Source organism: Hirundo rustica, chromosome 4, assembly GCF_015227805.2.
Source record: "Hirundo rustica isolate bHirRus1 chromosome 4, bHirRus1.pri.v3, whole genome shotgun sequence".
NCBI classification, from domain to species: domain Eukaryota; kingdom Metazoa; phylum Chordata; class Aves; order Passeriformes; family Hirundinidae; genus Hirundo; species Hirundo rustica.
Window position 1 is genome coordinate 10,427,762 of NC_053453.1, and position 72,089 is coordinate 10,499,850.

General features: G+C 38.7%; 1 protein-coding gene across 1 annotated transcript; it reads left to right on the forward strand.

The window, feature by feature from the left end:
* The first annotated feature begins 10,248 nt into the window (after positions 1 to 10,248).
* Positions 10,249 to 36,049, forward strand: GNAT3 (G protein subunit alpha transducin 3). The gene is made up of 8 exons (XM_040062099.2): positions 10,249 to 10,366; positions 17,917 to 17,959; positions 21,942 to 22,083; positions 25,495 to 25,652; positions 29,495 to 29,623; positions 33,673 to 33,802; positions 33,998 to 34,151; positions 34,831 to 36,049. Exons 1-8 carry the CDS (start codon positions 10,249 to 10,251, stop codon positions 35,019 to 35,021), a joined length of 1,065 nt encoding a protein of 354 aa, XP_039918033.1. The 3' UTR covers positions 35,022 to 36,049.
* Positions 36,050 to 72,089: the final 36,040 nt, after the last annotated feature.

Genomic DNA, 72,089 nt, shown 5'->3' on the forward strand with positions numbered 1-72,089 from the left:
AAGTCAGATATGTTCATGCACTGAATCTGGAAAAGCTCCTTACTTCAAGATCTTTGCATAGTGTTTTCCTAAAAGGGGAAGCTGACCTTTGTCTCTTGGAGTCCTTCTGGACATTGCTGACATTGTCAGCTATCCAACAACTTTGAGAAAATCAGTTCATCCATAGCTTCTGCACCAGCTACTTGCATGGGAGAAAGACACTATTGAAATTCTCCCTGGAGAGATGCTGAACTTAGAACAGTGAAAAAATCCCAGGAGGCTTCTGAGGGGAAGGATTTTCTTCTGGTGAGAAGCATGCTCAGATGAACTTTTGTGACAATGTGAGACAAAAAGATTTCATTATTCTTGCTGAAGGTTTTTGGTGGCAAAAGATGAGATCTCTGCACTGAATAGTTCAAGTATAAGAGAAAACTGAACTGTGGAAGGGTTTATTATTTTTATTGCCTGTAAAAATGACTTGAAGGTGACTTGTCCAGATGACTTGTACACTGTAGGCATCTGCAGACAGTCGTAACTCATGTCAAAATATACATTTCAAGATGGTAACAGCAGTGACAGAATAGTTTTATTAACCATTCATGATTTTAATTAAGCATAAATAAAGGGTATACATAACATAAAAGTGAACAATAAATTATTACATATACTCAAAAACCGCAAAACCTCTCAGTTTTATCATTAAGTTACAGACTTGGCACGGAAATTGGTATGTTAGTCCCTGGCTTACTGTATAAGCACACAACATTATGTTTTAGACAAAGGGATAGGGTGAAAGGGAAGAGAGAAAGGAAAGATGAATTAAAGAAAGAGAGAAAGAGGGAGAGAGATACAGAGAGAGAAAATTTGCCACGTAAGGGATGTGAATTCTATTTGCCATGTAAGGGGTGTGAATTCTATTTAATGTTCATCAAGACCCAAAAATATATTGGTTTATTATTGTTTGTCTGTAAGTACACATGTGGTAGAGAATTCTGAGATTTGTCTGTCAGGATGCTGCATGTGAAATATTGTTATTCAAAATCATGTATTTAGAATTTTTTTTAACACATTTTTCATTATTGAAGTGAATGAACAAACATATACAGAATTCAAATTTATATACACCTTTTCTGAGTTTACATGGCACACATATATAAACCTCCCACAATGCAATTTGAGGCCATTTTCTCTTGTTCTGACACTATTTACCTGGGAGAAGAGACCGACCTCCACCTGTTTGCAACTTCCTTTCAGGCAGCTGTAGAGAGTGGTAATGTCCCCCCCCTGAGCCTCCTTTCCTTCAGAATAATTACTCCCAGCTTAATCAGCTGCTCCTCAGCAGACTTGTGCCCCAGACCCTTCCCCAGCCCCATGGCCCTTCTTTGGAAAGACAATTTTACAATTTACCCTTTCTGTGTAGGAAGATATTTCCTAAGATGATGATACAGGGAGGATGCTGAGCAGGTGACTAATCAGAGACTTGAGCAAAAAATGCTGGTTCTAGGTACAGGCTACAGGCAGGCCAATAATTTAAACAGATTACCATCATTGCCTGTTCTCTTCTGAACGCAGAACTTTCCAGGTGTTAACCTTGAAGATTCTCCACGAGCCACAGAAGAATAATAAACTGTTGAGAAAAATGGGAAAATAGGTTGCTCTGCTTTTCACTTAACAGTACTTAGGGTTTCAGCAGGAGTGGAAGGGAGCTGTCAGATGCCTACAGAACATCGAGGTACCGCTTTGCTGAACAGGTTTTGTGTTCCTGAGTCACACAGGTATTGCCTTCCACGAGCATTGGATCAGGATAGATGGTACTGTAAAATAAGTAGGATGCTGCAGCCATCTGAACAGAAGTGTCATGTCAACTCCAGAATGTGTGACTCACACCTATAGGAATTGAGAACAATTATCACAGTCCAGCTCAAGTCTATTAATAAACTGTCACTCTACAAACCAAATGGGAATGTCATAAACACATAAAATTGGGACTGTCCTAAGACAAACACAGAGAATCCAGTTCCAGGAAAATTGCCAGGCATTTTTGAGTTTACTAATATAGTTGATGCCTATAAATTCAATGTATAACTCAGGGCAGGGGACAAATACTGAATAAGAAGATGTGTTTCCTTCTGTCACATGCCACAAGATAATCTGTGAGAGCAGGTCATGTGGAAAAGCAGCATGCATTGCTGAACCATGTCTGTAAGGAAGGGTTTAACTGCAGAGTGGAAATCTGAACAGAGTATGGGATTGAATACATACATATGAGAAGTCTGATCACAAACACAGGAGTCCATCATCTCTGCTTCAGAGAGATTTAAAAACTGAGCAGGTACAAATGAAATGTAAGACCCAAGCAGAGCACCACACTGAAGCACGAGTCATGACTGCTTAGCCAGCAGGACCGTGACCGGGATGTGAGCTGGAATCACACAGGGCCGTGCCTGGCATCCGACCAGCAACTCAACCCAGAGGTGACTTCTCATCAGGGTGACTCTGGAGCAGCAGAGGGCATGCACATAAATAGCCTGACAGAGTTGTGTGAAATATCAGCAACACAGCTTGCCAGCTGCACAGCACATTAAAACAAGAGACAGGCACTGCAGTGACTTCTAAAGAAATTGTCAACCTGCATCCCATGAAAGTGTTACCCCAACAGAATTAGTAATAAATACAAAAACACAACATCAATTGTCAGAATAAACAAAATATTTCAGATATTGGACACTACAATATGAGGTAACTAAAGTAACCCTACAGAGTGTCTTAACACCTGCAGTCTTACCTTGCAGAATCTCTAATGAGAAAATTACTCAAACAAGCAAATATGAAAACAGATATTGTATAAAGAACTTGTCCTCCACAGTTCAGTTAGAGAAGGACGCACACAAAGCTATCTTTGAGACATGAAAGATGCTAGAAAGGGAAGAAATTAAAGATACATTTTTAAAAAACATCTGTTCCTGCCAAGTAAACAAGATCTCAGAAGACTAGAAAGTAAACCCACTTAAATTTAAAACTTTGAGAATAAAACAGGAGGGATATTTAATTCTGGAAAAGATTTTCTGATTATGAGAAGAAAAAACATCATCCCTGAAGGCATATTATAATATGCTGTCTGAAGGTATGGTAGTGTTCTCCATCTCAACATGTCATTTTATAAATACCCAATTACATTTCTTTTTTACCCTTTGTTGAAGCCGTTGACCCACTCCTGTCTGTGATTTCTTAAGGAACAACACTTAGACACTACTGGCATTCGCTGAATGTCTGGCTAGTCTTGTAGGCTCTTCCCTTTCCTTTGTACCTAAGTACTGACCTCAATTCTTAAGAGATCTGAGGTTCCAGAGGTTTACATTTTTCCCATCAGCTTATTGAATGTGGGTGGAGTTCTTAACATATGTGCTTAGGATCTCCCTTCCCAAATACCAAGGGAGACTGATCTGTGCTCAATCCATTCAGGAGAGTAATAACAACATTTTGTTTTTGTTTTTCCTTCCCTATCTAAGAACAGAACATTTTGGGGTGGAGGCCAACCTAGCTCAGGAAGAAATGCTCAGCTGTTTAAAATTTCTCTAAGGGGAGTGGGAGCTGAGAAGAATGAGATAATTTCCCTTTTCCCTTGAATTCTTCCCAGGACAATGCATATTTTTCTAGAGGAAGTGTCAGTTAGGGTTGTATTAATTAGAACACGGCTTCATAATTAGAATGGAAGGATACTAAAAACATTATTAATCCTTAACATTCCCAAAGAGTTAAAATTCCCAATATTACCTCCATATTCTGCAAGGTTTTGGATGAGGTATGTCATGTCACCCTCTCATAGTATTGCAGGATACCATCAAGTCAGAAAGTACTTTGGGTATTTCATTAAAGACCTTTAAAAGTTAGGGAGATCTGACCATGGGGGAAGATGATGTACAGGACTAAATCAGAGGCTAAAATGGTTACAAACCTCAAAGATAATAAGAGACAACTTTACTTCTCTGGAGAAACAACTTTTCTTTCCGAAGTTACACTGAGCAAGATATAAGAGTTTTCCCAGAATCATCTCAATGTTACAGATTCCCAGGAAATCTCCCTCTTCTGCCTCACCACAGTTGGGTGCTATGCTCTATTCTTTTAAATATTTAAGTTTAACATAAGGATGCAATGAAATGAATCTTTTAAAAATGTAACAATTTAAAATGTGTTTTAAAATCTTCTTTAAAACCTATCAAAATAAGGATCTTATTTATTTTTTATGTCCTGGAGTGTGAACAAAAGAACAAATATAACACAGCAGATGTCAACCAGCTTCCATAAGTATGTAATATAAGAATCCATGCAGAATAAAACAGATATATTCAGATGAAGTACATTAGCAGCAGAACAAGTTCTTCTACAGTAATTTCTATACGTATTGCGGCAAGATGGCAGCAGCTCTTAGGGAAATTTTGTAGACACCCTCCACATAGAATAGTTCAATTCAGCTGATGTCCTGGAAATCACTCCAAGCTCTGAAACTTCACACTTACATCCTTGTCAGCATTCAGAAATCAGATTTTATCCAGACACTACACAGCTGTGTAAGTACAGAGGTGCATGCCTTCTGATGAGGGGACCACAATCACAAGTTTTCTTAGCTGGAAAAATTCTGCTAAAGAAAAGAGTAGGAATGCTAACCTGCTGGGATTAAAAAAAAAAAAAAAAGAAAAAAAAAAAAAAAGATTAAAATATTTGTCATTTAAAGTCAAATTTAAAGTCAAATCAGAACTGTGTTTGTTTTCACTCTTCATGAATTTCTGGCTATCAAGGAACAATGGGACTTGATGAGTCAATATATGGCTCTACTGGGAATTGGAATTGTTCAGAGTGGGATGTTGACAAAATATTTCCCCATTGTTTTAAGGTTTGGTTTTGTTTTGGTTTTTTTTTTAGCGTACCTTTGACTGTTCACCTTGTACTAGAAACTTAATCCTTTCATCAGAGATAGCAGGCATCTCCCAGTTTCCCATTAACACTCCCTTTTCCTTTTTTTCCCCCCTTTTCTGCCCCTGCAAAAAATACCAGCTGCAGCTTTTACAGGAGTCAGAAGGAGAGAATCTCAGACAATCCAGTGAGAAATAAATGAGTTCAAATCCTCAAACCATTTTATAATGCACTAACTCCTGACTGTCTTTTTCCATTTTCTTGCAAGGATCAGGAATAAGCCACAAGAAAAATTAAACTTACCATAGCAGAGAGGTGATTTGTTAATCTTTGTAGAAAGGTCAGAGCCTGAAATATTTGCTGTTCTTATGTGAGAAGTCAGGTGAAATTGCCAGGCTCAGTGCAGCACCGTCAAACACATCCCAGGCATCCTGTAAGCACAGACTGGAAAAGAGTATTGGTTCAGGAGACACTGAAGGGTTTGAAACAAAAATTCTATATCTACATAATCTATATCTATCTATATATCTATATCTAATCTATCTATATCAATATCAATATCTATATATCTATATCTATATCTATATCTATATCTATATCTATATCTATATCTATATCTATCTATCTATATCATCTATATCTATCTATATCAAGTTTCAGACTTTTGGAATGACCAGTTCTTAATCTGAACACAGGAGCTCAGCCACATGTCTACTGTCAAAAATTGGCAGAGGTTTCCTGCTAACACAGACAATGTTTCAGCTGAAGTGCTGGCAAACTTGTCACAATTCAGTGGGTCTTACCTGCACCAATACTCAGTCAGTGCAACCCCCCTAGTGCTCACTGTTCTTTTCCCACAAAATGTTGCATTTCATTGAATCACCCTAAGCTGCAATTACAGAACAAAGGATGATGATTGTACTGGAGCCAGAACAGCTCACCTGTGTCATAGTGGGACTAAGATTTTCACAAAAAGGGAAAAGTATTGCTGCTTATAACAATCAGAGAAAAATGTGTCTGACAGGATTGAAAGAGCAGGAATTCTATTGTTTTTAAAATGTGGGGGTTTTTTACATCTATGGTGTTGTTTCTAGCCTTCTTTTTCTTCCTTTTTTTTTTTTTTTTCACCTATGTAAGGTCTTTTTTACTGTAAGTAGTAAAAAAGAATGACCACGTTGTTCCTTTTACCTTTCTTATAGAAGTAAATGGCTTTGCAAATATTACAGTATCATCATTGTACTAATAGAGAGTTAAGGGGCAAGATTTCCTTTTTTCTTCTGTTATTTGGTAAGGTTTCCTAGATAGAAGATGACAAACTGGGGGGTGAGGGGCTGAAATGACAAAAGAATCTTAGATTACACTTAGATTTTCACATTTATATCCTGTACAGAAAAGGGAAACAGAAAGCTTAGGAAGAGGCAGAGCAAATAAAAATAAAAATTAATGTTTTATATTTTTGCTAATATTGAGGGTAAAAAAAAAGAAGCAAAACTAAGGCCTTAGTGACTCAAGCCAAGGTAAAACTAGTTGAAATTTCTCTAACTAAACAATAGAACTCTTTTTGCTGGGAGGGACCTCCTGTGGTCTTCCAGTCCAAACCCCAGCTCAAAGCAGAAATAAGTTCAGACTTGAGGTTTCCCAGGGTTTTCATTGCTGAATTGTGAAGCTTCTCCTGGGTCCATCTTCCATTCTTGTGCAAAGGTCCCAGGAGGACTAAGAGCCATCAGGCACCCTGGTGACAGCGCAGCCTGTGCAGGTGACAGGCGCAGCACCGCCCCGTGCAGCGACTGCCGCAGCTCCACAAACATTTTGACCCTGTGACTGTGGCCCAGTGCCAGGGACAAGGCTCTTCACAGGTCTCAAAAGCTAAAATATCTGTCATTGAGCAGGTATCTTTGCACATCAGTAATTACTAAAGTCTGAATGGGTTTGTCAATACTTCAGTGGTTTGGTTTTTGTTTGTTGTTTTTTGGGGGTTTTTTTTCCCTCTGAAAGGTTGTCAGTGTTTAATTGGGAGGTGCATTGCAAGAAATTCAGTAGCCAGACAAAAGAGCTGAACAGTTTCCTCTGATTGTAAAAGGCATTGTACTGAAGATTTTTCAAGCTTCCTTTATTTAGAAGCATGCTGAAGGATTTGTATTAAAAGCTCCTAAATTTAGAAAAATCTATTCTTTCTAAAACTTCCTCCTTTTTCATCCATATCATTCTGCTAAATTTTATCAGAGAAAAGACAAAACATTCATTTTAGTGAAAAAGTGGAAAAGATTACCAGATTCCAGTCTGAACAAACTGTAAATTCAAAGACCTAGAGAGAAAGTAAGAAAAGAAACTTAAAAGATATGAATTTCCTAAGCTATTTCTCTTTCTTTGACTGGGACATGTTTAGTACTTTCAGATGAAACTGAAAATGAAAATGAAAACCTAAGTTGCTTGAGAACTCTATTACCAGGACAACCTATATTATTTGTCAAAAAAAGACCAGACCAGTAAAACTTTAATATAAAATAAAAATTTGTAACTGGAATCCAAAATGCCCTGCCTGAATGAATTCTGAAGAGATCATTTGAAACAGCCTTTCAGACAGTCTGAGAGCTTGTACAGCTACAGAATGCTTTAGTGAACACTCTATATTATCAGCACCACCTAGAGTGAATCACCAGAACAACTCCAGCCCCAAAACTAATATTCTTTACAAAGAATAACTTCATTTCAAAAGACTGTTTTCCAGACTTACCTTCAAAGACTTCCCTACCAAATAAAGGTGGTTGAAACAACAGAAGCAAGGTGAGTTTTTATTATTGCACCGAGAAGAGGTCAAGAAAAAATATCAAAAAGAAGCTTAGAGTCAACTGAACCCTGTAAGGCATTGTCTATTAGTTCTGGCTTAATCATCAGAGGAAATTTTCTCAATCAAACATCGTTAGTGATGATGAGGAGGAAGAGGATGTCTAAAGCAAAACCGAGTCCTGCTTACTCTCTAAAGTAATAGATTTGTGTGGGTTTTTTTCAGTAAACTATTATGAGTTTCAAGGTAGAACTGAGTAAATAAAATGAATAATATATGCACGGCATGTTTATTAAATAATTGTTTTTTTCTTTATTCTCTTAACACTCTTTACACTCTGTTTGATTTAGACACCTACTTATTTAAAGCCACTTCCTGTACATAGACAAAATAACAGAGAATGTTTGGAAACTTCTATTATGGGATGCACATTGATTTTCCATTATTTTCCATCTAGGAAAAATTATGTAAATGAGGATTAGTTTACACCCATACAGTAAACTGAATGGTTTACATTTACCCTCTTCCAGTTTGAGACTGCAAAAATTAAATGCAAAATTAATAGAGTTATACTAGTAAATGTGTAGAACAACTCAGTAGTGAATTGGGCCTGTAATTTAGAGATGATGTTCATCTCCATGATTTGTGAAATCAGTGAATATTTAGTTCCGTCAGATTTTAGAAATGTTTACTTTTCAACCTCCCTGAAATCCATAGAAAATCTGTACTTGCCTACAGTTCTGATAAACAGACACCTGGCACTGATATCACACTTCCAAAGCTGCTTATTTTCATTTTTTAAACAAATCAGTTACTGCTATGGCTGTGGAAAGATCTTACGATGGCCTATTTTAAACAAAGTAGGAATATAAGCTTAACAAAACAGAGAATTTTCTTGCATTGTAAATATATATGCAAAAATTCAGACATTAGCAAGCACTGATTGCTCATTTCAGGCAACTCGGTGCAGGGAGCCTGAAAACTGCTGGGCTTGGTGTGCTGCTGACTGCAGAATACACCAACAAACCACAGCCTTGTGTCTTTGCTCAGCCTGTGGGCTGAAAATCGAGCCAGTGCTGAATGGGGTGAGCACAGCAAATCTGTCTTTTTTCAGAAGACAACTCTCTGCAGCACTCATAGCTCAGAACTGATGAGTGCACGGGTGGTATTTATTCTGCTCACGCTCATCTTCCCCACCCAGCAGCATTTGCCCTCCTGTTGCATCTGGGGTCCACACACATCTGCTGTGGGGGAGTTTCTTTTCACTGGGATGGGATGAGTTTGCCTCTGGCCCTCTTCCCCATCTATCTTCTGACCTAAAAATACTTCTAACATTAATCAAAACAAGCTGCATGCCTCTTTTGCCCTTAAACATTATTTTCATGCTGAACCTTACATATTTACAAACTGTGAAGTTAGAGCATTATTAACTATTATTAGTGAAAAATGTTAGAATTGTAATATTTCATGTTTATGTTTTTTATATAACCAAAATACTTTATTGAGTGAAAAAGTACAAGCCTAGAATGAATTATAGTCTTTCACACTGATGAGATTTATTTAATTTAAATCTTTTATCTGAAGAGAAAAGGAAAAAATGTATTTTTTATCTTTTAGTTCTGACAGTAATTCTACACTTTTTCACTGCCACACTATTAGAGTAGATATATTTTCTCAATATACTGCTGACACCACATGCCAATGGATATATCCATCATATCACTTCTGTAATACTATTGCACTATGAAGGAACTAAGATGAAAGCATTACATCTGTGGGAAGAATCTGACCTGTGTCCTTTCTTACATGAGAAAAAGTATGGTGCTTTCAGCCAAAACTGATAGCTACTAATGAAATAATTTTAAAAAATGGCTAAGACTCTGACCTTAATCAAGGAATGTCTGCACAAATATATTACAAAGATATTACAAATTACTGTAAGGTGTCCTTTACCATTCAAAGAAAATAAACGTACTTGCCACAATATGAAAATAGAGCAAACATTCCACACGCTAGTTAATAAATCAAAAATAATAAATCAAGATAATGAATCAAAAATGTCTTTACTATGTAAATTCAAATTCTGACATTTGAAAATATAGGATACATATATTTAGAGCTATGACCACTGAGAAAGATAAAATCCAGAAAATGTCAATGCTGAGTTTTTTGCTTCAGGGCATTCATACTTCTTCACATGTTGAAAATTTTACTCTATAGTTATTTACAATCGTTTTTCAAGACATTTTGTACATTTTTTTGGAGTGTGTGAAGGAAAACCTCCCTGAATAAGAAGACAGATCTGTGCATACCTTGGTTTGATCTTGAGTGGATAACTTTAATTCTATGACATCATAACACATCCTCTTTGTGTTCCTATGTAAATGCTTGACTGCAGCATCTCAAGGTCATGTTACAGGTGAAAAAGGACCATTTGTTTTGAAGGCTGACCAGAGAGGTCAAATGGGATTTTAATTTTTTCTTTAGGCCCTCATGGTTGTCCTTCTCAATTAAAGCAGCTAGTCTGATAAGGAGTAAATCAGCTGCCTAAAGAGAATTTCTATCATCTCAAGATGGGCAGTGGAGCCAGTTCAGAGAGCAAGGAGTCGGCCAGGAGATCCAGAGAACTGGAAAAGAAACTCCAGGAAGATGCAGAGAGGGAAGCCAGGACAGTCAAACTACTACTGCTGGGTAAATAGAATAAAAATTGCTCATAATGTTTTTCCACTGAGGGGTTGCTTTTCTATGGAATTATATTTCAGTAAAGTGAATTTCTCACCTCTCACTATTCTATTTGAAGAAGACAATTCTGTAATATATGTTTGAAAATTTTTGAAATATTTTTGAAAAATTTTCTGGTTGTGGCCACTCATGAAGTCACAAGGAATAGGCTGGAAATGGCTGTGTCACTGCATGTATTCAATTTTAAATGTTCTAAATATTTGACTTTGAATATGTTTGAGAAATGAAAACTTGCTGTTAGAATAAATTTTATTATACAAACTTACACAGAACATAGCACATATCTCTTTTTTTCACGGTTCTATACGCGTTCATTTGCAGGGAGATTAAGTAAGATAAGCAGTTACAGAAAAAATCCACAGGTATCACAAGATATTGATATTGTTTACCTTGAAAAGTGTTTCATTCCATTTTTTAAAGAAGCAGAAAGTGATTTAGAATGGCTTTTTTGGATGTACAATGGAGAGTGAAATGAAAAGTACTCAGATGAATGCAGATAAATATTCTTGCAAACTACTACTTCTAAACCCCACTATGATCAATTTATTAGCAGACAAAAACTGTAATGGCAAAAAAGAAAGGACATTTTTTTCTTGATACAGCTTTATTCTTGTCTTTTTTTCCCATGGTGCTGTGCAGCTTACAAGAAATATCCACGAGCACATTAACACCACCATTATATTAATATTTTGCTTCTAACAGCCTCTTGTAGAAGTTAAGAGTGGTTTCTCCCAATTAACTAAAAGTAGGTTTTGATCATTGGAGTGTTCCTCTTTTTGCCTTTCTTGTAACTGTAGTTCTTGCAAATGCTTTTAAACTGACATTTATTCAGACAAAATTAGATCCCTTAGATAATGTAAATCAACTCTGTTGTTTTGTATCTTATGAAAAAGGTCTATTTATACCTACCTGTTAAAAATCAAAAAAAATATTAATCAAAAAATAAATAAGAGAAGAATATGCAGGTTTCTCAAATAATAATAGGAAGGCAGCAGTTTCATACTCTTTATGTATTATCAGTATTTGGATTGTGGCTTACAAATATTTTCAGTCCAGTTAAGAATACAAAGATTTTCTGTGCCACAGTAATATAAAATATTGCTCCCAATGAGGAAAACTTAAGTTGGTCAAAAAACCCTAGAACAATATTTTAATTTAAAATTCCATAAATTTAAATTAATTTATAGGTGTTGCTACAAAAAGTAATTGGGACACTGAGTTAGAACCAGGATCCATCTAATTCAACATAAGGTCTTTGGCCTTATCCAACCTTATCCATGAGGAAAAAGTAAGAAATCCTTTAAGAGGAATGTATAGGATAAAGAGGAATTTTCCAGATGAAGAGGAATTTATAAGTTAAGCAGTTTTATCTTCAAGCTTTTATGCCCTTACAGTACTACTGAAGGCTGTTTTACAGGAGGACACCAAGTAAATTATTCCCCCCACAGAACATATGTATGTATTTAGTATTAAGGGCTTTGATTTTAAATGTTTCTTAATGTATATAATCAGTCTTCTTCTTACACTATTAATATCAGCCTTGAGATACTTCTAGTAAAATATTTTGAAATTCAATGCAAGCTACATGAAAAAAATTCTATTTTGTTCATTTCTGCCTTGAACATTTTTCATTTTCATTAGCTACACAGGCACTCTTTTCGTTAGACAAGATGACAGTTTGGATCTGAAATACTTTATAGATTTTTACATTATCTTCTTTTACTCACGTCACACATGATAAAAATTCAAATTTTTCAGTGGGTAATATTTTGGAAAGTTTGTTTTCTCCTGAATAAGAAAGTCTTCATAAAAAACATATTGAAGAGAGGGGAAAAAAAAAAAAAAAAAAAAAAAAAAAAAAAAAAAAAAAAAAAAAACACCTTAAATTTTCTTGTTTTTAAAAAAATAAGAGGTGAATAAACTGTTTAGCTGGAGCCTATTGCATCACCAGAGTGAAAGTGTCTCTGGAACATCTGGAATCAGAGGTGTTGAAGCAATGTGCAGAAGGGGCACTATATGATGCCTTCTCTATGGGCTGTGTGAAATATCCAGATAGGAAATTATTAAATCTACCATGTTCAGATTTGTACCTGTTATCTTTCCACACCTCTGAGGTGATATCAGAAATTATACAAATTTTAGGCTTCATAAATCAAGGGCAGCTCTATCCAAGCCATTCTAGTCCTACCTTGTCCTAGCTTTCTGTTCAGCCAGATTTTATGTTGCCTTTATACTTCAGACCAGATGTCATCATTTCTTTTTGCAATAGGCAGGTTGGTAGAAAATACTCAGAACAAAAAATGAGATGCATATCATAAGCTTTTCAGTGTAATCACTTTTTTCCTTACACATAAAATGTAAAGAAACCAGTGTATTCTGACTCTTTTTCGAGAGGATTATTTAAAATCTAATGTGGTATTTCTACAGCCTCTAGTAGATCCCTTTACACAAAATATAAATTACATTCAGGAGAAAAGGCACCATGTTCGTTTATGTCAAGTTCTATGACCCGGGCAGACACACTATCTGGTCGAGATGATTTACAGTTTATAGGGTATGCGCATATAAGCTGGGGGAGGAGGGACATTTCATCACTTTCTGACGTTCCTCACAAGCTGGCCAGGAGCCAAGAGTGTTAAGTCCTCTATGCTAGGTGTTCCCATGCTGTCAGAGCCATCCCATCCCCCAACATGTCCACAAACCCAGTCTCTACATATTTATACTTCAAAAAGATCAGGTTGTTTTATGAGTCTGGAACAAACTCCAAGGTGAAAGTTTTATTTCCTTTGTATCAGGGCCGTATCTGGCCTGCCACGTCACCTGTAGTTTGCATGCTTTGGGGGATGCCAGCTTTCAATTTATAGTTGTGCAAAGTACAGCCAGAATAGCTGAGGTTCACATGATGTTTCACAGAAATAAGAACTTAGATTCAGTTTAAACAACCATTAAAATTTTAACTTATTTATTTTCAAGGTATTACCCCATGTCTCACTATTTACAGTTTTCACTGTTAGGACAAAACCACCCTCGACAGGACCGGCTGACCATCCTCACTTTACTCCCTTTTGAGGCACAACTCACACAATTTAATTAAACCATCTGCTTCAGGGGAACAGAAATTGAAGCTGTTTGGTTTAATTTTTGTAACAAATATTTCTCTCCACTGATTATAAGAAGCCCCTTGTAGGTAATCTGAATGTAGAAATTTATAGTACGGATAGTTAACACCAGTTAAATGAATCAGTTACTGTACTACTGAAGCTTAACTTCCTATTATTAACACCTAACCTGCAAACATAAGCTTTGGGCACAAAGAGAACCCAATAACCCATTGATGGGAATACACTGCTTTTCTTTTTGGAGGGTGGGACAGTATTTAAGGACTTTATTCTCTCAAGAGGGTTTGATCTTAGAATATTTTTCTCAAGTTTCTTTCTGTCATAAACTAAGTTTGTTGAGTCTTGTAAGAGGACCAAGAAGATGTGATTTCCATTCTTGTTCACAATACCCAGAGTTCTGAATGGCACACACAAAGCTCAGGCAGGGGTGTGAAACATTTTCTGATTTTATTTGAATATTTTCTTTTCCTGCTTTTTGCTGATTTATGTCATTGTCAGAGGATTTTCTGACAGGTTTTAAACAAATTATTCAGCAGGGGGGTTTTATTTCCTTATGTTTAATTCTGAAAAATTTTCTAAACTAAACTTTTCCTTCCACAAGGATAATAACTGTAAAGAGATAATAATCCTTTATCTGAGACAGAAAAGCACCTTAATATATAAGAACCTTCTTCAATGTCTCAGCACATGCTAATTTTGACAGCTTGTACTCTCCACAACTATTCTAACAAATTCTGCATAGAAAAAAAAAAAAAAAAAAAATTTAAAAAAAAAATCAAATCAAAGCTAATGGTCTGGGTTCTGTTTTCCCTTGATTTTGTGAGAGTCTCGCTGGGTTTCAGGACCCTCACAATTTTTCTTTATTTCTGCTCTGTCTACATGCCATAGTGTCCTGCAGGGAAGAGGCTGATCACTCCCAGAGCAGGAGGCAGATTTGTGTCAAGATGCTGGGGAACAGCTCCTTTGCAGCCTTGCTGCAGGACCATTCTTCCTCAGGATGCCCAGAACTATGGGAGGCTTCAGACATGGTGGGATGCAGCTCTGGCATGCCCAAAGCAAGGAGAGATGCAGGTTACAGGCAGCCAGAGTTCAGCACCTCACTGAAGGTGAATGTGGCATGGTGGAGGTGATCTCTGGGGAGCAATGTCAATGTTACTGGCACTGGGAACATCTTTCAGCTCCCAGGAACACTGCCAGAGTTTCAGGCATTGACTGAGATTTTTGTACCAGTATTTTCTGTGTAGTTATCCATGTCAAGGAAGTAGAGACAGAAATGAGAGTAAATTTAAGCTAGATCTTAAACATGCAAAATGTAAAAGATAAAATATTGCGATGACTTATTATCACTAGTACCTGTCAGGTGGAGCTATAAATCTTCACAGCAGACAGAGTTTTTCAAAACACTAATTAAGTTCTTCCTGAGCTTCAGGACAAGACTGTTTGTCCTAAGTTCTTGTCTATGATTCAGAAAATCTGGGCTTGAAGAAGATGCCTTCAGCTCTAGTCACACTAGATCTTTTGTGATGCACTTTTGCCACTACTTCTGCAAGTAGAAATCCATTGCAGCAGTGGATTCAACACCAGGGACTGGCCAAAGGAGGAGGCTACATGGTTAAGGCAAGGAATAAAAAAAAACAGGTGCAAAGAAAATTATTCCTGACCCACTTCCTGGGGTGAAAATGCTGCTACAACTAAGATGATACTCAATGGTGAAGCCAAAGTCTGAAAGTCATCTGTTGTTTAGATAAAAGCATTATTGGATCATAAATTAAAGATGAGCAGAGGTAGAAAAATGCATCCAAAATATATAAATTATGCCTCTCACTCTATTTTAACTATTCTCTATTAATTAGAGAAGTTAATTTCTATATTATGTTTCCTGGAATTTTTCCATGAGGTGAATGTACGAATTCTCAGTACAGCCTCTTCTCTTCCCTACAAAAAGTGTAACAAACACTTTTGTCAGCCCCTTGCTGACAGGGCTTTACCAAGTTCTTCACTGGTAAGAAGGTTACTGAAAGGATAATAAATGATCTACAACAAATTTGCATTTTTTCCAAACTATGGCAGATGGCAGCATCAGCCCATTTTGCATGAGCTTGTTTTTCTCTCGCACTTTCTACCATTGTTCGCAGAAAATGCTTTGAGTATGGTTTGCTGTCTTTTGTGATTCATTTGAGTAAATTAATCCCTGTCATTTGAATACTGTTCCCTTTACAGAATGTGTTAGAAAAGTCTGTAATCAGTTTGTTCCATTTACTGAGAAATCCTTGATTAAAAAAAACTAGGCCTCAGGTTTTGGTTTTTCAGTAGTATTTGACACCATACCATCTACAAAGAGAAAAACAGTGATGACTCTTTTAGTACTTCAGCAGAGCTTTTGATACTTTCTCTCAAAGGATCCTGCTGGATAAAAATACATCCAGCTCAGAGCTGGATAACCCAGTTACACAGAGGATGAGCAATGGGCTCACGGGTCAGGCACAGAGGTTACAGTGAATGTGGGGACACCAGGCTGGGGACCTGTCACTGATGGGCTTCCACTGGGCTCCATCCTCAGCCTGCTTCTTTTCAGCATCCTCTTAAATGACTTGGCTGCAGGACTAGAAGAATACTAAGGAAGTTTCTCAACAAACCTAACTTTGGATGAGCTGTCAATTCCCTCCTGGGCAGAGAGGCCCTGCAGAGAGATCTCAGCAAATCAGAGAGATGGGGAATCACCAACCATATGAAGTTCAACCAGGGAAAGTGCTGGATTCCACACATGGGATGGGGCAGCCCTGGATGTACAGATAGACTGGGGAATGAGAGGCTGGAGAGCAGTGCTGGGGAAAGGGACCTGGGCTCCTGGTCAGTGGAAAGCTGAACATGAGCCAGCAGTGCGCTGGCAGCCAGGAGAGCCAGCCCTGTCCTGGCGGTATCAGGCCCAGCATGAGCAGACAGGAAAGAGAGAACAAATTCAGGTAATGAATAGTTTAGTTTCCTAAAAATATGATGAATATTTGTCACCTTGAGTCCTGGGTGCAGTTTTTGGCAGCAGAATATAAAAATGCATTAAGTTACTAGAGAGTGTCCAAAGGAGGGGCAGGAGAATGGTGAAGGGTCAGGAGGGGAATTGTTATGGTGAGCAGTTGAGATCCGTTCAGCCTGGAGAAGAGGAGACTGAGGAGAGATCTCATTGCAATCTTCAACATCCTCATGACGGGAAACGGAGGGTCAAGTACTAGACACTTCAAGATTAGAGGCAGGACTCGAAGAAAGAGCATGAGGTTGTGTCAGGGGAGGTTTAGGATGGATATTGGGAAATGGTTCTTTACCCAGAAGGTGTCTGGGCACTAGAACATGCTCCTCAGGGAAGTGGTCTTGGCACCAAACCTGCAGAGTTCAAGTGTTTGGACAATGCTCTTGGGCACATGGTGTGATTCTTGGGGCATCTTGTGAGGACCAGCATATTCTCTGATTCTATGACTCCTGTCCCATGGATTCACAAAGTTAAATCCTCTCTTTAGGTGCTCTCAAAACCCATCTCTTTTTTGGCAGCTCTTGCCAGCCCTCGTCACTCTCATTGACCGAAGGTGATAGTCACTCATGTTGATTTGAAATGGAGACACTTTGCATTGTGATTACTCAATTTCCATGAGATAAGAGGGCAGATTTGTAGTACATAATCTGGCCAAACCTATGCCCTAGTTCTTCAACTGGCTGTGTAAGCAAATGTCTGCACCTCCTCAGCAGCTGTGGGGTTCCTTCAGAATCATTCCCAAGGTGGAACAGGTGCACTGCTCTGCAGGTTTCCCACTTCCAGCCACAATACTTCACGGCAGAGGAAGTGACAAAAAAGCAGTGTCAAGACTTTTGCTCACGTGCTGCCTTTGCATCATGAGCTAGACCACATGTCAGTCTTTACACTCTGGTTTTCCAGTTGCTCTTGGAAGCTGGCTAAAGGGCATGGAGCTGGCTCACTTGGCTTACAAAAGGTCATAATACACATCAAAAGAGCAGCTACAAATCAGGTAATAAATAGGATACTATCAGAGGCTGTACTTTGTTTATGTTTTTCTGCCCATCTGCCAGAGATTAAATCAAATATCTATATTTTATTTACTTGTTAATTAAAAATTATATGTTTTTCTTTAATTGACTAAATATTCACTTCTATTCAAGTGTTCCTTTCCCTTTCAGTATTAATACTTTTACCCAGACTTTGTTCTTTTCAAATCCAAATGGACATTAGGGAGGGTTTATACTTAGTACAAAGAGAAACTAAGAAATTTGTACTTCTCTTCATGGATAAAAAATTCTGTGTTCCAGAGAGTTATTTTTAATACTTGCTTCTTATTCATCTATCAATCATATCTTCTCAACATTCCCCTTCTGCAGGTGCTGGAGAGTCAGGAAAGAGCACTATTGTAAAGCAAATGAAGTAAGTATCTGGATATGCATATCAGCTGTTGAATTTGGTATGTGTAGTATAAGCTGTCTAGCTTATTAGGATAGCTTATAACTGTGTTATTACAATGTTTATACTTATTTGAATAAAATGCAAAGAAACATTATTCAAAACAAGTTTCCATTCAAATACACTATAAAGAAAATCACCAAGTGTCTGACACACAGGTGGAGTGGTAGTCAAATCTGAATGACCAAATCACGCACTGGGCCCATGCATGGAGACCAGGAAATCTGCTTCCGTGGCTTTGGTGGGAGGTACTGCACTGGGAATGTGACTGTGTGAATGTGACACCAGCAGAGATGGCTGATCCACCTGGCAGACCCCATCTCCAGCAGATGCCAGTGGAGGATGTTTGCAGAAGATCATCAGACCAGCCAAGCCAACACACTTGTGCTGGATGTCCTGGAAGCATCTGATGAGCTGTGGCCTGGGAACCATCCTGAACTCTGTCTCTAGAGTAGCCTTCAGTTAATTCATGTCTACCCCCAGATCTTTTGTTGCAAACTAACAACATCCACAGCATTCTACAGCAAGTAGTTCCAGAGTTTAATTACACTTGGTGTGAATAATCTCCCTTATTATTTTCAATTGATTTCACTGTATTTCAAGAGCAAATATCAAAATATACACACTGTACCATAGAACAGAGAGGGAGCTCTTCCTGGGCACTTTTTGGTGGGTGGGGTTATTTTGGTGGGTTTTGTTGTTGTTATTTCATTGGGGTTTTTCCCCCAAATTGGCCTCTAAAGATCTTTCTTGGTCTCCAAAGTTCTTGCCGAGGTTAAAAAGGTCTCCCACGGGCCAGGGGAGAACATATTTAGCCACCAGCCTGCACAGTGAGCAGCTGTTACCCACAATACCATGGGTAGTGACTGATGTAAGAATTGCTTTTAGTAAGAAAATTGTCAGCACAAATAGTGTTCATACAATAATCAATCTGGAAAAAAAAACCAGGCTGTACAAGTTCATATGCAAAAAACCCTGTTTGAATTTGGACTGACTATCTGGTTACAGAGGTATTGTGAGTACATCATAAATGCACTGCAAGAATACTTGTAGTTTTTTGTTCAAAGTGCATAAGGTGCCTCACAGATTGCAGTCAGGGATTTCACTTCCCTTGGCTTCAGATTAAGGTCAAATCTCTCTACTTGTGTGTACTGACTTACAATTTAGTTTGACAGTATTTTCATACATAGTAAAACATATTACAACTAAATTCATACACGTTTTTCTTTTAAAGGTAACCAAAATGTTAATTATGTATCTAATTTAAAGTAGTAATCCACCAAAGTTCAAGGGACCATACTTAGACTAATGGCAAATGTCCTCCTTTACTCTGCAACCTGACAAAATATTGTTCTTGTGTCTAGCCTTTGATTTCTAAACCTGTCAAAATACAGAAAAAAATTACACAGGGATTGCAGCTGTTTAGGTTTGGTCCCAATTTGTAAGCACCAATCTCTTCCTGTGTAAATTCAAGCAACTTCTTCATTAAATAAGTAATGTTAATATGAACTTAAGTACCCCTAGCTATTTATTATCTTCACCAATGCATTTTAAAGTGTTAACTAAAACATTATCATGTTGTAAGAACAAATTTCTATTATTTAAGCAACTCATTTTGTAATAAAACAAGTTCAGAACCATCCATGAAATACTTAGCTAATATTTTTTTTTGGTTTTTTGCAGTTAAATAGTAGATAAATTTATTTCTGGTTTGAGTTCCATTCAGGAGACCCTCCCTATTCAGCAAACCATTGAGGTGCATTGTGCTCAAAGCTTCTGCAGGCAGGAGCAGATTAAAGATGCTCCTCTGAACTGAGCACTTTAAGAAGGCTGATAAGCTTTAACAGCATGGAGGAAGGGGAGAACACTGCAAAGCTGAGCGTTACATTTAAAGACTTGTGCATTTATAAGCTGTCAAATTGATCACAAATATGAATTATTTTACACGAAAAAGTCACAAAAAATGTGGGGTTTTTTCATATAAAATGTAATTTTTCTGTCATAACCAAGGATTTTTAAAGGGATTTTTTTCTCAGTTAAAACCCCCAATATTGGTTAATATTTTTCAAGTAAGCATAAAATTTTCTAAAGAACACTGACAGCTGCTTAAAAAAGAAATAATTTTGCTGAAAAAATCAGTTTCCAGCAAAATCATAGTAATTTTATTACTAATAACATAATTTTCTAATTAATAAATACCATTTTTTTCAATCTTAATCAAAATGGTATCCTAAGGATTACAGAATATATTCTGATAGTTAAAAGCACTACGGGAAATCTTCTGATAGTTAAAATATAGATATGCTGCAAGGCCCTTGCAGCATAAAAAAGATGAGGATGGTTATGAAATTTACTAAAAAGAAAAAAAAATCTCTGGATCTCTGTGTTTCTAACTGCATGATTTCCAATGTGCGATCCAGCTTTTTTAAAACCAAGTTGTGTATCTCTATGCTGTGCTCTTATTTAGCAGTATGAAGCTTCTACAAGTGTTTCAGTGAATGAAAAGCAAGAAGCAAAACATTTGGTAACTCATCATGCCTGTTGAGACTGAATCAAAGCCACCTATCTGATGAGAAGCCCTGTTTTTGTGAATAAAAGCCTCAGAAGACTGCATCCATAAGGATGGGGGGAGGTGTCTCCGCTCCATGAGCTCCTCTTTTTTCTTTCTCCCAAGTTCAATAGGACGCCTTTGAATCTTGCAGAATTCATTTGAATTCATGATGAAAACAGCATTCAAAGAAAAAACCAAAACCAAACTTCAAAAGAGAGTTCATAGAGTTGCCTGATCTAGAAGCGATCGGGAAAACATTTTAGGGAGCCTTTTTTTTCCTACAGGTGCTATTCCTACAGGCATAGGAATGCAACTTTTGAGTTCTCTGACATCTATAAATCAGAGAGATGTTAAGACACATCAGTTGTCATCTGGGTTTTGTGTGTGTATGTGAGTGAATTATTTTCTGACAGGGTTGATTTGGCCACTTAGGTAGCCCTCTCCAGAGTGTATCTCAGGCAAGATGGGATAAAACACCAAACCCCAAAGCCCAGAAATTCTGTACTTAATAGCCTTCATCTCTGACCAGCTGAGGTGAGGAAGAATAGAGCCTTGGTTCCAGTAGCCAGAGCAGTTTGGTGTCTGCTCATTGAGAGCACACCAGGCCAAAGTGGGTGAAGATTTCATCCTTTTTCACAACTCGTGGAAAAAGATGTCTCTAAGACATGATATAATCACTCCGATTTGGAGAACTTTAACCACATGCCATTCTCCAGTCAAGGAGGATAATGAAATTCTAATTCCTCTGTCAGAATTAGATTACTGAAATTGATTACTAAGGCTCTTTACCCTCTGGAGTAAAATATAAGTCTCCAAAGCCTGGAGATAATAAAACTTTGCTATAACTAGAAACTGTAGCTGATGCACAAAGAAATTTTTTTTGTTTGTTTTCTTGATAAGTGCCTCCCATTGTTGAAACATTTTCCCCAGTAATATTTTTATCTAGGTAAGATTCTGGATAAAAATCAGAATGACTGAAAAAACAAAACCAGCTCATGACAGTATTGGAGTTTCCAACACTAAAACATTTGGGATCTAAGTACAGCAATGCATCTTGTCCTGTATCTCCAGGGATGGGCCTGGCTCCTGTTCTAGACTCATACCTTGATTTAGATTAACCTGTAAGGGGAACAATCAGCATCATTTCACTCAGACTGGCTGCAGACAATTAACCTCACATAGACAGAAACTGCTGTTTTCCTGTTCAAGCAGAATAGGCAGATTGACCATTGAAAAATGCTTTCCAAGGGCCAAATTAATTCAGGTCCTTCTCACACTGACCACAAAAGTACCTGATCTAACTTTTCATTACTTTCTTTTTCTTTTTTTTTTCTCTTTTTTTTTTTCCTTAAATTTATCCCAAAAACCTTTTGTTGTTCTTTTTTTTTTCACCAGGATCATCCATAAAGATGGTTTCACCTATGAGGAACGTGTGGAGTTCAGACCTATTGTTTACAGTAACGCAGTGCAGTCTATTCTGGCTATTGTGAAGGCAATGACTAAGTTAGGAATCAGTTATGAAAACCCTGCTAGAATTGTGAGTATGACACCCTTTCTATTGAAATAGGCATTGAAACTTTTGGGTTTTTTGTAATATAATAATAGAGACTAGTAGGAAAAAAGAGGATATGGTGTTTATGACAGTGGAAACTGAATACCATTTGAATGGTATAACTTGAATAACTCCCTACTTATCTTTGTTTTCTTAAAACTGATGTCTGAGGTCTAACCTTTGCATAAACTCCCATTTTGAATGTTACAAAAGAAATGTTCAAGTTGCAAAGACATTAAAAAAACAAAACAAAACAAAAAAACAAAACCAAACCAAACCAAACCAAACCAAAACAAAACAAAACAAAACAAAACAAAACAAAAAAAACACCACCAACAAAACAAACCAGAATCTTTTCTTAGCTGCTTAGTCACTTATTTATTGCTATTGGGAAATGTAAAAAATATATCCCTTTTATGACCAAACCTTGGGGTTCAGCCATGTAAGGAAAGGTTATGTAGACCTACTGGGAGCATTTCAGTCTGTCATTGCTCCTGGAGCAGAGACCTCTCTGTTGTGTGGGTGCAGGACTGGCACACTGGCAGACAAGTGGAGTCCAACATTCTGACACAGTCAACAATCCTCTGCACGGCACATGGAGGCAAGGCCACAAGAAGAAGATCTGTTATCTTCTGTCAATCACGCTGAATTTTCAAGGGCAGAAATAAAGGAAAAAAAATTTTATTTTCCATGCAATGATTTAGTCTGTTAGACTGCAATTCAGATCTTGCTGAGAATTTCTCAAATGTCTAACAGAATATCAGTTTATTCCAGTTTTGGCAAATTCTGCCTAATCCCTAGAGGTTTATCTTGGAAAGAATAACATCTGCTTATCTGAAAGAGCTTTACTTGTTCCAGAAGTCTACATTTCATTATAATGACGTGGTACTTTGACCTAAAAAATGATAAACAAAATCTTCAGAGGTTACTTAGATTCACAGTCATTTGACAAAACAGAAATTAAATATTTTCCACGAATGCAAGATGTTCAAACAAATGTAACAGGTCCCAAAATAAACACCCAGAAAACAGGACAATGTTAATGTGCTGTACTGCATAAAGAGCCATATCATGGCTCAGCCCATGATACCCACTACGTGGTGCAGATTCTGCCACCTGTTACTGAGATATGTTCTCCCTGTGCCCCAGTATTTCAGTCTCTTTTCTCAACCCTGACAAATTTTCTGAGACATCTGTATGGGCTCGCTCTATGCAAGTTTCTTAGACAACCTTTTCAAGGGACTTCACAGCACAGAGAACTTGTTAAATAGCCCAGTCAATTTCTTAACATTATATATAACCAAATGCAGAAAATAGAGCTTTTTTAAGTTTATCATTTATAGCACAGTCAGCTCACTCTTGCTGGCATTGCAGAATAGACCTCTAGGAACACAGTTGAATAGAGCTGTATAGAATGTTTGCAGTGCCTGTTTTCTTTTTCCCCAGAATGACAGAAGAGCAACCTGGATGTGATTTTTAGAAAAAAAATAGAAATTTTGGTTACATTTATTTGAATTGTCACTAAACAGTGCCTTTTCTTCCAAAAACCTCCAAAAACTTAGCTTACATTTCCCATAAAATCATAAGCCATAGATAAGCTTGAGATGTTTTGATATAAGCTTTGATTTTAGCTGGACTTTGTTCTTGCTTTGAGTTCTGGTCCAGATTTAGCGCTCAAAGTCATCTAGTTCAAGGACTGGGTTTATCCAAGTCCCAAAAGCAATGTGCTTATCCATGTTCCAGGTCTGTCTGCAGATACATCTTACTGGTACAGAAAAGGCCTTAGCACTTAATTTAAAGAACCACTGTTCTGGGGTGTGAAGTAAGTTTTTTCTTTCTAAAGTTTCTAAATCTTTCTAAATCATTCCAGACTATTTTTAGTATGAAAATCATCTGAAGTCTTTGTAAGTGCCAGAGGGAAACAAAAAATTTGTACAAATCAGGTTTGTGATAAGTTCAATCTGCTGCTATCTTTGTTATGTAAGCACCAAAATCCACCCTTTTGCATAATAATCAATGAACATTTACCCTCTACAATGAGATAATCTGAGCCCAAGTCTTCTCACTGTAGGCCATTCAGCCTACAAATCCAGCCTAGTAGGTAGATAGCTGTAATCACTCCGCGATATGCCATATCTTGAAGCAGAGAACATTCTAACTCTTATCTTGCAGCTGAACAAGCGCGCGCCGTGGAGACAAATGCAGGGCACACAGGAGAGAGCGTGACTGGCTTCTGCTGATCCCAGCACTGCAGGAGGGCATGGGGGTGTAGATGGAGCTGGTGCTGTTTGATGTAGAAGGACAATTATCCTTCTGTCTTCCTCCCTCATTCCAGTGAAGGCAAATTTCTAGTGGTTATTTCACCCATTTTTGTTTGTTTTTTTTTTTTTTTTTTTTTCTCCATGCCTACTCAATTTCTCTTTCAGAAGAAAAATGCAGTGTTTAATTTTTGATCTGTCTCTGACTTTTACAAAGTTTCCTTAAACTGCAGCTCCTCTTGAGACATAAAAAATATAGCATATTCCTAAAATAAATTTGTTAAAAATTTTGGGGAGATGATTCCTGGTTTTGAATAAAACATAATCCCTGCCAAAACAGTGTCTGTCAGAATCCATTTTTACTTTTGCAACTATTGACTGCAAGTCACTTCAGTTGTCTACTTCTACGACTAGGAAGGAATTATGTTTTATAATTACCCCTTGTTGTAGCAGGGTATCAAATTACTATTTTAATTATTCTCTTTATTTACAGTAAATTCCTAAGCTGTTAATTACTGAAAAGAAATATTTTTAATGAAATAGATTATTTAAATTATTTTTTGTTTGTCTACAAAAGGAAGAAATTACAGATAATATATTTAAATATTTGGGATTTTATTCTGTACAGGATTCTTCTTCCCCACATATGGTTAATGCATTCACTAGTTATATTCACTTTGTCACATTTCTTACTGGGGTCTAAAGTTAGAAATTTTTTTCTTATAAATACATTCAAAAACACCTTTAGATATAGACTTCTGCATTGATATAGTTATAATATATTTGAACTTTAATTGTCCTTTTTAATTTAATTTTTGATACCCTATTATTCTCTCTTAATATGAAAGCCTTCTATCTAAGCTGGAATATTTGTGAATGCTTATGGCAAGATGAGCCCTCATGAACAATAAAAAGATGAAAACTGTGTATATCACAATTTCACCCTAACCTTGGCACTACCTAATGGGAAGTGAGCTTGTAAAAGGATGTTTACATGCACAAGACAGTACAGCAAGCTGTCAAAAACCAGAGAAAATGAGAAATTTTGCCCTTGCAACTCATTATAAACCAAGCACATCTTCAAGGAGGTGAAGGGGCACAGAGCGCTTGCACAATATTGACTGACATTTCTCTTTAGGAAGACGAAAGGAAGCTGTGTGCCATGGCAACAACTCTGGAGGATGGCAGCATGTCTTCTGAGCTGGTTGGGCTCATCAAGCAGCTGTGGCACGACGGTGGGACGCAGACCTGCTTTGCCAGGGCAGCAGAGTACCAGCTCAGCGACTCGGCAGCATAGTAGGTGACACCCGCTGCTGAACAGCTGGATGCTGCTGCAACAACATCTGCCCCCCACGCAGGACAGCCTGTGAAAATCATTCACCTGAAAAAATGAGGGGGCTGCTAGGGTTTATAATATATCAGAAGTGTTTAACTGGAGGAAACAAGTGAAAACAAGGTTTCAGAAACAATTTGTTTCTGTGAGTTTGTTTCAAAGGTTAAAAAAAAAAAAAAAAAAAAAAAAAAAGTGTATTCTCCCTCTGAGTATTTCTAAGATGGAAAAGGTGACTTGAAATGGCTTAGGTTTTACCTTGAGTGATATTTGGTATATCTAGTAAGATGTTAAATATAAGCCCGGAGGAAATGATAAAAACTTTCCTCTAAACTAACCCGGCTGCATGGACAGGTGTTTCCCAGGTCATTACCACCTCCGCTGAACCAGAGGTGCTGCAGCTCCAGCCTGACAGCCCCAGTTCCCTTTCTGAGCCCTGGGAGACACAAGAGCAGGGGGCTGATTGGGGCTGCTCAAGCCCAACCCCACCGAGGATCGCCGTGCAGCTGGGGCACATCTACTTCAGATGTAGTTGTGACTCCAGACTTTTCAGGAGTCCCTGGCTTGGCTGCTTCTGCAGATGTTCTTGCTGGCTCCAGCCCTGCTTGGCTGCCTTCTCAGCTCATACAGGGCCATGAAGGGAGGTGTCACTTGGTGAGAGTTTTTTGAGAGTTCTCAGGTCTGACTCCAGACCTGGGGCAGAGGTTTGTTCCAGCCAAGGTCCATCTGCTGAGGTTCCTCCACTCCTGGAGCTCCTCCTGCAGGCTGAGGGCACCTGCAGGGTGAAACCTTCCAAGGTGTTGGGTGTCCCTTCTACCAGGTAGGAAAAGAAAGACATGGCTTTCTTATTTCCAAACAATGTTGGACTTCAGGAGGCCACCTGAAGGCATCCATGGTGCAATAATTGTAGATATAGTGCATGAAATATGCAGAGAAAATATTAAAAATTGTTTATCTCTTTAAATCTTCCAAACAAGAATGAAGACCTTTTGCAAGGGTCCTAAACAAAGAAAATATTGCCTATGTTGATTTGTGCCTGATTTGACATTATTTTATAGCTGTGCTGTATTTTTATAAAATGGTACAGAGTAATTTTTTTCTAACGTATCCCTTCTGACAGGTTCCACTGCCATTCCCACTAAAAGCCCATAACAAGCTAGTCATAATAAGTAAATGGAAAACTACCTCTTAAATTAAAATAAATAAATAAATAAATTAGCCCTGTTTGCCAGTTAATACTCTTTTGTGTACACTCTGCCTGGCAAATTAGGTTTTGTTGTCTACCAAGAAGATAGAAGAACCTAAATCAGTTCCCTATCAGTGTTATTGTTTGTGTCCTGTTTTAACTTGCAATAGCTTTCAGTATTTTAGGAGATTAATATAGATTGTGTCTGTGGTTATAATTTTTTTTTCTAGACTTACATTAAAAACAACTACAGTGATATGTTTTTCATCTGCTTGAACATTTCTGATAATTTCTTGAAAATCCTGCTTCTCTGTCTTCATCTTTTGGTACGTGACGCTTCTAAAATTCTAGCCTTTGGCTCTGAACCATTAAAATCAACTCAATATTTGTCCTTGCTGCTGGGCTTCTAATGATCCGTTCAGAGTCAGCTACAGTCAATCAACCATCTAATGCTGCAGTTCAATTTCTTTTACTCAAACCCCTGTTCCTCAGTGCCTTCAAATCAGCTCTTACAAAGAATATTGATTAATACTATGTAAACTCTAACTTTCTGAGGTTATCTCCTCTGACTTTTTTCATTATTAATTCATGCCAATGAAGTTTGATCACCGCTTTTCCTTTATGTGTTTTAATTGAAAAACAAAAAAGACATCTTCTGAATAATAGAAAAAAAATCCTTCTTTGTCAAATTTGGCTGGAATTTCTCCCTTAGAACTGGAACATATTCTGTTTTAAAATGGAGTGATGAGTACGAAAGGGCAAGATTGCGATTATAAATTGTGACTGTACTGTCATTTTACAGCTACCAGTAGTAGATGGTGCATCTTGCTAATGCAATCATTTTCATCTCAGGGTAGGAGTCCTGTCACCTCATCCAAGCCAAGGAAAGATCAGCATTTACTGACCTACCAATTTCCATTCCCTCCTTTCCCAGTGGAGAGATGGTCTGCAGTCTCCCCTTGGAACTGCCTACGGCGCTGGGAAGAGCCTGAAATTGCCTCCTGCTCCTTTAATGAGATAATTGACTTGGTCTAATTTTTTATGCAATTACAATTGGCTGTGTTGAATTGAATTTAGACATTTGTGGCTAAGAACTATGAGAACTTCATTTCATATTCAAGTGTCTATTTTAGTGCTTACATGCTTTATAAATAACAAAACATCTTCTGTTTCTGCCTTCCACAAAGGTGATCTGAGATGTGTTTGCCTCAGGCCCTACTCAGAGAAACAGATCTATATTGCTTTTTTTTTTTTTTCTATCTTTCTTTCTTTCTTTCCCCAACCCACTGTTTCCTGGCCTCAAATGCTGGGAAAACATTAAATTACTCAGATCAGGTTCAAAACCCATTGCAGACTGGGTACAGTTTATTCAACTTAAAATAAGGTAATCCCACTTCCAAACACTATGTGGAACTACTCAAGACCCTGTCTTTTTACATTTTTATTTTATTTTACTTCATTTCATTTTATCCTATTTTTTAAATTTTTTTCTGAACTTACAGATCTGTTAAATACTGTGCACAAGGATGATGATCTGTGGGATTCCTTTTGGAAGATTCTGGTTAAACTGAGCAGCAGAACTTCCTGCTGGGCAGACTTAGTGTAGAGAGGAAAAAGAAGGCATGGAGCCTAATAAACATTAGAGACACAGTGTTTTGTTTGTCAGAGCCACGAGGCTACAAATAGGAAGGTGCCAACTGAATATGCTTCAGCATATTGGACCCTGGATGTGTTTCAGCTATTGGGTGGTTTCTTTGTGTGCTTTTGGCTTTGGTCTTTATTTGAATATTAGTAACTAAAATGCAGGAAGTTACTCAGGCATGACCTTTTTTTTTTCTTTTTGTCAACTCATAACCCCTCTGCACAGAACCCCAGACAAGCCAGTGGCACTCAGAGGCTCTGCCCAGACATTTAAAGAAAGCTGTCTGCCCCTAGAAGAGATAGAAGTGTTGGACAAAAACAACCTTCCAAAGATCTGGTTTGGGTTCTCATATAATGCAGATATAATTTATCTCTGTATACCAGAAGTAAAAACAGATACAGTTTTTCAAGGGCTCATCAGAACACTAACCCAGGGGATCCTCAGCTTCATTGAAGATTTTTAAAAATCACCATGTACCTTCTTGTTGTAAATAGAGAGGTCTAAAGGAAAAACAGCCCTTGAAAGTGAATTTCTCCAAAATATTATGCCCTCCCTTTCATTTAGGAGGGAAAATACTGTTGCAACCAGTTTAACAAGCTGAGTGATTCCTTACGAATCTGCTTCTGCAGGATTCTTGTGGTTCTTCACCGGAGGTAACATTTCCCACTTGCTGAGAGAAAATGCCCAAAACCCATTTGCTGACAAGGTGGTTTTCAGGCATCCCCAAGGAAAATAAAGATTTTCCTTAGCTGCAATTCTCAGAAAAGTGTTTATTATGTGCAACTGAATTACACTTCAATATACAAGGGGAAAAAAAAAAAAAGTCTCTGAATTGTGGAACTCAGTTGTATAAAAACCAAAAATATTGTATTTAAATGTGTAATTTACATAACATATTTAAAAGTGGATCAGTGTGGGGTGAATACGGACGCTTCACTTTTTGAATTCACCGACCACCATTTCTTTCTTACTCTCCTTAGTTACCTCAACGATTTGGACAGGCTGGCAACACCAGACTACGTCCCTACTGAGCAAGATGTCCTGCACTCCCGGGTGCAGACAACTGGGATTATAGAGACACAGTTTTCTTTCAAGGACTTAAACTTCAGGTATGAAAGCCATATTGTACAGTCTTCTTGGGGTTTATCTTTCTTAGGTATTTTTTTCACAGGTATTGACTTATTATAACACAGATGTTATCATGGTGATATCACTGAATCCAGTCTTATTGAACATTTTTACACAGCTGAAAAAGCAAGATATTTTATTATCAGTACTCTAACTTTGAGCATAAAGTGGACCATTATAAGCGGATCACAAATACTGGGTTCTAAAGAGACATTTTTATGTATGTAAATGTCTAAAAAAATTCAGTTATATTCTGCCTTTTGAATAATTGTGACATTTACAAAATTTGTGTACTTAAATGTCCTTAAGAACACACACAAAAAAATTGATGTCTACCAATTTGCACACACTCTCAACCTTTCACTCTTCTTTTGAGAATGGAAATAACTGCTTTTAACACTAGAATGCACTACAGTTTATAAAAACAAAACAAACAAACAAAATCTCTCCCATGGGAAATTTCAGTGTTACCAAGCATGTCTTCATGCTCATTTAAGATGAAAACCAAACTGTTCAGAAAAAAAAGGAAAAAGAAAAAAAAAAAAAAAGTCTTTGAGAAATTTGACTGAATTGTTTTACACTTTCAGGCATTCAAGATCTAGTTATGCTTGGTGAACCAATTAAAAACATCTAATTGAACATGAATATGGAATTGAATGAATTATTATTATTTCAGAGTTCTATAATACTTTTCTCTGTGGACTGAAATCCATTTAATTCTTAATTTAAAGGCTAGGGTGCATATTGAGGAATGCAGTCTAGACGAGTAACTGCCTGTAGAGACAGACAGATTTATAAAGCATGAAGATTATAACTTTTACACTTTTCATTTGGCTTCTTTCTCCTCATGTGCCAATTAAGCATTTCCCAAACCGTCTATGCTACCACACAGATGCTTTAACACAACAGATATTGCACATACAAAACAAGAACCTGAAGTAGATGTCTCACAAATAAATTGTTATCATCTATCAGTATTCTGTTCACTCATGAAAATTCATGAGATGCCCACAAATGCTACAATGCAATGTCAGAGACATCATCTGCTTTTTCTCGGATTGACATATTTCCAGACAGCTTTGTACACTGGAAATCTGAATGCCTTCAGTTACAATCATAGCTCATGTAAGAAATAAATTCAGGGAGGAGAAAGAAACCACCAGAGGGAAATCATCATTGACACAGATGCTATCAGTCCTGATATGAGAATATCAGCATTGGTGTTTGGGTCTAGCTGAAATGCAGCACAACTGGGAATTTAGTTACCTGAGGGTCTGCAAAAAGGAGGAAGGCCCTCAGTGCCACCACAAGCACAAACCCCATTGTTTTTACCCTCTCTGCTGTGCATCACAGTAGTGTTATGTGAGTAAATTCATGGGGGGTTTCAGGCAGTTGAGTAATATTAGGTAAAATCACCACAAAGGAGTCTGAGGGGCTTGAGCTGCTAAAGTGGTGCAGAACAATTATAAATCCATGTTAACAAGCTAGGTACTGCTACTTTGCATTGCCATAGCAATGCAAAACACCTGGAGGATCCTGATGTCTCTGTACCAGGTTTGATAAGTACCATAAAAACATCTATAAAGAGAGGAAGACTTGCACATTCGTAGTGAGGTTTGGCTGATGTACTGATGGGGCTTCAGGTCACAAACCATACATGGATACAAAAAACCCACTAACAGATGCCTCATTTACTGAACTGAATGAGACAGAAAACATTTTGTATCTGCAGTAAACATCTAAATCCCGGGGCTGCTCCAGGGAACTGAATTGCAGTTGCACAGAAAGCATTGATTTTTATTCGCTCCTTGCTTAGTGGTTACTTTGCTGGTTTAGTGCAATTGAGCATCCGTGTGCTCTTCAATTTATTTCACTAATGTTGACTTAGACCTCCGAACATATTTAAATGTTTTTCAAGGGAGGTCTGATCTTCATAGTTCCTCTTCTAGGTTCCTTTCTATTGGTGTGCTAGGAAGAGTTTGACTGAAGTCAGGAAAGCTTTATTTTAATCCTCAGGCTTCTCTGTGTGTACCATTGAATGAGTATATAGCTAATTCTGTATCTGCAGCTAAGTTTCTCAAGAGCCATTGTGCGTGGTGGGAAAATATAGTGATTTCTAGACGAACTTTGACCATCTTGGTAAAATAAGATCACCTCATTTTCTACCACTTATGGAGGGACTTTGGTTTTACATGTGTGTGTGTTAAGTTCTGGGCTGAGAAGAGAGAAGCAAACTAAGGTTAGTACAACAAAAAATCTCCATAAGCATTGCCTCTGGCCTTGGTCTTGTCCTTTTTAACTGACTTCTCATGAATATTCGAAGAGCCATATGCTAAAAGCTCACAGGAAGTGAATACTGCTTCACATGATTATGTATACTGAAACAAAACTTTCCTGAAGATTAAATTTTGAAGCTTTTTAATTTTTTTCCTGCCATAACCCTGATTTCAGAGTTATACACCACAAATCAAGAAAAGCATGTAATTTTTAGTGACTTTTGAGTATTAATCAGAGACAAAAGTCAAGATACTTTATTTATGCTGACCTCACTCTTCAGTAGACCTTCTGAACTCAGTGAAGATATGCTTGGAAGAATCTCATTACTGTTGTCAAAATCTTGCTCTAAAACAATTTCCCGATTTCCAAAATAATTCACTTTTATAGATATCCAATTAAAAAAAAGATGAAATGTACCGGGGGGGGGAGAAAAAAAAAATCGATTACTCCTCAGGTGCAGAAACAGTTCATTAGGAGCATTGTAAAGGGTTTAATTTTTTTCTAAGGATGAAAAAACTCCATTTTTAACATCCTTTTTTAACATGCACTGCTGATGGTGAAGGAAAAAAAAGATTAAGATACTGCAAAAAAAAAAGTGTCAGTAACAAATTATTCTTGCTCTGTTTACTACTGACATGACTGTTTCTTACTGAATCCCAATATATTCATTGCTATATTGAGTTGTGTTTAATTTTCAGATACTGCAGGATCCAGAGATCTAATGCATATTCTTGAAGGAAGGGGTAATCCAACAGGGGATTAGGTTTTACAGTATTAAGTTCAACAGCAGGCAGCCCAGGGAAAAAAACACACATGGGCTAGGAAACAGAAAACCTTAGGGCAAGATAAATTTGATTTTTTTATGTTTTCCCTGTTTTCTAAGGCACTTGAAAAATTTTCACATTTGGCACCTTTTGTTTCAGGAAAAGAAGTGAAAAGAAAGCCCTAGCCCTTATCACTGATGAACTGCAAATATGATTGGGGATTTTGGAAGCCGGGGCTAAGGGTCCTTACTAGGTCCTAGCTAGGTATGCCCAGCTGGCTTTGGATCCCATAGAGAGTTCATATGACACTACCCAAAGCAATTCCTGGAGAAGGTGTAAGGAAATTATTGCAGGGAAGGACAGCCCTACAATTCCTGCTGTGCAAAGGAAGGGATTCCTGCTCTCCAGGAGCTGCTGCTCAAGAAAAGCTAATGAATGAGATGGATAAGGAAGAGACCCTCCAAAGGTGTGATGTGGGTTATGTGGCAAGCTCAGTGATCACTCCAGGGCAGTGAGCAGATGGCAACCTCTATCCATGCACAACCAGGCGTCAGTGTGTGACTGGCCTTCAGACGTATGTCTTTTTGGTCAGCATGTCTGTTCACTGCAAGCAAAACCATGACCTAGTAAATGACACTGAATTTGAGGGTCTTCTATCAATGTCTCAGAACTCTGCCCTAAACAAATCCTGGTCTGTAAGTCTTAGTCCCACACTGAGCCCCACTTCTTCAGCACAAAGTGCCACATGAAAGTTCCAAGCATTAATCATACAGGCAGGTATTTAAACCTCTTTATTTCGTTTTATACCCACTACAAAGCCGTGAGTAACAACACACAGCACTCCTCGACCTGTTTGGGTACGAACAGACCAATATTTGGAAAAGCTGGATTTTTGTCATTCATCTCCATTTGAACTCTGTGCATTAAAAGCATGACTGCATCCTTATTGGTGCCTTACACTGTACATAGATTATTTTTTTTCTGCAAAGGATGTTTGATGTGGGTGGACAACGATCAGAGAGAAAAAAGTGGATTCACTGCTTTGAAGGAGTTACTTGCATCATATTCTGTGCTGCACTCAGTGCCTATGACATGGTTCTGGTGGAAGATAAAGAAGTGGTGAGTCAGAACAGACAAACAGCTCTTTTTGCTCCTAAGTTTTAATGTACACTCTGATGGTACATTCTCATTCTCTGATAACCATTTAAAGGCTATTGCACTCTATTGGTTCTTTCCAGTATAGGGCGTTGCAGTAAAACTGACATATGGAGATGAGATTTGTCAGTCTCATGTTTATCTCTTGCACCTCAACAGAACAGAATGCATGAAAGCCTTCATCTGTTCAACAGCATCTGCAACCATAAGTGCTTTGCAGCCACTTCCATTGTGCTGTTCCTGAACAAAAAAGACCTCTTTCAAGAGAAAATAACAAAAGTTCACCTTAATATCTGCTTTCCTGAGTATAATGGTAAGTCTGGGGTGTTCAGGGAAAAACACGTTCAGATGTTTGGTGTAGGCCATGCGTTAGAGACTGAGACTTTGATTCGTGTCACCTACATATTAGCCTTTAAATATTAAGCCTCTTATCTAAGCATCTTCTCATGAAAGAATGGTAAGAGACTGACACAGTCAGAATTCCACTCATCTCACCAACTCACCATGTTTATCCTTGGGTGGGTTCATTTCTCTCCCTGGAGATGCTTATTTCTGTCCATTGTTGGTAGAGGAAAGCTGAGCAATCTAACAGTTTCAGATGGCTGAAGGGTGCTGTGATGGACTCAGCCAATATTTCAGTACAAGTCAGTATCTTATCACTCACACACACACCACAACCAAATCCAAGATTTTTGTCCCTATTTGAAGAACTCATTCCATAAGGGAAGTCTGTCTCTTTTTGTATGTCATAGTAGTGTCTAGTGGAAATTAAAAACCACCAGATGTTCCCAGTTGATGCAAGAGAATATATAAGGCTGTGTCAGAAATTTCCAAAGAAAAACCAGTTTAGATAGAAAATTTTCATACCTAATGCATGAAGTTAATGCAAATAGAAAGCAAAGAAAAAAAAAGTTAGAAAACATTGTTTCTTGTTTCTTTGCAGTTATGAGGGCATACCAGTCTTCTTTTGTTTTTACTTTTCTTTCCACTAGGAGAAAACACATTTGAAGATGCTGCAAATTACATCAAGAAACAATTTCTAGACTTGAACATAAGGAAACAAGATAAAGAGATATATTGTCACTTGACCTGTGCCACAGACACACAGAATGTCAAATTTGTTTTTGATGCAGTCACAGACATAATAATCAAAGAAAATCTGAAAGACTGTGGGCTTTTCTAACCATTCATTCTGTTGCTCAGATCTTCAGTCCACTTTCCTCTCTTCATCTGATGTGCTGACTGAAACAAAAAAAAAAATTCCTCTAGGTAAGAAACAATATCAATTAGGCACCCATTAGCATCAGCTGAAGTGTTGGATACAGCCTAAGCATTGCAGACCAACACAGACCTTCCAGATATCATAAGATTAAAAAAAACTTTTCAAGATGACAGCTGCTGATAAATCCTACTGGAATCAAAGTCACATTCCTATTTAAATCAATATCATAGAAATATAGAATCATAGAATTCTTTGGTTTGGACAAGACCTTCAGGATCATCTAGTTCCAATCCCCGTGCCATAGGCGGCCACATCTTCCACTAGACCAGGCAATCAGCACTTCTCAGGAAACAGGGGACACCTCAGTATCCTGTGTCTTCTAGTCACAGGATGAAAAAAGATAATATATCAGAGAACTGACTTATTTACAATTGGGGCCTAAAGAAAACTCTAGCTTTAAACAGTATCAATACATATTTCACGTTCTGTTTTTATTTGTGCTACATAAACAACTGAAAGTGACATGTCATTCATTCAACAAAAGCAACCCCCCCAGACTTCGATGGTGTATGGTGAAGAGCAGTGCAAATCTGAATGTTGAATTATACTGTTCTGTCAGAAGAGCTGAGGGACATATGCATAAAAACTGCACACACACGAAACTGACAAAATTCCCAGTTTGAGAAAAATTAAACACTGTAAGATGGAGGCAAGTTTTGTAAATCCCTAAGGAGGAAAAAAAAATATAATGACTGTCAGTTTCTGCAAAAGCCACAAAGGCAAATTGAAATATTTTTGGGTTTAGAATTAAATACAACACTTTCTTAAAATGCAATTAATAATCCTGCTACTCAACAGAAATGGCAGCAGTAACTTCTACCACTGCAGAGCAGATGTAAACCCACCAGTCCTCATGGCAAAAACACATCCTTGGGACTTTGGCACAGAGCACCTTTCTCTACACAAAAATCCTGCTAATGCAGAACTGCTCTCCCTTAACTCCTGTTGATTTATTGTGACTAACTACAGGAAATAGTTGACTATTTAAAATAGAATGGGACTCTGTCCTGGTTTCAGCTGGGATTGAGTTAATGCTCTTCCTAGTAGCTGTCACAGTGCTGAGTCTTGCATTTAGGGTAAGAATAATGATAGCACATTGTTGGTTTAGTGGTTGCTCAGTAGTGCTGACCCTACATCAAGGACTTTTCAACATCTCATGTTCTGCCAGTGAGAGATGCCACAGGATCCATGCATGACAAGGACAACTGACCTGAACTGGCCAGAGGAATATTCCATAACACAGAACATCCTGCCCAGTGAAGAAACTGGGGGTGGTTGGCCAGGAGGTTTGATCACTGCTCAGGAACAGACTGAGAACAGGCTAGCAAGTAGTGAGCAGCTGCATCGAGCATCCCCTGGTTTTCTTAGATTTTATTCCTCTCTCTCTCTTTTTCATTCTCCTTACTATTATTATTGTTACTATTGTTGTTATTATGTTTTACTTTTTTTCGGTTATTAAACTGTTCTAATATCAACCCACAGACTTTGCCTTTTTCTCATTTTCTTTCCCATCCCACTGCAGGTGTTGGGGTGTGTGTGAGCAAGCGGCTGTGTGGTTCTTATTTGCTAGCTGAAGTTAGAGCATGACAAGAGTTCCAAAAATATTCAACTGAAATTTGAAATTTGGCCTTGAAATAACACTTACTTTTAAAATAGAATCATTGATGAGTGGTTTCTTTATGCCTTTGGTTTTTGGGGGTTTCTTTTTGTTGTTGTTGTTGTTTGTTTGTTTGTTTGTTTTTAATACATTTCAACTTAATTTTCACCACAGACTCTCTGTGTTCTGGTTAATTTAATTAGAATGGGGAACTTGGCCACTGAACAGCAGCATCCTTCAAGCTGTCTGCGTGAGCAGGGCCATCAGGGTGTGCAGGTCTCCCAAAAGGAGCGGGAGTGAAGAGCCAAAATAAATTTTGCATTGCCTGGATTTCTGCTGCTGCCTCATTCGTAGTGCTTCACTTGATTAATTTCTTGTTTATATTGAAAGTAATAGATTTCCAGTGGTAAGGATTCTGGATTCGTTTCCAGCAATAAATTTAATTTGAAATGAAAAATTTGAACTATGGTGACATCAACATTAATTCCTGACGCCCTGATGGCATAATAAAGCCATTTTTTCTTTAAGAAAAAAAATCCATGAGTAAACATATCTGAAACATATTCCTCAAGCCGATGCCTGAGAAGCCAAACAGGCTTCACCCCACAGCCTGAAAGCTCACACAGGTAAGACTGCTTGGATTGGGTTTCAGCTCATGTGGAGGAAGTTTGGGAGGCCTAAGCGTGCCCAGTGACAGGAGTGAGCTTTCAGCTCGTGCTGCTCCGAGAGAAGAGGCCGCAGGCAGTGTCACCAGGACCCCAGGGCACTGAGGGACAAGCTGGGGGCCCAGCACAGGTGGGGCTGCTGGGGATCTCCTGCAGGCCCGTCAGGAGCTTCATGTCCCGGTGACAGCACGGGGAGCTCGGCTGGGATGGGTGTCGCTCCCCGTGCTGTGTGCAGCAGTGCAGGCATCTCACCCTGTGCCTGTATCCCAAATCATCCTGTTCCAGGGGCTGCTGCTGCCAGCCGCAGCCCCAGGCCAGGCAGGAACAGCAGCCAAGCCGTGCCCAGGAGAGCAGTCTCACCCTTCTTCCTGCAGACACACACAGAGGGCGGGGAAAGGGCCCAAGGGGGGCAGCTCTCACTGCGTGAGGTGAAATCCAGGTCACCTGCACCTGCTTGGGCTGAGTTATTCCAGACAGCAAGCAGGATCACTTTTTTCTCAATCCTGGCTAATCCTTTAAGGTCATTAAATGTTTCTAAATGTACCTTGAGGAGTTGCTGGGTTTCTGGATTCAGACACCCGCCTGTGGTCAGCAGTGCCAAACCTGCACTGACAACCAGCACTGAAGCCTGACCCTGCAGCAACCTGAACTAGGCCTGAGTTCCCTGGAAGAGCCAAAAAGTGATGGGTGAGGAGGATTATGGTGAACGGGCTGTAGAGGAGGACAGGAAGAAGAGTGAAGACTGTGAAATTTGCCATGGTGACTTCTTATCCTTTTCTCTCAGCATACTTTGTTGTTGAAAACAGGAATTTTTCACCAGGAAAAGAAATTTTTGAGATGAGATTGAAACATGAAACATGACTTCAGAAAAGATAGCCAGAGGTTCCTGAAAATCTTCCCAGGAACATGTCTGCAGTAGAAAAGACACTAAATAATAGAAACCGTTCCAATCCCTAACCCTAACTGAAATTTCTGCCTTAGCTAGAAACTAAGTTGATTCCATAAGCTGAGAATGATGAAGGAAAAGTGTCTCCAACAGTCTGAAACCTTGCTCTATGTACACCAGCTATACTGGGGACAAAATGGCCAGAAAGGCCACTCAAGAAACACCAAAGGTTCATCTTCCCTCACTGAGGATTACAAGAAGATTTTCTACACTGGCCCTAAGAGAAAACTGATGAGGACAGGTCATGCTCCTTCTCAACTCTGAGTCAGCCACTTGTCCTAACAGATTGAATTAAAATCTCTTCAGTCCATTATTTCATCCACTGGGACATATAAATCTGATTAATGTGAATGAAAGTAGCAAGACACTCAGAAAAAGTAACATATCCTTCTTACAATGTGTATCTATGTAAAGCATCTCATGTACTGAAACCACTCTCCGTAACATCATAGAAAACCTGCCATAAATACAGTCCTTTTCTGCAACATTTTAAAAGCATAAGAATGCCATATAAATCACAGGACATTGAGACTCTGAGGATGAGCATTGTGAAAGCTTCTTATCCTTGCTACAACCCATTAAAAACAAATCACAAATTCTGAAGTAGCACATATGAGGATCCTCTGAGGCCTAAGATCAAAGGGCTCTTACATGTTGAACACACATTGATCAAACCTGTTAGCTCTGCTTACCCTTGAGTGCAAATCACACAGGAGCAGGGAGCTGTGAAATGAAATTATTCAGCTACGAGAGGCATTCACATGACATCTTACTCAAAAGACTCTAAACTACAATTTGCTACCTAGCAGGACTGTTCAGTGGGTGGTTTTGTGATAGCAAGATGTGTAGAGAGGAGTGAGATAGACTGATACCCTATTTAGTTTATGAGGGGAAAGAACATAGTAGATCTGAGGATATTTTTACAAGTTGTGTGTGATTCAAGCTGTAGGAAAGAGCTGCAGCTTAAGAGGACATCATGTTCATTCCAGTTAGAAACTGAGATTTGCAAAAAGGAAGCCTTAATGTCTCTCTTAAGTATATTTTTTCCCCTGTAAAACAGGCAGTTATTTGACTTGCAAGCTACACACACCATATAGATGTCACAATACTGAGTTTTGGCCAGAGCTCACCATGGATTAAATATTAGCGTGTTCTGCGTAACATCTAAAACATGATGTACTATAGGCGATACATTTCCTCATGATGATTTTGATTTTATATAGATATATTTTTATACCTTATGGTTCTCTTTTTGAAAAGCTAATATAACCTTGTTTAGGAGTTCTGCTTAAAATTGATGCTCATTTTATGTCCTATTTTTAATAGAACAGCAATTAATATTTTTTATTTTGGCTCTTTGAGAATTCCCACTGCATTTTTATGTATATATGTGTGGAAACTATTGAGTTTATTTTCTTTTCTCTTTCCTTTTTTTAAAATTTACATGGGACCAATAATGAAGCTGTTGAATAATGTGTCTTGTTATTTACTCTAATGTACTTCCATCAGAGAGAAAAAAAAAAAAAAAAAAAAAGAAAAGAAGCCATTAGGTAAATAGAGACAGCGAGTAGAACTTACATAAAAGTAAAATGACATCTAGATCTTTATAACATACTTTATATATCATCTTTGTAATAAACAAACTACCATTTGTTTATCAGTGCACTTTCTCAGCCAGTGTTTTTCATTCTATAAGTAATCTGAATTTCTAAATAAATACTCCCCTGAAAAGCCACAGGAAGCAGAGAAAATACTTGTACAACAGTTTTGGGGCTTCAGAGAATAGGAACTATGGAAAGAAGGTGGACAGACTCAAAGAAAAGGGAATTAAATAAAGGACAGGTATGTTTTCAGACTAAACAGTTTTCTCCCTTTCAAAACAGTTGTGGGGTTTATTTTTTGTGTTTGTTTTGGTTTATTTTATTTTAATTTGCACATTATAAGAGAAAAGTTTCAAAGTTCAGAAAAAGCAGGGGTTTTTTTTTGAAATAGAACATTGTGATAGATCTCAAATATTCCCCTTGTCAGGTGTGAATATATACCAGCATCTATTAAAACCAGAAAGAAAAATAAAGGCTGAAAATAACAGAACCTACCTGATGGGGAATGCCCACACTTTGCGCAGCTGTGGGGAGAACATTTGTTTTCCCAGAGCTGCTTTGGTTCAGCAGTGTTTTCCTGGGTCTGACTCTGCACCAGCAGAGAGCAGCAGTAGCCCCATCATTAAGGGCTAGACCCTGCCAGATGTGTGGGGTTTGTTTGATTTATGGGGACAGTGGGGTCTGTGTGCGCCAGTTGACAGGTGGCACCCAGAAAATTCTCAGAAACTGGACTGCTTTCCGTGCCTCAGTTCTCCCAGCTCAGGGGCTGCATAGGTACAGGTATTTTGCTGTTTCTCTCTTCTATTTTTGTTCAGGTTGACAAGAACAGTGAGGAATTATGCCTAAAATATTTGTTTGCCATCTCTGAGCTCACAAGTATGAAGGAGCTGCTTCTTTCTGCTTTCAATATTTAATATGCAATTGCTTTTAACCTCTGCTTACTGAATTATTACATTTTCGTCCATAAAACACTGTTTACGTACATATACATTCGTGTTTATATTATGACAAGATTTCTACTTTTTATGAAGACTGTTCAAACAAACACAGACTTTCTAGTTCCACGAGGCCCCAGTAAATGCCTGTTCACATTATTTCTGTGATCTGTAACAACTGAGAACCCAGCCGAGCCCCTACAGATTTACAAGCTCAATGAATCCTTGAGGTTAAGATATCAAACATCCACATGCTAATTGTGGCATTAATCTCACACTGTCTGCTGCTGAGATGTTATTGCTGTACTAGTGCCACATTGCCATTTAAAGTCATTTCATCCTGTAGTGCGAGTCATGTGATTCTGTCTGCTGGTACAGATCCAACAGATGGATTGAGAAGGAGTAAGAAGTAGAAAGCAAAATGCAAAGAGACTCATTGATCTTAAAGTATGACATTTTCAAAGGTAGCCTTTGCTTTTTGATTTCTTGGTTCTTTAAGAACCTAAAATAAGACGGGGGACTCTCATATCCAGGTAGTTCAGAAAGACACCCAGACCTGGGTGTTGGGGAATGTTGCAGTGCACACAGGTTGAAGGGATTTAGACACAGACAAACAGCTTTTGAAGTAAAACTGACTCCCCTGAGTATAGTGGCGAAGTTTCCCACAAAGCGAGAGGGAAGAATTCCGCAAGTGAGCATGAGCTAGCAAGAGTCAGCATGCAGCAGAAGGAGCTCAGGAAATCCTGTAGAGAAGGTTTTGCTGCCGAGATTTTACTTTTCTAAACATAACTGGTAATCCAGACACCTCTTTGTAGGAGAATCTGATACCAAAAAAGACCTTGCTCTGTAGGTCCTCTGTGGAAGGATTCGAGCACTTTGCTGGGAGTACGTAGCACTTGATAGAACTGGAATCTGAAATGTCACTTTCTTCATAAATGGGTTCTGCAAAAAGAATGGTATATAATGGAATTTGTGAAAATAAGTAAAATTGCCAGAAGTCTGAATGTACCTCAATATTTCCTTTTCCATTAACTGAATGCTAAAATTAAAAATGACATCTACCTAAGGCAGAGAATAGCAACATATCTTGGATTTTATGTGTACAATCAAAATAAGTAAAAAAGCTGAACCCTGAGTGGTCATAAAGACAATATTGAAAAAGAAGTATTATAGAGAACACATTTCTGAGGCAAAAGAATGTGTGGTATCTTTAAAGATTATTGCAAGAATTTTTTCATAGCCAACAAAATACAAGAAAGGCTTACATACGTGTTTTTAGTGCAAGTTTTTATATCTAATTCTGACAGACTTAAGGCCAAGAGAGAAAAGTTGGGAAAGCTGCAGCCCATTCTAGGGAAGCAGATGCTTTCAACTGGAATTGAGTGAGAGATATCATGAGCGAAAAAAATGTTAGCCAGAAAAAGCTTCCACTTGGCATCTTATAGAAGGTTCAGCCTGTTCTCTCTCCTTCTCCCTCTCTCTGGATTGTTTATTAGCAAGTGGATCTTTCCTGCTCAGGTTGAAGCTGCCACAAGCCAGATGTTTTTAGCTTATAGAGGAATGTATTCTTCTTGTTAGTCTCCCTGTTTAGCTTCTACCTCCTCAAAGTTTCAGTGTTATATAGTATTGTACAATACAACAGAATAATTTTAATGTAATCAGTACAGTGAAATGGGATTAATAATGACTTCAATCTGGCAGGCTGAAACAGAAGGTTCCTCATAAATAGGACAGATTCTGTATTGTTAACACTGAGTTTTCTTTTTCCAAGTTCATCAGCTTCATTTTCTTTCTCTGAGGAAACTGATTTGCAGGGAACCCTTTTTTACTTTGGCAATTTTGTTTGATAAGAGGAAAAAAAAATGCCATGTACTGAGGGCTGTACTTGCCTACATCATTTCCCAGAGAAGCTTGCAGCCTTCAGTGAGACCAATTCATTGCTCAAAATATCTGTATGAACATTTTCCAGCAATCCTTTTTGCTGTCTGAGGAGAGGGCCAGGTCACCAACACCAGGTGACCACCAACAAAAAGAAGCTCAAGTACAGCATTAGGATAATGTTTCCCCTCTCACCTTGTGACATGCAATCCAAAGGCTTTTGGACCTTCTGTAAAGGATTTATTTTTTCCCATTTTTCATAGGGGCAAGATGACCTGGATAATTTTGCTGACTGCAATCATCTTATTATAGTTTGTTATACCTAGCAGTGATTATACAGCCTCTGGAAATTATGTAACCCTAACTTTGACCTCTCTGCAGGCTAGCTGACTGTGAGTGAGGTGAAGATGTTCAGCCAGGTCTCTCTGGAAAAGAAATGGCTGAAGCAATCTTGGTCCACAAGATGAAGCTCTGTCACTGGACCTAAGTCAGAACAGTGATGTGCCAAAATGTGCATGTGTGTATATATGCAAGCATCTTTATATGAGCACATGAATAGTTTAAGGGTTGCTTTTTTATATTCAGTTCCACAGAGCTCTCCTGGGGTTAAGAATTCCCAATCTCTCCATCGGTATGCAACATATATTTTCTCCCAAACAATTCAAGTGCAACATGCCATTTTCTGCAGCTACAAAAAATACAACACATTTAGGAGGCTGCTAACCCAGCAGCATATACAACATGAAGCTTTAAACTCATAATCATCTGAAAGCTTTTCTTAGCTGTAGCAAAATGTTTCTTGTGCTTCTAGTAACCTATAATAAGGATTCAAACTTTATCCCCCAAAATTGTTAAACAGGCATTTAAAGCGATAAAGCCAACTTTTGCTGTAGAATTTTCTATTTGAAAGAAAAACACAGATTCATGTTTATCTTCCAGCTCCCTGAAGACTGGGATTTTGTATGAGCTTGTGCTGTTTGGAGAGGTATTGTTTATGAGTTTGTCTAGCTGCCACTATAAACACAGGCCTGCCTTTGTGTGCATCAGGTCTTTGTGTAACCACTGTGAGGGATGTGGGGCTCTCCTTCAGAAAGCAACACAGGCCATGGCTTTGTCTGGAAGGATAGGGAATGGATATGAGTTATCTTTATTCCTGGAAACTGGCAGGCTTCTGAGATGTCAAGATGACACTGTTCTCCCTCCTCCCTCCCTTGCAGGCTCTTCAAAGTTTCCCTGCCATTACATCGTCTGCCCACAACAATATTCATCACAGCACTGACTTAGTGGCTGAAGAGCATCTGATAAATTCAGCCTCCTTTTGGCTACAAAGAGACAGCTCACAGTATAGGAGCATTGGGGAATAGTCAAGGTGATGACTGAAGAAATATCTCCCTTCAAAAGGAAAATAAAAAACCTAGGAAAGACTTTTCCCCTTCCTCCTCATTTCTCCTGAGTGCACACAGGTGTTGTGGGAGGCAGTAAAAGCAGCTCAGCTCCTCAGGAGCAGTGTTACACCTGTTTTCATCTCCTGACAACTCCATCAGGGGAGGGAGGCTGGGGCTGGGAACTGAGCCTGTGGGGGCCATCTCAGGATGGCCACTCTCAGGAGTGATTTTAAAGGACTGATTCAGTTGTTTTTATTCTGATACATGAAACAAAAGTAGCCACCAAATATCTTCATCAGGGCTTCCTTCAGGTCCAGCCCTGGGCTAAGGTTAGTCATATTGGAAATTTCTTAGAAAAATAACTTTGATGTGGAGGAGACTGCAGAAGGGAGAGATTCATCTCCTGCTCATTCTCCCTGTTTCAGTGAAGCACAGTAGCTTTACCACTGTTACTTTTAAGAACAGGAGACTCTCTACAGGTTCACTAAGGTGTCTTTCCTTTAGTGATTGCTGGTGTTAATGTCTCACACTAACACAGGATTTATTTTAGACTTCAGGAACTACATAAGACTGATGTCTTGGATAACCTTTGTTCCATTAATGTGATCCCTTATCACAGAGCACTGGTCACCATCTGTCCTCATGTTGCAATGCCCACCACTGCTGAAGCTGAGCTTTTAACTCCAAGCAGAATCAACAATTCACAAGAGGTTTTAGAGGCAGTACAGCTCCTTTCATCTTCCCTGATCGTTACTTCAAAAAAAAAAGTTGTTTTTTTGTGAGTCCAGATGAACAAGAATGACAGCAGTACCTCAATAGCAGCAATCTGTAGCTCCATGGAGCTGAGTATTTTTACTGCAAAAGACTGGCATATCATTTGTCTAACGGCGAGATGAAGTAATTATGCACTTTTACTGTAACTTGGAGTGTTTAGGATGCAGAGGAACAGATTTTAAAAGTGCACACCAATCCTGCCTGCTCATGGGAGGATGGTGATCAACAGCTTCTCCCAAAAATAGTTTTCCTGAATCTACTTAGAATTCCCTTAACATCAGCCTCAGATGTAGGGAGACAATGGAAGTCCAGGTTAGTACACACTCTAGTGCCCAAAAACCCTGGTACAAATCTCAGCAACTCTGGGATCACAGCATGAATCATAATGGCATGGAAGCTGGCTCTGAAAGACAGACAGAGAGTCAGAGCTGGAAGAGCTTTTGCCTGATACCAGTAATCAGGGCTATTCCTGTCAGTGATTATACCCAGTGCTGCCATTAGCAAAGGCAGCATCTATCAAAAATATTTTTAAACTCCTGATTTAGACTATTGCAGCTGGAAACATTTTAAGCAATCAATGCTTCTCCCTCTACAGATTAAGTCTGAGAATGGAAGTTATTTTTCAAAAGAATTTCAGGATTTCAATGTTTGACTTTATTCTGATAGGAATCAGTGTTACAGATTTTTCCTTGAAGAAAGTCCCAAAAGCACAGAAACAAAAGCTGGAACCATTGTCAAGGTTTACTTTCAGTAAAACTGAAATACTTTCATACTGACTTTTTAAGATATGTTATTTGGGTAGTAAAAAAAAAAAAAAAAAAAAAAAAACTTAGGAACTAAACAGAACTCCAAATATTTTGCTCTGAATCATTCCAAATGGAATTACATTACTGGAATCTTTTCCATTGAAGGAACTCTGGAGAGATCAATCTGATTTTACAATGTATTTTAGATCTAGCTGAAAGCATATTCAGATGCAAATTCAGTCCATCAAAATTGCTCTCAGCAGTTCTACTTGGGATACAAAAGTTCATCTAATTAGCATCCACCAGGATGCTTATTTGCTCATTCAAGATGAGAGACCAATTTTCAAAGCAAAATTACATCCTCTGAGTAGAATAGGAACCCTGACATGACACTCAGCTTTTCAATAACTATTTTCAATGCAAATGAGGTTTCAAAGGACTGTTCTGAGAGAAAAAGAAAAACTCATGAAGGGAACAAGCTCTTTCCTGTCTCATTCTTAAAGTATACAGTATGACAGTTTGGATTACTAATATGAAGGATGAACGTTAAATATATTTTCTTAGAATTATGAGCACCTTTACACATTAAATCTCTGTCTCTCTATTCAGTGAAGATGCAAACAAAAGAGTGGTGGCAGCTTCATTCATTTTGAAATGTGAATGGAGGTAAGAGGCCTCCCCCTTGTTACTCTGGTCAGCAGCAGAGCAGGGGCTGACTGACGTAAAACTTTAATCAAAAACCGTCAGTACAGCATAACTTACTGTGACCACTTTTAAAATGAGTTTTACATCATATAAAACGTGGCAAAAGCACCTGTTACACAATGACTTGTGATTATTTTGTCACTTCTGGTCACTGTGTGTCTTTCTGTGTATGACAGAACTAGTGCTGCAAGCAGTATTGCTAAGTATCTTAAATGTAAGTGGCATTTGCAATAAAAATAAAGAAGACAATGTTTTTCTGGGAGGGGGTACTCAGCTGTCAGAAACAGTTCTTGAATTGCTACATCACACTTAACCTTGTTGCTATACTTAAAGAAGCATTCCTTATATAAATACCCTATAAATACCACAGACATCAGCTCGTTCCCATCGTCACAGAGAGACTCAAAGCAATGCACAAATAGAGCAGAAAGCAGACTGGGGAATGAGGTGTTGTATCCATGATAAATTTCCATGCTCCCCTTCTCGGCACACTGACATTTTTAGAAGACTTCATGCAAGCTGAGATAAAGTCCATATTTTGTTGATGGGAGAAAAAAGAGTTACTATTTCTTCTTGCTTAGAAGACATTCAGACGCTGTGCTGACAGGCGTAATAGAATAGATTAGAGCAAGAGGGAAAGACTGCAGAACTCGAGCTCTGCAGATAATCATAACATAACAGGAATATTAGATCACTGCAATTTTTTTTCTCTGTTACTATTTGCTGGATTCTTTCTTGAATTTTTAGGATGTGATCCTGGTTTTCCTCTCCTCAATCTCACACTGTTGTCTGAATCACCTGTCAGTCACCTGTCATGCGTAGCCACCCGTCACCCTGGGGATCTGGCTTGTGCTGCATAAACTACACTGCCTAGGAGGGGTATTCTGGGCATGGTGACAAATGAACAGCTATAAAGTCTGAGTTCACTGCTGATGTCACTTTATAGCCAGACTGGAGAAAGAATGTGAAACTGACCTTGCATCAAAGTATTTCAAGTTTATTGATGGTTTTGTTTTCATGCAGTTTAGCAGGGAAATTTGCTGTTGCAGTATTTTCCTGAGGCAGAGGATGCTGTGAGCACAGCCTGCTGCCTTTTCTCATCAGGACCGGTCCCCAGGGTTGTGCTGGAGGTGCAGACCCATCCCAGGACCTGGCACCCAGCTGGCTCCCACCTTCACTCCTGGATTCTCCCTGAGCTCTTTGCAGCCCTGCATGGGGGCTCCTCCTGCCATGGGCATTGGCAAAGTGCTGCAATTTCTTGAATATTGTGGTGTAAATCACAGATGATTCCAGTGGATTTGGGAGATTTATTTTGGATTTTCACTGAATTTGCTGATGGGTTGTTTTTAACCTTTAGTATAAAAAAGGCCTAAAGGGAATAAATTTTCAAGAAAAGCTGAAACAGGTGACAAACTTTGCATAATATTTACATATTTCCCACTGATTTTCATGGGATGGCCCACACATACAAACATAGATGAACATGCATTTGCAGGCATAATCTTTGATGTGTTAGAACCATAGTTAAAATGTTTATATTTTCAAGACAGAAAGCAGCTGAAACTATCATTTCAAATCAACAAAAACAGGGCAAATAATAAAAGCAACTTTGCAAACTGAGAAAATATTTTATATAAAAGTATCTTAAATCTTTCCAAGTATTTTTATATAGTAAATTAATAAATATGTGACATCTTAGCAACCAAATGCTTTCCAAGCTTCTACAGATCTCAAGGTTTAACCTCTGTTTTTTTCATTTCAGCAATCAGAGTTTCAGTCATCCTGAGGTTTCTGTAAGCATCAAGGACTTTCTATGAATTATTTCTTGCTTCTCTCAAGAACTTTAAAAGGTCTTTTGTGAGTAAAAGGATTTTCTGTATGTTTGTTTTGTTTAAGTTTATCTGAAGCTTGAGAAAATAACAATGGAAAGAAAAAAGTGGACCAGCCTTACTTCAGATAGGGGCACTCGAAAAAATAAATCCTCTGTTAAGTGATTATTGTTATCTTTAACACATAGAAGTGTCATAATTCTGTGCCAGAATTATTTGAAATTATTTCCAAAATATATTATTTCCAAAATAATTTTTGTATAGAGTGTGATACTGACTACCAAAGGAACAGAATGAATTAGAGAAAGTATATCATAATAGAATATTTTCCACATTTATATTTGCCATGACCTCCAAACTGCACAAGCAAACACCTGCACCCAGAAAAGTACAGGTCACAGACAGCAAAGTGAAAACTGCTGCTCTGCCTGTTTTATGAGAAGGGAAAAAAGAGCACTTTTGTCCTCAGAAGCATTCTCAAAACTGGCAAAACTTTAATTTAAAATAAACAGTGGAACATTTAAACAATGCAAAAAACATAGGGACACAGGATGTTTCAGAGATCAAAAGTCACACAGACATCCCTGAGGTCATGTGGGAGAGATGCAAGGGAGAATGGGGCCATCTGTATTCTGGGCTGTTATGGTGAATACCGTTCACCTACTAAAATTCCCCTCTAGCATGGCTAATTAGGTCACACTCTTCAGCAAATGATTTCTACTCACAAAGTTTCCAGATTTTAAATTGGCTTCTGCCTGTTCTATGGGTGGTAGCTCTGTCAATTGCAATTGCATATAAGAATATGCTTTACAAGTCAAAATATTTCTGTGTTTTTCTGAAAAACCATATCTTTAAATATGTTTTTTTAAAGGATTTTTAAAATATAACCTCAAACAGTCAAAGCCTGGGAGAGGATCCAACCTGCTTTGTAATCTGCCTCATCAGGGACACCTCGAAATATGAAAGACTAGAGGAAAGCATATCATGGGCTATGTTAGTCCTGTTGTTGTCCTTTATAGCTCTTCTTTGACCTTCTCTCAAGGTTAAAATCAGTATTGGAGTCAAGCTTCTAATTTAGAGAGAGCAGGTCTGACCAAGAGCAGCCGTTCTGTTTCCCAGCACGAAGCCTGGTCCAGTCAATGGAACCAGCCTTGCTAAGCTCAGCCCTCCTCAGATATCCCACAGGAATCTTTGACTTTGCTGTCCTTCCTACAGGCCAAAAATCACTGAATGAGACTTTGGCTGCTAATTTCAGGTTTTGAAAAGTTCCATGCCTGAGGCTCCTCTGCTGTGCTGGTGAAACCTCTGCTGCTCAATGTTGATGCGGATCCCTCGTGCCATTTCCCTGCTCACTGGTACAAGACAAAATGTTTCTGGGCAAGGAATTGATCTAATGGTGAGTCAAGAAACCACTAGGAGCAAAGTCTAATGAAAATTGGTACCTGCCACATATGTCTGATGGGTTATGACTATCATGTTTCTCATTAACTTGTGTGTGGATATATATATATACATGCGTATGAATTAAAGTTTTCCTTAGTATAAATGTGTATGCATCAAACACTAATATCTGTATCTGAGAAGATAGAAAATATATATTTTTGTATGCAGGTATCTGCTTGTTGCATAGTTTGTTGTTGTTGTTGTTGTTGTTGGGGTTTTTTTGGGTTTTTGGGTTTTTTTGTTTTTTTTTTTTTGAGATAAACCATAGTTTATGGACTTCGTTTTCTATTTTGGTACACTTCCTAGAATCCAGTGCTCATGAGTGAATTGCAGAGTACATATAATGTAATGTCTTCTGATTCACATTATCTGTTATGTCTAAACAACAAAAGGAAAGGAAAGGAAAGGAAAGGAAAGGAAAGGAAAGGAAGGAAAGGAAAGAAAGGAAAGGAAAGGAAAGGAAAGAAAGGAAAGGACAGGAAAGACAGTGAAATGACAGTAAGAATCACTTCCCTTCCCTTCCCCTTCCTTCCCTGCACCCTTCCCTTCCCCTTCCCTTCCCTTCCCTTCCCTTCCCCCCCTTCCCTTCTCCCCTTCCCTTCCCCCCCTCCCCCTAAAAAAACTTCAGTAGTCTATTAAATATTTACTGTGTTCTAAAATAATTTTTGTTAAAAAAAAAAAAGTGTGAACAACATTTCTAAATCTTTTATGACTCAATTTCAATTCTAAGTCCTGTTCTCTCACACTCTTCACGGAGTGTTTAGCGATTTTCAATAGAAAATCAATACTACTTTGCAATATTCAACTCCTAGATATGGCTTTAATTTCAATTTAAATTGGTTTTCTAAAGGTGAATTCACTTTGCCGTCTGATACATTTGGATCTCTCAGTACAAGGGTTTACACACTTCATTTCTCATTACAGAACTGAGTTTTTTTAGTTAGGGCTTTTTTCCTTTGTAGATGAAAAGAAAGGAAAATGAAACAAAGCGCACTTCACTAGAATAACTACAATGATGTGAATGATGCCACAGGAGACAGAGATCAGAGATCATAGTTCTAGTAATGTTTCACTTAGGTCTTACATCTTTATTATATTCTACTATTGAAAAAAGCCTTTCATGACTGTGACTTCATGCCAGAGAAGTTTTCACCCAGTGTATTTAACATTTTCTCCTAATCATTGAAGAGATACTGCCATTAAATAGTTCCTGACAGGTTTTTGGCCCTTTGAATATCAATAGCAGGATCTGTGTGGCAATTTTTATCAAAGGTTCATTAATTCAGTTTTCAGTCACTGCCGGAACTTCAAGCTGTGGTACAGGCACTGTTAAGAGCAAGGTATACCAGCATGTAAAGGGCCATCTGAAGATCTGAATTCCTCTTTTAGGAAAGAAATACACCTGCTTTATCATTCTTCACCAGTTTTAGCTAGGGGAAAAGATGACATAAGATACTGATTATTTCACTTTGCTGCAGTCCAGATACAAAATGGTTCAGTCAAGATAAGAAGAATCAGATTCTCACTCTTTTTAATTTCTATTGGTAAAAGCAGGGTTTGAACAGTTCCTTACTTCCCATCTCCTTATAAAAGCATGGAGACCTTTAATTCTTATCAGTAGGCTAAAATCAAAACACCAAGTTATGCTACAGAGGAAGGTCACAGTCTAAATGTTTTCATTGACTAAGCAAAATCCTCTAGAGCAAAGCAAAAATTACGTCATCAGAAGTCCTGTAACATTTCTTGTGTTAGAAAGATAACTCACTTCAGCACAATTTCTCACTGGAAGAGGAAAGTCTTTTCAGACACAGTACAGTTTTTCACTCTGGCAGGAGATACCAGTGAGCCAACAGTTGCAAGATACTCATCCTGAAGAACCCTAAACAAAACAAGGTAATGAACAGGGGCAGTAACAGTGTAATATACATCAGAGTAGTTTCACTGTTTGTGCTAGTGGGAAATACTGCTCTGTCTGCAGACACCTCCTCATTCCATTATATTTCTCAGCAACACCATCTACTCCTTGGACAGAGATGTTGACCTCCAATTCCCTCTCAGAGAGATCCTTTACATCCCAAATTTCTGAAAATTAGAGTTATGCCCTTGAGTGAGTTACACTCTATGCCTTCTTAGGTCTCAGGAAGGAGAGAGAGAGAGAGAGAGAGAGAGAGAGAGAGAGAGATCTTAGATTTAAGATAATGAAGTTAATTAGTCCTCAGTCTCCATGTGCCGAACTCCCCCTGCTAACACAGGGAAAATGTACAGATACCAGTGAACTAGACATGGCAATATCACTGAGTGTGTGGTTTCCAAAGCAGAACAGGGTAAAAAGGACAGCATTATCACCCAGGATAAAACCAGGAGTTGAATTAAATATACTTCTAACTTTTGCAACAGGGAAGTTAAGATCTTCTCATATAAACCAACCATGATTCCACCACTTTTAATTTACTGCCAAGAAGGAAGTACAGTATAGTCTGGGAATGAATCTCAACAAATCAGTCATCTTCTTGTGGCTTCTCCTACCATCATAAGAGGGGGACAATGGTAGAGGATTGCAATGAGGAGTTTAGAGGTAAGAGTAGGTGCAGTTAATGTACTCTTGTGGACTGTGACACTTTCACATTCACCCAGGTTAGCTAGTCAAACACTCTTGAAGCTGCTGAAGGAATCTTATCTACCTACTCTGAAATGCTTTTATTTTGAATTGGTAATGATTGAGTCTCAGTGTACAGATTATTCATACATATTCCAGTTGTGCCTGTAGAGGAAGCAACAGTTTTACTAAAGGGGTTTGTGTTATTGCATGTAGGGAGCAGGAGAGGAAATCGTTAAACTTGACTGGGAAAAAAAAAGTCTGCAGTGGATGAATTTTTGCATGCAGAGAAAGTGAACGTATAGTGAATAGCTCTTGGACCAATTCAGAAAGTAAAGCCGCATTGCTTTTATTGCCTGCTTTATCAAAACCGTGTATCTTCAAAGCTGTACAGAAATAGATGAAACATAGATCTTACAAATTTTTCAATCCCTTTTGATTTTTACTCCATTTCTTAGTTCTACAGGAGAGCTTGACAGTAGCACAGAGACAAAACAGACTTTTAATGAAGTCTTGTTTACAAGCCTGTTAATCAACACGACTCATCTGCAAATCCGTTCTCGAGTGTTCTTGCCCCTTGGTGGTTGCCATCATTACATTCTAGACCATTCCTTTTAAATGGGAAGTGGCGGTGTTTGGCTGCATTTCCCAGTAATGTGATGGCAACAATGGTAAGAACAGGCTTTCTAACCAATCTCCTCTAGCATCCTGGACTGCTGCTAGCACTTCCTCTTGGCATTCGAGGAGAAATGTGCACACCTGTAGGTCAGCACAGATATGTACGTTTTTAATTCACTGAGGACAGGATGTTTCACTTCACAGTGTTCCCATAATCACCTACTATAGCAGTGTCCTCTCATGCCTGGCAGGCGTGCAGGCTAGCTCAGTTCTGCACTGCTAATACGAGGATCGGTCAGGGTTACAGGCAGGGCGAGTAACCTCCTCCCGGTGAGCTCTTGGTTCCCCACACCAGCGACTGGACCTGATGGAGTTGCGACTGCGGCGACGGAAAAAGGATCGACTCTCTTTAGGCAGGGTAGAAGGTAGTTTATTAAAGGGAATCCGGCAAGGAGCTCCGCCTCCAACCACTGCTGCCCAGAGAGAGCCGAGATCAAAGCCTGACAGCCACTTATATCTGGGGGAGGGCTGACAACGGGTCAGCCAGCCAGGGAACACGGGGTGGTAACAGAGGTGTCAACTTCTGAACCATTAACAAATCACAGGAGGGTAGGAGGGGTTTCCCCAGGCACCAGCCTACCACTCGACACCTCTCCTGGATCTTTCCAGAATCCAGGGAAGGGTCTCGAAATGACAGACAGGGCGACCACGAGGAGAGGGGGGGGAATTGACAGGAACAGGTGCAGGGAAGGAATGATTGACAGAAAACGTCTGCTTAAATACCTAACTCATAAGGGGGGAAACTATTACAAAACACAGGGGGGTACAGTGGACTAAACCATTACAAAAATAACTTAAAAATCTTATAAAAATAACTTAATAACTTAATAAAACCACTCTCACACCACTACAACCTACCTTTCCTCTTTAGCCAATCATTGATGTGCAATTCTTTCTGCATCATGCTAAATTATGTTCCACAAAACTCAATTTGTTTTGGCATATCAGAAAACTGGAGGGAAGTGACGTATTTTCCATCAGTATCTTGAACATATCTTCAGTTCTGCTATGCACATACAGAGTTTGGGAGGAAATTCAGATTCAATCAAAGAGTAGAAAGTATCTATTTGATTCAAATTTCTAACAAGCAGCACACAAATAAAGCTCCTTCTTTCACTGCCTTATATTCAATATAGCAAATGTTGTTAAAGTTTTTAGAAAAGAAAAAACATGTCATGAAAACATCACTTTACAAGACTGGGTTATAGTAAGGATCTTAATTGTTTACTTTACAAAACTGTTAGTATATCTCGACTGACAAAATAGGCTATAAAAAAGACTGAAAGTCTTTTAACCTAGGGAGATTACATGTGAGCCACACAAAGATGACTTTTTCACATCTGTGTATAATAGGTTAAGCTAGGTTTTGCCACTCCCTCTTATCTCCTCTAAAGGCAGGGTCACTGTTGGGCCCAAGGAGGGCAGAGAGGAAATGTGGTTAAAAAACTGTGCACTTAGCTAACCCACAGCTCTGAATTTCCCAGTGGAGACTCTGCCCAGCAGATGCACTTACGAGCAGTGTCAAGGCTGCCCAGACCAGCTCACAAGCCGGTGCCGGGAAAAGGACCAGGAAGACAAAACTTTCTGCTTATGGCTTTTGCTAATGAAGTTGAAATTTGGCCCATTATAATAAAAGATGAACTGTGTACATTTTTGGTATCATTATTGATTAGATAAGTTACTGATAATGCATGTTTGATTCAATTGAAGGAGTATAGAATAGCACCCTCCATATCATTTATCTGTACTGTTTTCCTGTGGGTTTCTTCTATGAAATATTCTCTTGATTGTTGAAAGGTTGTGGGTTGTTTTTTGATTTGGTTTTTTTGTTTTGTTTTGTTTTCCTGAATTAATACCAGTAACATGCTCGCATGCTTATCTAAGGTGCATGCCCTTTCCCATAATTCAGATGGATCACAGGAAATTATGGTAAGGCTGATTAGAGGCTCTGCAGTGCACCCTAATACTTGCACACCCAAATATTGAGTACTGAATTTGCTCTCTCCACACCTTCCCACAACACAGAAATTATGGAAAATGGCAATAAGTGAGAACTCCTTCCTTTTGTTGTACTCCAAAGCTCAAGCTTTCAGCTGAGCTAAGGTGGTATTTTGGGTTCCGTTTGACTTTGGGCAATGTGTGCTGTGACCTGGTCCTTAAATCAGAGACAGCTGTTACACAGCTAACAGCAATGCTGTAGTCCTCTTAACTTCACCATATAGTATTCTAAGTATCATGAAATCATAAAATCATTGAATGGTTTGGGTTGGAAGGGACCTTAAAGACCATCTCATTCCACTTCCCCTGCCACAGGCAGAAACATCTTTCCCTGGACCAGGCTGCTCAAAACCCCTTCTAACCTGGCATTGAACACTTCCAGGGATAAGGCGCCCACAGTTTCTCTGGGTAACCCATTCCAGTGCTTTTGCCAACCTCATAGTAATAATTTCTTTCTAATATCCAATCTAAACCTCTCATCTTTCAGTTTAAAGCCACTCCCCCTTGTCCTGTCCTGCCATTACATGCTCCAGGTCTCTTGTAGTCCCTTTTAATTACTGGAAGCTTCTCTAAAGCTTCCCTGGAGCCTTATCTTCTCCAGGCTGAACAACCCCAACTGCCTCAACTTTTCTTCTTGAATGGGTGCTCCAGACTTCTGGTCATCCTCAGGGCTTCCTCTGGGCTGGCTCCAGCTCATGTCCATCTTAAATTTCAGTAGTAGAAGGTCTCAAGGTCTTGGACTGGACAGAATAATTCCTTTAACATATAGCATACATTTTATACTGTTTTGAAAGCTTTTTCATCGTGACAGTGGCATCTCTAGAGTCTATTTTTGGGCTTGCCAGAGATGTTAATGGTAATGTTTGTTTTAGATAGCTGGCTTTCTTCCAATTAATTATGGCTTTTTATGAATCATTTTGTTTGGAAATCTCTGATGGAAATTACATGAACATAACAGAAGGTATACAGAAAGAACTTAGCATTTATAAATTGCCAAATGCTATTAAAAGTAACTGTCAACATCCTTGCTAAAGACAGATACAATCTTTTAAATGCACCTCAGCACAGCAACAGTCTGGTAATAGTCCATTTAGTGTGTGATTTTACCCTTGGTGAAAAAAAATATTAAAATTACTATAATATAAAATGCCATAGTTGTTACCAGTATCTGATTCAGGCACCCCTGAATGGGTTGTGACAGATGATACAAACAGTAGTTGCCATAGGAACGGTTTGTTTGGATTTTGGTACTGTATTATAGCACATCTACAAGTGGTTTTGGGAATCCTTTAAAATTCTTTGAGTTGCATATTAATGGTTAGTTGAACAGGAAAAATGAGATTCTGGAATGTTATTTATCTGTAAAAACAGAGAGGAAATAGGTCTTTCTTATCAGGAGTGTGGTATACATGAACTGCAAAGGAATTCAAATTGTGAAAAATCTCAAATTCAGGCTTGTGACAATCTTTATTTATTTACCTTGTGCATCACTTCATATTGTCAACAATGTCTACTTTCCTAACCATTTTGTAATTCAGGGTGCAAAAATATTAGAACCTCAAAAATAATTACCATTACTAAATTTGACTTCTTTTTCTGAGAATAATTAGACCAAAAATATAACAAAGGCTTTTTGACTATGTCTTTTGGCAGGTAGGGACTGTGAGCAGCTCATCAGCCTCCTTTTTAGGGCGCTGCTTGAAAAGGGGGCAAGTGTAGGTCCAGTCCTTACACACGCAGCAGTACAGAAATGGCAGCAGGTGTTGACACAATTATTTTTAAAGCCAATTGTCCCCACTGCACATCTGCTATAAAGTTTGCTGTCTGAATATCACATCAGACACTTCACATCTGCTCACTAAACCCTCACTGAAATGTATGCACAACCAGATCTCCCTCTGGGCATCTGCTGAGGAACAAAATCCACCCTGTGAGAACACATGGAAATTAAATGCTTGTACTGGGACTGAAGTCACTTCTTCCTGCCCTCTGATGTGGTCATGGTTGTCAGGAAGTAGATTTAAGACTTAATCTTTTAAATTTGGTTCCTCTGCTCCACTCACTGGGTTCTTCCACCTCTCAGCTTCTGTATTTTCCAGGCTGCCAAATCTATACGCTGAGTAAAAACTTGAAAAGGAACACTGAAATAAGATATCCAGTGGGGTGTTCACTTCTGACAGTGAGCCCCAGGGGACTGATCAGAAGAGGGAGAGGATGCCAGTTTTCTTGGGATCAATAATTATAAATCTTTCCAGCTCTGTTTTCCACAGGTTGGGCTCAGCCATAAGGGAAATGCAAGTGGGAATTTACCTGAAATTGCAACATCCTTTTTAAACTTATATGTACCACTATGAAAATATTCTCTACAGATCTTCTAATCCAATATTTTTAGTCTGTTATGAGTGACTTGAATTCCCTGAACAAAACACAAGGATTAACAGTCCTAGGTTCTAAAACAAGACACAGCCAGCAAATCTCTTCCATTAAAAGCCTAATTAAGGTCCTACAGGAGTTGATCACAACTCACTTTTAGGAGTTTTATTTTCAGCCACTAGTGCCCTGCCAAATCCCTCACCTCACGTTGCTCTTCTGGTTTGGGGAAGCTCATCTTGGCATTCCTTGAGGCTTGCACTTGAATGTGGAAAGGTTTTGTTCCTTACTCAGGGGAGCTTAAGAGCCAGAGCCAAACAACTGTTCTAAGTGGGGGACTACCTCTGAGATTCATGGACTCAAGCTCCTCCCATCATGACTGGTTACCTATGGCTGATCCATATACAGAACTGAAAATATCTATCTTGCTTCAGCTCATGTGTTCCTGTGATCAAGAGAAGCAGATGAAGTTCCAGTTAGATTTCACTTTAAGTGCTCTGGTTCATCTGATCTGGGAAACCTTTTGGCTGAGATAGCTCCTCCTGCCTGTCTCCACCACTGAGCATATCTTGGGGCTGAGTGTCTGGGCGCCCTGATGGCTCCTCTTGCCTTTTCATGTTAATGACCCCAGCCTGGAGCAAGAGTCAGAGCAGAACTCAGCATCTCTCAGGGAGAGCTGCAGGATTCTCTCCTCTTTTGCCTTTAGATGCTGAGGGAATCAGGAATAACAAAATATAACAACCACTTCCTTTCTCAGTTGCTTCTTCCTGAATATTAATTTGTCCTTTGGTAGCAGGCCAGGAATTCCTACATGTGAAACAGAACAATATCCCTGCTGTCATTAATTTGCTGTTGAAATTCCTATTAAATTAAGCCCTATACTTCTAGCCTTGGTGTGCGGGTGCCAATCACAGACTGAGTTTTCCATGCTCTCTGTTCTCTATTATCCTCATCACAGTCATGCACCACACCAATGCGGCATCCAATTTACTGTCTGTAGGCAATTAGAGTAAGTACAAGACAGAGGACAAATTCAAACTACATCATTTTAATGTGGCTAACATTTGAGGATTCATCAATCCAATTTACCTCCCAGGAACTTTCAGAGAGTTAGAATTCCCTGAAGAATCTGCCTGGATGAATTAACTTCAGGAAAAGCATCTCCAGGCTATTGATCAATCAGCCAGTCATATATTTCTCTGTCAAGTTAGGTTTTGGCTGCAACTTTCAGGACACTAAAGAGAAAGGGTTTTGTAAAATTTCATCTCTTCCAAGCTTCTGTTTTACCTTGTTTTGAAACCCAGGAGGCATTCTCCACTGAATGAAAACTTCATTTGATTCACAATGGCCCACTAGTGAAACTGGAATGTGGGGCTGTTTGAAAAATTTTTGGAATAAAAAAAAGTCTCTGAAAATTGGAATGTTATTAAAACACACTGATTTCAGTATGCGAAGAGCATATCCTTTGGCTATGGCAAGAGCCTGCTGGGAATCAAGACCACTAATATTAAGGACTTGTCTCTGCAAACAAACTATGGGAGCAATTCTTCTTTGACCTTCCATGAAAAATACTCAATGTTAATTAGGTAGTGAAGAATTTCTCTGCAGTCTCTAGGACACTTTTTACATTGGACAAAACAAAACCTAGAAGTACCTTTTGGACGGTTGGCTAAATCCCAGGAAAATCCCTGCCTACAGGTAGGTGGGCAGGCTCTCTCCTCTCTGCCTCCCCAAATGAATTACAAAGCCTTCCTCAAAAAGCCATGGATGGCTTGTGTCCAGCCAGGAGGTAATGATTCACATGCAGCTGGGACCAGCTTGTGAGCTGCAGAACAAAAGCCTCAAGGAAACCTTTCTTTCCTGTTACTTACACTCAGAAACAAGATTTTGTTGATGAGTAACCAGCAAATATGAGAGAAAACCTAGTGAGAAACAGTTAATTTGGTATTTCAGAGAACAGCATCAGGTATAGGGAAGAAAAGGTAACAACAGGCATCTGAATTCTGGAAACAATATTTCTGAGAAATTGTCATAATCATTCAGTTTATTTTCATGCTGTGTTTTAAATTTTCTACAATTTTGACTTCTCTGCGTGTGTGGTTTTCTGATGAGCATAGAAGGTGAGAGATCAGACTGATGCTGACAGAGATACAAATCCTCTGTTTATGCATTGCTGGCTGACTTTCCGCCCTTCCTATCCATCTTCACTAAGATAAAAATCCCACTGCACTTTTCCTAGTAAGGAATGCCTTTTTGGTCCAGAAATAGCATGAGAGTGATCACTTCCTCCCACTGCCTGCTCACCATGTTTCATGGCAGTGTGGGTGACAAACAGGTACTGATGTTTCTGTTCCATCAAGAGAGTCCCCATTACATGGCAAAAAATGTCAGAAACACTGGAATTCATCTCATTAAATGCAGGCATCCCAGGCATAGAGCCAGTCATTTAGGCTGTTTAGTTCATGGAGAGAAAGAATCACTTTTGAAGCAGTCTAATAAAGATAAAATAGGGCAGGTGACAGCTTTAGAGGTGCCTATTTTCCTGCTTCGGTTTTTGCAGGAACTCCAAGGGTGATTAGCTGTGATGGAAGCAGCCATACTGAAGACAGCAAGGGTAAGAGGATACTTATCACACTGTGTAGGAGAATGTTGGGACAGCGACAAGAGATCTCTGGAGTCCAGGGCAGCTCTTGAAACACATGGTTTATTGCATAGATCGTGGGTACAGGAGCTTTGCTTAAGCTGCCAGCCACAGCTAAAAGCTTGCCTGAACCAAGAGAGCCAATTTCTTGTTACAATACATCTCCTTCTGCGTTGAATATTCTAGTTTACACTAACCAACCAGTACAAGACAAAAATCCCACAGAATTTACATACAGCCTATAAGAACTACTACATTACCATACTGTGCCACATTCCAAATCCTCAAAGCTAGTTTCTAGACTCCTTTTCCCTGCCACCTTGGCAGGACCCCTTCCCCTTGGACCCTTGGCATCCCTTTGTTTGCCAGGGGTATTGCTCAATCAACAGGGCTCTTGCCTTCAGCTAACTCAATCACTGTCTTCCAGCTTGGCATCCTACATCTCAAAGCTCGCTTTCATTTCTATTTCACTTTTAGGTTTTATACTCTCAGAATCTTTTGCCAGGCAATCATATTTGTAAGGCTTTTCTGTTTCATCTTCTCCAACAACACTACTTTTCATAATAATTTGAGATGAGATGATTCCTTATTTTCTCCTATCCCCCCAAATACCTATGACTTAGTTCAGTTTGAACAGTGGCTTAGGAAAGGATCTGTATTTAAAGTCAAGATACTTTCTTTGTGGGAACATATTGAGAAAAGGATGTGGGAAAAAAATGTGAAAGCCCTCACCTCTGCTCATTCCTCTGTACTGAATATTTCATTCCACCAAAGGAGAAAGAGAAGCTACTGTAGACAGCAATTGCAGTAACAGCAAATATCAGCAGAGAACTGCTCTGTAGGCTCTGTAAGTCAGCATCCTGGGAAAGGCTTTGGCAGTCCAGTAAGATCCAGGAGGACCACATACAGTTCTGCTGTCAGACCACTGGCACATGGCCCTTTGCAGACCTCTAACAGCAGCTGAAGGAGGACAGCGGGAGGTCTGCCTGGACTTCAGTGATACCAGCAAGTTAGGGCTCCAGTTCTGATGCTCTGAAGCTGCTGCTTCTGTCACACAGTCAAAGCACATCAGAGGGGAGCTGAGCTTTGAGATTTGGTTCTTAACTCATCATGGTGTATAAGAAATCAGTATCAGACAAAAAAAAAAAAAAAAAAAAAAAAAAAAAAAAAAAAAAAAAAAAAGTTGGGGGGGAAGAAGCATAAAACAGAGGACCATGAAAGATTAGTGATTAGTGCAGGTCTTGATCTAGGTGGCACTCTGCATGTTCTTTCAATGCCCACAGTCTTACAGGAGCCATCAGTTTCAAGACATCAATTTACATTTGAAGTCTCGCTCCACCAAATTACTAGTGCAGATTTTCTCCCTTCTGACAGTTAGTCTTACTTATGTTGAAATTTTTGGAAGTTCATTTTACTGCCATTTTGTTAATTTGCTGCCGTAGTTAGTCTAGCTTTTTACATCAAAGTATTTCATCCCTCTCTCAAAGCATATCTATTAATTCCAGTTTCATCTTTTAAAATTATTTAAGAATTAAGTCTGTGCAGCACTGCCAATACCTCAAAGTCTGAAAGCAGCATTTCCATAGCAAAAGTCCCCAGTTGCCCCAGTAACAAAACTCTGAGGTGCAAAGAGTAATAACAGAATTTTGGCTATCTTTCTAAGCCACTCTGCAATATGACATAATTTGAAAATTACACTGCTTTGGAACAGATATTTTATGTGTACAAGCATCCATATTTATATAGGTACTGTGCAACAGGCTCAGCATCACTCGCAGGTATTAGTAAGACATGGAATCATAGAAACATGGAAGTTCCTCAGTTGGTAGAGACCCACAAGCATGAAAGCCCGAATTTCAAGTAAGCTGCAAAATATACTGTTCACGTCAGTGACAAAGTGTTCACCTCTTACTGGTGTCTGTAAATGAATAGCTGAAGGTTTCATCACGTACACATGTACCACATCTGGTTTTCATAAACACACCACATCTACATTGCAGGTAAATTAATAAAATGTCTTATTTTGAAAGAGGCCAAGTGTGTATGTGAAGTTTGTGTTATCCATGAGGTTTTTTACAAATCAAGATAAGACTTAATCTTTAACCTGCATTCTGGAAAATACTAATACCTTGATCATTAAGAAGCCGGACTCTATTAAATTTGAAAGCGTCAACTTTCAAGCCTTTGAAATACAGATGTACTGTAAGTCTTGATTAACCTGGTTCCTCACATCACAGCTTGACTCCCTTTGCATCCACAAAGATCATTCCAATACCTGAAAAAAAGGACTCTGGAAGAGAGTTGAAGAGCCCTAGTAATGTAAATGTCTACTGTTACATGTCTGTGAATAGAATAATCCTTTCATCCTTCTCTTTCCAGCCTCATTTCAGTCGATGCCAGCCAAAGAGCCACCATTTCGGAAAATGCTGGAGACAGGGCTGATTCCTGTGCTGAGTCAGCACTCTATGAAATCGTATTTCCTCAAATTGTGACACAGCCATTTTCATCTCAGTGTGCTATACAGGAGAGGTCAATGTAATTACCATAACCTACTCCACACATCTTCTGCATGATGAGTGTTTTTTGATCATCTTCCCCAGAGCACCACTGCTGTATCATTGTGGTACCGAACTGGTCGCTACCTGCCATTTACTTAAAAACTCACAAATTCAAGGCTTTAAGATCTTGCTGATTTGTTTGCCTGTTAGAGGAGTGTCTTGCTGTAAAAGACAGGAGCCCACTCTCATACTGACTCATGACCACCTTCACACTTGTGTTCGCATTCTTGAGGCAACCATCAGAAAACAGGCTGAAAAACAGAGGACACAGAGGACAAAATCTCTCTGTAAAATTATCTGGGTTACAATTATCAGCCTCAACATTTCATGTTTTATTTCTAACCTACAGTACCAGCTCAGAGCCTGGAGACATCAATATTTTATACATTTAATTTAATCACTTCCTGTGCAGTACATAATAATATATCTCTTTGTAGTCTAGATACTAGCAATAGCAGAACATTAACTAATACTTTCAAATAAGATTTAATTCAGACTTTTGTGCCTTTAGAATAAATAAATAAATATCTTCTCATTATTATTATCTTATTATTAACAATCTTGTTTTTTAATATATTTTACTACATAATTAACAATGTCATACCTTCTTAAAGGCACTCATCTATTAAAATAACCAACTTCAGGTCAAAAATCTGGAAAAAAAAATCCATGACAAAAGCTATTATAGAACAAGTGAAAATTACATAAGAGGCAAGAAACTTTTCATCTCTGGAAATGCTCTTGAAATGCAGTAAATTCATTATATCACTGACAAGTTTATAATTGGTTGTCCTTGGAAGGGGAGATTTTGAGAACTGTGAGACCCAGAGAATGAAACTATGATGAAATACCTATAGGGATATGAACCATTTTGGTTCCCTTTATGTCATTTTTTAATCTCAAAGCAATAATGACATCCCAAGAGTGTCATACTTTTACACAGATGATCTCATAATTTTCTTCTTTCCTTCAACAGAAATAATGTTTAGAAGAAATGTGATAAATGTAATGAAGCTGAGCTTCAATAAAAGACTAAATTATGTTGAATTTAATGAAAAAGAATCTTGAAGAGAGATCATCAATGAAGCAATAAACATTAAACATATATCCATTTCTTCATTGTTCCATTGTGGAAGAGTGGATGCTGGCTCAAGGGGAGCTTGTGTTTTAGCTCGTAAAGCTGTCTTTTATAATGGGTGGGTGTCGGGAGACCACAAACAAAGGGTCAGACGGGGAAACCAGAAAATTCACTGCCATGGCAGCAAGTCTTGGGTGGAAATTACTTCCATAAGTGAGCACAGAATGAGTGGCTGCAAAAGAAAATACGTAGTTAGTATTCCATGAATCACACACTGGTTTTATGAAAATAGCGAAAGACTGAATTAGATTTGAGTGCATGTGGTTTGTTCTTCCCCTCAAATCTGGGAATTAGCCTGCATTAGATTAGAGTGCAGTCAAGAAATGCCAGAGTATATAGCCAGTATTCTGTGCTAGAATACAGCAGACCTGAAGAAACCCAAAGCTGACGAGTGGGACATTCAACACCTACCTTCTTACTTTACCTGGACCCAATAATCTCTAAGAGAAGGATGTCTTGGTGTGAGAAGACACAGGGAGTAAAGAAAGGCCACCAGACTGAGGAAGGACAATCCAGAGACTGGTTCAGAGGAATTTGACTTTTGTGTGACCTCCTGAGGGATCACAGTGTGTATGACAAACACCTGCCTAGGATGAAGGGACAAGGGTTGAGTGACCTCTACCATCACCTTTCTCAGAAGAGTTTCCTGCTCACCAACAGCCATAAAAAGCAAGTCCCAGCACTAGTTCACAGCAGCATGGATGGGTTTGGGGGAAGGAGAAGGAAACATACTCCTGACTCAGCAGCTCAACCCAGAGAGGAGAACGTCCCTGCTGCTCTGTGTGTAGGTGGTGGCAGCCAGCAAGGCAGGTGCTGCCAGGACGTGGCAAAATGTGTTTGTGTGCATGGAACAGGAGCACTGCCAACAGCACACGTTTTCCAATGGCAAACACTTTGTGAATGCTGGCTGAGGCCAAAGCCAGGCTGTTTGCTTAAGTGCCATCCTTCTAATGATGATCAGATATCTCAAAATTCCCACAAAGTGTCCTTTGGTGGCATCCATCCCTGAGGTTTTGGCAGCACATTGAATATATACACTTATCTCTCAATGACAGGACCTGATGTATCCCAAAAATTCTTCTTAGTCACAGAAACCTTGTTTCCAGTTTATTCCCACAGCTGTCTGATGGGTGTGGAGGTGTGTGATGGAAGCAGAAATTAACAAACATAAAGCCACAAGGTGGCCAAGGTGTATTTTGTTACAGAAGTGTGTCACCAGCTCAACTGTTGAGTGAAACTCCTCCAAAGTAAAATCAAATGATGCAAAGACTGAGCAAGAATACAAAAGCCTTGAGTCAGCGGTTCTCACTATTATTGGTTGCAGGCGAGCAGTGCGTATCTATGAGATTCAAACCACAAAAAATATGTCTAAACATGAGACACCAAGAACCAGAAACAACAACAGGAATAAACTAGAATAACTACTGCGGAGTAACAGTGCAGAGGTATTAATACTTAAGGAAGTAAAAAAGTTGGGTAAAAAATAATATGAGTAAATTCTGGACTTTTCTTGTGCCCTCAAAGACCTTGTCAAAAATGTGACACAATTTAATTCTGACTCCACAACTAAAGTCAACCATGTGTATAAATCAGATTCACTGAAGAGAGTCACGCACACTTTCAGTTCCAGATTTGTCCCTTAAGCTGGACAAACTGTTACAGTTTTTTTAGCCCCAGTTCTTTTGACTCACATTGGAGGGTGCATAACTCTTTTTATCAAGATGTGCAGTCAGGGGAGAGAAGGGGGTGGAGAGAGGGACAGAGGGGAAATAGGAAAGAACGAAAGAAAGAAAGAAAGAAAGAAAGAACGAAAGAAAGAAAGAAAGAAAGAAAGAAAGAAAGAAAGAAAGAAAGAAAGAAAGAAAGAAAGAAAGAAGAAAGAAAGAAGAAAGAAAAGAAAGAAAGAAAAGTGAAAAAGAAGCAAGAAAAGAAAAGAAAAGAAAAGAAAAGAAAAGAAAAGAAAAAGAAAAGAAAAGAAAAGAAAAGAAAAGAAAAGAAAAGAAAAGAAAAGAAAAGAAAAGAAAAGAAAAGAAAAGAAAAGAAAAGAAAAGAAAAGAAAAGAAAAGAAAAGAAAAAAGAATCTGCATGATTTTACACACATCTAATAAGCAGTTCCAGAAGGAGGATCACAGCACCGTCTCAGTGTCAGTCTCTCCAGGAGCAACACTGGTATCACACAGAACCAGCAACACGTGTTTTCATAAAAATAAGCCATGTCTGTGGACACCACATTTTCTGTACCTATTTTTTTTATACATACGCCCACATGTCTTGGACTGATTAAACCCTTCTGATGGAGCTAGAAGTCTTTAGTCCTCCAGCTGCTGAGAGACTGAAGTAATATTCTGAGATAGGGAAATAAGCTGTGTGCCATCTGAGCTATTTTAGAGTATGCCCTTTCTTTTGCAGTTCACCTGCATTCCAGTGCTCCACACCCCTCTGGTTTTTGTACCAGTCCCCTTTCAAGCAGAAACACTGTTGAGCTTCTTGTCCATGCGACCAAACCTCAAAGGGGTTCAATGCATTTCTTCAAGGAATTTGCAAATCCTACAGTGGATCATCTGTATTCCAGGGGGAGCAGACCTCTGCCAGCAGCTACCTCTATATTTAGACTCACAGCCTTCAGGAAACCATCATGTCTGTGCTATTCTTGCACATTAATTCCTCATATTTTTGTCAAACTTGCTGCTCCAGTAGAGTATAATACTTTGCAGTGCTTTCTATGTACCAAGCAGTCACTGCAGGGACACAAGCATTTTTACGTTGAGAACTTTTATTCAGTAGGTTTAAACATATGAAGCAAAACCAACTGCTTTAAAACTAAATATCCTTTGCTTCAGGCACTTGCTTCTTGAGAGGTAAATGAGGTCAAGAAGATAATGTGGTGTGTGTAAATTTAAAAAGGCAGAATCTAGTAGAACAACTTATAGACCTGGATCCCTGAGTGCTGCTGTATCCTTTGCCTGGATGCAAACTTTACATGAAAAAAGAAAAAAAGGGATTTGTCTTCTAAAAAATAGAGTGTATTGAAAAATAGGTCAGCATGCCATGTGCAATTCATAATGCATATTATCTTCAGTATTGCTCAGGGCTTAACCCTTAAATGTGAAAGGAATTTAAAAAATGGTCAGGACAGAAAGTAGACAATACCTTCTGTATTTTCCTAGAATAAAGGCCTTCAATTCAGCCTTATTCCTATACCACATCCGTGCATAATGCTAAAAAATTCAGGGACACATTGAAAAATAACTTCTAAGATAAAGAACTCTTGTAAAGAAAGGGGTTGTCAAATCATTGTTAAAAAAAAAGAAAACAAAAAGTTGGAGTACATTTTTATTGTCATGGACACATTAAAAAATATCTCTTTTATTAGTGTAGGGAAAACAGTGGAGCTGTACTTTCTCCGAATTAGTAGGTATTGAGACAGACCTGAGACTCACAAATAAAAAGTTGTAGATAGAATGGATGAGTTTATGAAAGGTGAGATAAAGCACAACATCTGCATTTCATACCATTCCTGTCTCTTTCCCATGAGTACTCAGATGACTGTGATTTTTGTACATACTGATGTTTTAGAATGAGGTTTTGCTCATAAAAATATGAATAATGTTGTTTTTAAAATCTGTTCATTCAGAGGGCATGGCGCTGCCCAGATTACTCACTAACAGTAAAGGATAAAACCAAAGATCCCAAGTTAAACAGAGAAAACTCAGGAAGTGACAGAAATAGTTAAGCAACCTTTTTCAATGCCTTTATGTATGTGCAATATTAGATAATTTAATTATATAACCCTAAGCTTTTTTTTCCTCCCACGGATATTCCAGAGAGCCATGCTATAAGAGCTTGAAAATGCCTGTCTTCTTTATCATAGTTTGATTCCACTTAGAGGCATTTTTTGTTTTGCAGGTCAGACCTCTGGTATTTCCGAAATATACAGCAAGGAGGTTAGGAGCAATCCAGGCACAAAGCCTTCCCCTGACCACAGTGTGGTGGGGCCAGGATGAAGCTCAGCTCTGTGTGAGCCCTCAGGAGCTGGCATGCAGCACCACATCTCGCCTGTCTTTGGTAAAGAGTGGCCAGCTTTCCCCTTTGAGCTTTGCTCACAGGAAAGAGTGATTTAAATATTTATTCATGGTATGTAAACTGTGGAACACTAGCAGTTCTTCAAGGCAGAATGTATGATTTCAGTTCAGCATGAAGCAAAATAAATTATTTCCAAAATAATATATCCACTATGACTTTTTGATACCAATTAGGGTAATTTTTTACTTGCACACAGTTAAGATATAAATCCTAGGCCATGTAAATGTTTAAAAGTGCTGTCAGCCGAAGGGAGGTCTAACAAAAGTCTAGTAGTGACAAGAGATATACCTTAATCTTCTCAATATTTTTATAGCTGCTGTTGGAAAGTGTAAGACACTGTTCTGATCCAATTTCTGCCACAGCTTTTGAAAACTTACAACAAATGAATGTTTTGCCAAAGGTAATTATTCTAGGAAAAACTCTATCAGTTTAATGGGGGAAGAAATTGAGTAGAATGCTTATTTTTTATGCTTCAAGAGGTCAAATATCTGCTTTCATTTGAGTGAATGGTTTTAGGGAGGTGTGGGCAGCTAGTTTTCAGTACAATCTATTTTATTCAGATATGAGACCAACACAAAAGAGGGAAAATTTAAGCACTGTATTATTGTATGACTAGATCAGAAAGAAAATATATTAAAAACTATTTTCTTAAAATAAATTGATTCACATTTCCATTGTCCACGTGAGATGATCTTTGTGTTGAAATAAGGCTTACTCCTTTCCCCTTCCTTTGACAAAGCTTGATTTCAGTTTTACAAAAGAGAAATAGCGAGAGGGAAGTTAAATGATTTGCCCAAGGTCACATAAAAAACTGATAGTAGAATCAGAAATTGAATCTACATTATCTGCTTCCCCAAAAGGTTTAGGTACTATGTGCTCATTTTTCCTATATATTTCTTTTTATTTCACTTGTGTTTGACATTTCAGGCAGTATATTTCTACATCATTTCTTTGTTAATCCTCAGAAGCTTTGCAGAGTCACAATAGCAAGACACACACCATATCAAATATTCGCCATGTACAGAGCAATAGCTGCCTTCACGCAGGGCCCAGAATTAGGCAAGAATAAATTAATACCATATCCAATAATTCACTCTTTTCTGCTACTTGATGTAATATATATGTCAGCCAAAGGACTGATGGCTAACTTCAAATACAAAGAAAGACAACACAACGGCTTGTGGCTGAGGTTTTTATCAAAATCTTTGGTATTTATTAAGGTGGTTTTACAGCAGATAATCAGCTAACTGGATTTGCTCGTAACAGCCAGTCTAAAACAGCTCCCAAACTCCTAAGAATAAAGAAACTGGAAAACCTCTTATCTGTGTGACACGAGAAAAAAGGGTGTCATTTTTAATCTTCTCTTTCTAACCCGGCACGGCAGGCAGTGTGACAGTCTCACTGGCCTCTGTGTTCAAATGAACACGACAGTTGAACTCTCTTGTAATTCTTGTAATGAAGGATGGGCTTGGCGGCTTTGCTGAGTTGGGGCTGTTTAGTTCAATGTGCTTGAAGCCCTTTTGAAGCTGGACTGCCCCAAATGTCTTTCCAGTGGATACTCTGAACAGAGAAGGATGGGGTTCATGGACCTCTTGGCAGGTGGAATCCAGCATGGGATGATCTTCAGCATGCAGCCCTCCCCAAGGACTTGCTGCACCCAGTGCAGGCCATCCAGCCTGCCAACCTCAGTGACACAGGGCAGGGGTTAAGAGCCTGATCATATAAACTCAGCCAAGTCGAGACTCCTGCCAGCCCCTGTAGAATTCCTAAACTCCAAAGCTTTCCTCAGCCAAAGAGGACCTGGGCACCATAAAAGTGGTAGGTCTAGCCTAGAAACACAAAACAAAACCTGGTGTTGGGAGGAAAGGGTTGAAAGAACAAGGATGTCAAAGAGGTAAATTCACTCAAGTGACCTTGCAGCTGAGAGTGCTAAAAATGCCAGTGGGGAAACCCCAGTTACTATGCCTAGTGTAGTTCATCCTCTCCCTGTTTTCAGAAGTAGAATTCCTGTGTAGAGATACCACACACACACACACACACACACACAGTTGGGCCCCCTGAAGGATAGAGAGAGAAGGAGAGAAACCAAAAACTCAGAGACCATAAAAGAAGCACAGCCTTGTGACAAAGTGCACAGTCATGAAGCCCTTTGACACAGTGGGGCAGGCAGGGGCTCACACACACACACATCACCAGGATGAAGTGAGCCTGCAGGAGCCTGTGGGCACGGGGATGAACTGAGCCTGACATGTCCCCATGTGTCTCTGCTGCCCGGCATTGTTAATAAGGTAATGAAATAAATCTACTCCTTGCATTTCAGCTGTGGTTTGGTGGTCACCCTGGTTACCTGCATCTGTGGATTCACATACCTTGGAAACTGCATCAAAAACTCACATGGGCTTGAACAGACCCTGGAGTTATCCTCTGTGTTTTGATTTGCTCCTTAAAACTAAAAATCCATGGTACCAGCAAGAAGAACCATTATTTTAGATACTTGTAGGTGTATCACTTTCAGCATGTTTAATAAAATAAAGTCTGCTGCACAGACCAAATATTTTTTTATGGTTGTTCCAGCATGTTTATTCCACCTTGGCATAGCAAGTTTCCCTTTAAGCAGAGATTGGTTTCAGTACTTCATCTCCACAGGGCAGTGTAACTTCAACTTATTATTTATGTACAATTGCAGTTTGCCTGATTTAGACTGTAATTACAGTCCGGAACCCACAATTCTGAACACATTTCAACTTTCAGCATTTTTTTTTTGTTGTTGTTGTTAAGATTTAGTTTCTATTTTTTCAGTTTTTTTTGCTCTAAGTAGAAAACCAGATGAATCTTTCTGAAGCTATGTGTGTAATTTAGGCTGTAATGGAAAACTGTGTCAGCTTTATCAGTTTTTCTCAGATCTTATAACAAAACACGGCAAGCTGATTTCTTTGCCGAATTCTTTCCCCCTCTTTTTAAAACGTATATTGTCTTTCCTTTTTTTAATGCAGACAGACAACGACCTTGTACTTTATATGGAGTGCTTCATCCTTGTAATCTCAGAGCGCTTTATAAATAGATAGAAGACATCAAAGAAGAAAAAGAGTGTTCAAGGGCAGAAGCGTCACAACATGGCTCTTGTTAAGGTAGTAAACCATCCTTTACTTAAAGGGACCATCCCCTATATCTTTTATTTGTTAATAGAGTTACTGTCTCCTCCAGTTTACCTCATGTGTCATGGGACTAAAAGGAGAGCTGAATCAATCAGTAAATTTCACAGGAGAAAAAAATTTGGCTTGATTAATTTGCTTACTACTGTAGAATTTCACCTTGAGAGTCTTTCAGCAAAAAAGAAATAGCCTGAAACATCACCTTCCCCACAAAAAAAAAAAACCTCACCATCTCTCAGCCAAAATGTACTTTGAAATACAGCTTTGAGACAGAGGCTTTGCAAAGCTGCAGGTCCAAACTGGATTTGGTATTTGATAATTTCTCTGTTTCGTTACCAGGTTAAATGAAATTCTTATGTCTACATTGATCACTTTATCTCAGTCCAAGAAAACTTTAATATTCCAAAATAAAGTTAAACCTGATTATTATGTAAGTGTTTTACATTCAAAATATGCTTTATTGAATAACTGTTTTGCCAGAAAACAAACTCCTTTTGCTAAGAGACGAGGTACCATGCTCTTCACCAGCACACACCCGTTGAAACAAGCTGCAAAGGAATCTCCAGAGATAAGATAGCAGAGAAGTGTTGATACCAACATTTGTGATTACCAACATTGGAGTATAATCTGAATAGCAACATCAGTATCTTCACTTCTGCAAAGCTTCACTGGCAGTTAAGTGTCTGTGGGTAACTAAGACTGTTGCCCATCCAAAATCTACCTATCAAAATAAATATAAAATCTGCTCTTTAAATAAAATATTTTTCTTTAAAAAATGACTGATTTCCATTAAACTTAAAATCAAATAGCAGGCTACATACTCTTAGAGTTCATAAACATTGGTGTGGTGCTTTGTGGGGATGGCAGTGCAGGCCACTCGCATTTCTGGTGCCGCAGGTTCAGACCTCTTCTGGTGCAGAAGTGCAAGATGCCAGGATCTGCAGTCATGGTGGGGAGGGTTTCATCCCTTAGACAAAACCTGGTCATGAGCTGCCTCTACCTCTCAGGGTATTATGTGGCGTTTTCTAATTGAAATTTTCCACATTTTGATCAAAATGCATTGTTAGGCTGTCACATTTTTAATAGTCAGAAAAGAAATTGGTGGATTAAATGATCACAAATGTGCTGTTGTTTATCTTCTGGACTGAGTAATTTTATCAGGATCATCAAATTTCCATGAAACCTGTGTTTGTGCTTGCTGTGCTGATGTTAACAAAAACAACACCCCCACGCAGAAATTGCTCAGCTCAG

Coding starts and splice junctions, on each gene's coding strand:
- GNAT3 (XM_040062099.2), top strand. CDS start 10,249: ATGGGCAGTGGAGCCAGTTCAGAGAGCAAGGAGTCGGCCAGGAGATCC. Junction 29,624..33,672: donor TTCAAGGACTTAAACTTCAG/GTATGAAAGCCA, acceptor TTTTCTGCAAAG/GATGTTTGATGTGGGTGGAC. Junction 33,803..33,997: donor TGGTGGAAGATAAAGAAGTG/GTGAGTCAGAAC, acceptor GCACCTCAACAG/AACAGAATGCATGAAAGCCT.